Below are 72,089 nucleotides of genomic sequence, written 5' to 3'. Positions count from 1 at the left end.
ATACACGAATTCTCAGATGCATCCCTAAAGGCATATGGAAAAAAAAACGATGGACACCAGCGGAAACATACAAGTACGACTGCTCACGTCAAAATCAAAACTTTCACCAAAAAGAATTACGAAGAAAATCCCAACTCTGTGGAGCTCTGCTTTTGGCCAAATTCATCAACCGCTCCGTTACGGCTCTGGAGCACAACAATACAAAAGTGTACGCATGGTCCGTCTAGAAAGTTGTCATATCATGGATAAATGCTAACGCAGGGAAATGGAATACACTAACAAAACTGGTGAACAGGTGTATCACGGTCGGAGTTGCCTAAAAATCTCGATGGTGATACCGGTTCACAAGAAGGGTGATGATAATTATCGTCCTATTTCCTCGAAGATCATCGAGAAAATAATTTCCAACCAGATTGTTGAATAGTTCGTGGAAAAAATCATCTATTCTTTTGATCGCAGTTTGGTTTTCGAGCGGGACGAAGGACCACAGATGCAATTTGATTAACTATGCAATAATTGACTGCTTCGAATATGAAAAGAATTGCTGCTTGTCATCATTCGTGGACGGTTGCATGGATTCGATGCTATCGATCTATAAAATTGATCGGTTCCATCTTAGAAAATAGGTTACAGGTGACCCTTGTGGATGTAAAGTACTCGAAGGTGAGGCCGATGGAGATTGGTGTGGGACAGGAATCTATTCTTGGACCGGTTGTTTTCCTAGTAACTATCAGCGATCTTCCGAAGTATGTTCCATTCTTCTGACAAGTAGGGATTTCCGTATTCGGAAGCGTGCTGTGAGAATTCTGGCTGGACTCATAATAGCGTAGCGAAGTGTTCGAGTCTTATTACTTTTTCTTAAATTTTCATACTGGAAAGTGTTATTTACGTTTCTCGGTGACGGTGGTTGACAAAAATTTTATATTGAATTGATACTGATTTCGGATGAATTTCACGTTGAATCAACACGTTATTGGCAGGAAGGGTCGCATTCAAAACTAGAAAATGATTCAACACGTTATTCACCCGAACGCATTTAATATTGACTATCGTGGTCACGTTCCAGTCCTACAGCACCCGGTTCAGTACGTTATTTCGTACAGCTCCGAAACTTATAGTCGATAACCGGATCGCGCTATCGTGATATCATCTTGCGCTATCATTCGCCCTTTATTTATTCAATTTAATGAAGATATGGGAGACAAACATCTCCATCAGTTTTAACAATTCTTTTTGTCAGGCATTATCGGTCACATAGACGGTTTTTCATTTATTATTTTGAAGTGTACTATTGCTATTCTCGTACATGTTTATGTGAAGTGTTCAGAAAACTATAACGTTTTGAATCGTTTTTTCTGTAAACTACGGATACTGACACGAAATGTGTGTATCGTCTTCGAGCTGGAGAAGAGGCTTTCATCTTCGTTACGGGGTCTCGTCTAATCGACAAGACGAATCCCCAAGCTAAGGGCAGAGTATCAACAGATCCGTAGCATGGAAACCGATGTACCCAGTGTCACCCTTGCCAGGATGTAAGTTGCCTACAGGCAATTATTTAAAGCTTCAACATCGAAATTGAACCATGATTAACCGTCAAGGATTGACCCTCAAGGGCCCAGGTCGAACGTGGCGATCCCGCCGCTGACCATTAGCTCCAAACGGCAACCTTGGCTCGTGCGACACCAGACGAACACGTCTGATGCCTTGGTAAAGTCACATTGTTTGAGTCTTACGGCTCATAGAAGCTAAATATAAGTCATCAGTAGGGGTAAAACTAACCTATGTGAACTGACTATGTTCACACGATAGGTCCACGAGACGTCAGCATCTTCGCCTATGTACATCAACAATCTTCGGGTAAATCGACTAACGAAATTCAATCGAAATCGCAGTCGAACACCCTCCTCGAAAATCAGACAACACGGCAGAAGGATAACAGACGAGCTACGCGCGGACCCTTGTAATATGGCACTAACCGCGTCGGAAGACTAAGGTTTAGCACCTTGCGAGCCCAGAGATACGATTAGCTCCGAACACAGGAGTTCTAAGCCTTGAACGTTTCTACTAGACCGCAAAGAAACTGAGACCGTTATGTCCCTCGCCGAGGCGTTTGCCACAAGTGGTAAACCCCCGGCTCCATACACATTCTCAACCCTTCGCTATATAAGAAAACATAACGACTCGGTGAATGAGAGATGTAATTCATTCTCGTTCGGAAGGAAGTCCGAGGAGTGAGTGGTCGCAAAGTGTAGTGACATAACCGAAAGGTAAAACCGAAAGGTTAGACACGTTTTTTATAGTCGATCGCATAATGGCCATTCGAATACAAAGATACGAAGCGGACCGCGATCTCGCTGCGAGGGGTCGCTCAAGGCAAGAGATGAAACATAGAAGCGATACATCGAGATCGAGAATACTCCGGAAGAACAAAGACTAGCTGAGATCAACCACTTCAAAGTTCGCACATCGGAGCTTAATTCTGATAATGCACCGACTTATTCTACAAAATCACGTCAAGCCCATCACTGCGGGGATCCGATTCGAGCCTACCAACCAGAACAGCAACTTCATCCTAGAAAAAGAAATCCGCCACGACTGGCCAGCATGACCCATTCTCCATCCCTTTACATATATGTCTGGAGGACATGGGATAACCCTCCAGAATCACAATTACGTACATATTCATTAGATCCGGGGCGATTTGCCTCGGATCGCATCGAATATCTCTAATCGTATCAGTCTCACACTCGTAATATGTCTGAAGGTCTCTCATACATAAGTTTCGAATGCACCTTTCGGGATAATAACACTTTATTAAACGAAGACATAAACGAAAATATGCATCGGAGCAACCACCTATGGTCTCCCATCCGAACGACTCTTTTCAACGTTAAACATCGTTATGTGTCCGAGACCGAGCCCTCTCTACCTACATATGCTAGGAGAGCATGGGGTAACCCTCCAGAAGACCGCGACAATTTTCAGGGTCCGAACAAGTTTCTTATATGAAGCATGACCTATGGTTTTTATCGTTGATTTGGGTTGGTATAGGTACGATACTACCTCCTGAGCTGCTTTTAGAACATTCCTCCAATAGTTTCTGAAAAATAAGGAAATCATATCGCCCGAACCTCACATTTTACTATATGTGGAATTTTCAGAGTCCGAACAGGTTTCTTATATAAAGCATGACCTATGGTTTTTATCATTGATTTGAGTTGGTATAGGTACGATACTACCTCCTGAGATGTTTTTCGAACATTCCTTCAGTAGTTTTTGAAAAATGAGGAAATCATGTCGCTCGAACCTCACATTCCACCATATGTGGAATTTTCCGAGTCCGAACGACTTTCTTATATGAAGCGTGACCTATGGTTTTTATCGTCGATTTGGGTTGAATTAGGTGAGATACCACTTCCTAGGAAGTTTTCCGTTCATAACTCTGCTAATTTTTGAAAAATACGAAAATCATGTCCTCGAACCTCACATTTTACCATATGTGGAATTATCAGAGTCCGAACGACTTTCTTATATGAAGCGTGACCTATGGTTTTTATCATTGATTTGAGTTGGTATAGGTACGATACTACGTCCTGAGATGTTTTTCGAACATTCCTTCAGTAGTTTTTGAAAAATGAGGAAATCATGTCGCTCGAACCTCACATTTCACCATATGTGGAATTTTCCGAGTCCGAACGACTTTCTTATATGAAGCGTGACCTATGGTTTTTATCATTGATTTGAGTTGGTATAGGTACGATACTACGTCCTGAGATGTTTTTCGAACATTCCTTCAGTAGTTTTTGAAAAATGAGGAAATCATGTCGCTCGAACCTCACATTTCACCATATGTGGAATTTTCCGAGTCCGAACGACTTTCTTATATGAAGCGTGACCTATGGTTTTTATCGTCGATTTGGGTTGAATTAGGTGAGATACCACTTCCTAGGAAGTTTTCCGTTCATAACTCTGCTAATTTTTGAAAAATACGAAAATCATGTCCTCGAACCTCACATTTTACCATATGTGGAATTTTCAGAGTCCGAACGACTTTCTTATATGAAGCGTGACCCATGGTTTTTATCGTCGATTTGGGTTGAATTAGGTAAGATACTACTTCCTACGAAGTTTCCCGTTCATACCTTCCCTAATTTTTGAAAAATAAGAAAATCATGTCCTCGAACCTCACATTTTACTATATGTGGAATTTTCAGAGTCCGAACGACTTTTTTATATGAAGCGTGACCTATGGTTTTTATCGTCGATTTGGGTTGAATTAGGTAAGATACTACTTCCTACGAAGTTTCCCGTTCATACCTTCCCTAATTTTTGAAAAATAAGAAAATTATGTCTCCGAACCTCACATTTTACTATATGTGGAATTTTCAGAGTCCGAACGACTTTCTTATATGAAGCGTGACCTATGGTTTTTATCATTGATTTGAGTTGGTATAGGTACGATACTACGCCCTGAGATGTTTTTCGAACATTCCTTCAGTAGTTTTTGAAAAATGAGGAAATCATGTCGCTCGAACCTCACATTTCACCATATGTGGAATTTTCCGAGTCCGAACGACTTTCTTATATGAAGCGTGACCTATGGTTTTTATCGTCGATTTGGGTTGAATTAGGTGAGATACCACTTCCTAGGAAGTTTTCCGTTCATAACTCTGCTAATTTTTGAAAAATACGAAAATCATGTCCTCGAACCTCACATTTTACTATATGTGGAATTTTCAGAGTCCGAACGACTTTTTTATATGAAGCGTGACCCATGGTTTTTATCGTCGATTTGGGTTGAATTAGGTAAGATACTACTTCCTCGAACCTCACATTTTACTATATGTGGAATTTTCAGAGTCCGAACGAATTTCTTATATGAAGCGTGACCTATGGTTTTTATCATTGATTTGAGTTGGTATAGGTACGATACTACGTCCTGAGATGTTTTTCGAACATTCCTTCAGTAGTTTTTGAAAAATGAGGAAATCATGTCGCTCGAACCTCACATTTCACCATATGTGGAATTTTCCGAGTCCGAACGACTTTCTTATATGAAGCGTGACCTATGGTTTTTATCGTCGATTTGGGTTGAATTAGGTGAGATACCACTTCCTAGGAAGTTTTCCGTTCATAACTCTGCTAATTTTTGAAAAATACGAAAATCATGTCCTCGAACCTCACATTTTACCATATGTGGAATTTTCAGAGTCCGAACGACTTTCTTATATGAAGCGTGACCTATGGTTTTTATCGTCGATTTGGGTTGAATTAGGTGAGATACCACTTCCTAGGAAGTTTTCCGTTCATAACTCTGCTAATTTTTGAAAAATACGAAAATCATGTCCTCGAACCTCACATTTTACCATATGTGGAATTTTCAGAATCCGAACGACTTTCTTATATGAAGCGTGACCCATGGTTTTTATCGTCGATTTGGGTTGAATTAGGTAAGATACTACTTCCTACGAAGTTTCCCGTTCATACCTTCCCTAATTTTTGAAAAATAAGAAAATTATGTCTCCGAACCTCACATTTTACTATATGTGGAATTTTCAGAGTCCGAACGACTTTCTTATATGAAGCGTGACCCATGGTTTTTATCGTCGATTTGGATTGAATTAGGTAAGATACTACTTCCTACGAAGTTTCCCGTTCATACCTTCCCTAATTTTTGAAAAATAAGAAAATCATGTCCTCGAACCTCACATTTTACTATATGTGGAATTTTCAGAGTCCGAACGACTTTCTTATATGAAGCGTGACCTATGGTTTTTATCGTCGATTTGGGTGTAATTAGGTGAAATACTACTTCCTACGAAGTTTCCCGTTCATACCTTCCCTAATTTTTGAAAAAAAGAAAATTATGTCTCCGAACCTCACATTTTACTATATGTGGAATTTTCAGAGTCCGAACGACTTTCTTATATGAAGCGTGACCTATGGTTTTTATCGTCGATTTGGGTGTAATTAGGTGAAATACTACTTCCTACGAAGTTTCCCGTTCATACCTTCCCTAATTTTTGAAAAAAAGAAAATTATGTCTCCGAACCTCGCATTTTACTATATGTGGAATTTTCAGAGTCCGAACGACTTTCTTATATGAAGCGTGACCTATGGTTTTTATCGTCGATTTGGGTGTGATTAGGTGAAATACTACTTCCTACGAAGTTTCCCGTTCATACCTTCCCTAATTTTTGAAAAAAAGAAAATTATGTCTCCGAACCTCACATTTTACTATATGTGGAATTTTCAGAGTCCGAACGACTTTCTTATATGAAGCGTGACCTATGGTTTTTATCGTCGATTTGGGTTGAGTTAGGTGAGATACTACTTCCTACGAAGTTTCCCGTTCATACCTTCCCTAGTTTTTGAAAAATAAGAAAATCATGTTTTACTATATGTGGAATTTTCAGAGTCCGAACGACTTTCTTATATGAAGCGTGACCTATGGTTTTTATCGTCGATTTGGGTGTAATTAGGTGAAATACTACTTCCTACGAAGTTTCCCGTTCATACCTTCCCTAATTTTTGAAAAAAAGAAAATTATGTCTCCGAACCTCACATTTTACTATATGTGGAATTTTCAGAGTCCGAACGACATTCTTATATGAAGCGTGACCTATGGTTTTTATCGTCGATTTGGGTGTAATTAGGTGAAATACTACTTCCTACGAAGTTTCCCGTTCATACCATCCCTAATTTTTGAAAAAAAGAAAATTATGTCTCCGAACCTCACATTTTACTATATGTGGAATTTTCAGAGTCCGAACGACTTTCTTATATGAAGCGTGACCTATGGTTTTTATCGTCGATTTGGGTGTAATTAGGTGAAATACTACTTCCTACGAAGTTTCCCGTTCATACCTTCCCTAATTTTTGAAAAAAAGAAAATTATGTCTCCGAACCTCACATTTTACTATATGTGGAATTTTCAGAGTCCGAACGACTTTCTTATATGAAACGTGACCTATGGTTTTTATCGTCGATTTGGGTTGAATTAGGTGAGATACTACTTCCTACGAAGTTTCCCGTTCATACCTTCCCTAGTTTTTGAAAAAAAGAAAATTATGTCTCCGAACCTCACATTTTACTATATGTGGAATTTTCAGAGTCCGAACGACTTTCTTATATGAAGCGTGACCTATGGTTTTTATCGTCGATTTGGGTGTAATTAGGTGAAATACTACTTCCTACGAAGTTTCCCGTTCATACCTTCCCTAATTTTTGAAAAAAAGAAAATTATGTCTCCGAACCTCACATTTTACTATATGTGGAATTTTCAGAGTCCGAACGACTTTCTTATATGAAGCGTGACCTATGGTTTTTATCGTCGATTTGGGTGTAATTAGGTGAAATACTACTTCCTACGAAGTTTCCCGTTCATACCTTCCCTAATTTTTGAAAAAAAGAAAATTATGTCTCCGAACCTCACATTTTACTATATGTGGAATTTTCAGAGTCCGAACGACTTTCTTATATGAAGCGTGACCTATGGTTTTTATCATTGATTTGAGTTGGTATAGGTACGATACTACGTCCTGAGATGTTTTTCGAACCTTCCTTCAGTAGTTTTTGAAAAATGAGGAAATCATGTCGCTCGAACCTCACATTTCACCATATGTGGAATTTTCCGAGTCCGAACGACTTTCTTATATGAAGCGTGACCTATGGTTTTTATCGTCGATTTGGGTTGAATTAGGTGAGATACCACTTCCTAGGAAGTTTTCCGTTCATAACTCTGCTAATTTTTGAAAAATACGAAAATCATGTCCTCGAACCTCACATTTTACTATATGTGGAATTTTCAGAGTCCGAACGACTTTTTTATATGAAGCGTGACCCATGGTTTTTATCGTCGATTTGGGTTGAATTAGGTAAGATACTACTTCCTACGAAGTTTCCCGTTCATACCTTCCCTAATTTTTGAAAAAAAGAAAATTATGTCTCCGAACCTCGCATTTTACTATATGTGGAATTTTCAGAGTCCGAACGACTTTCTTATATGAAGCGTGACCTATGGTTTTTATCGTCGATTTGGGTGTGATTAGGTGAAATACTACTTCCTACGAAGTTTCCCGTTCATACCTTCCCTAATTTTTGAAAAAAAGAAAATTATGTCTCCGAACCTCACATTTTACTATATGTGGAATTTTCAGAGTCCGAACGACTTTCTTATATGAAGCGTGACCTATGGTTTTCATCGTCGATTTGGGTTGAGTTAGGTGAGATACTACTTCCTACGAAGTTTCCCGTTCATACCTTCCCTAGTTTTTGAAAAATAAGAAAATCATGTTTTACTATATGTGGAATTTTCAGAGTCCGAACGACTTTCTTATATGAAGCGTGACCTATGGTTTTTATCGTCGATTTGGGTGTAATTAGGTGAAATACTACTTCCTACGAAGTTTCCCGTTCATACCTTCCCTAATTTTTGAAAAAAAGAAAATTATGTCTTCGAACCTCACATTTTACTATATGTGGAATTTTCAGAGTCCGAACGACATTCTTATATGAAGCGTGACCTATGGTTTTTATCGTCGATTTGGGTGTAATTAGGTGAAATACTACTTCCTACGAAGTTTCCCGTTCATACCATCCCTAATTTTTGAAAAAAAGAAAATTATGTCTCCGAACCTCACATTTTACTATATGTGGAATTTTCAGAGTCCGAACGACTTTCTTATATGAAGCGTGACCTATGGTTTTTATCGTCGATTTGGGTGTAATTAGGTGAAATACTACTTCCTACGAAGTTTCCCGTTCATACCTTCCCTAATTTTTGAAAAAAAGAAAATTATGTCTCCGAACCTCACATTTTACTATATGTGGAATTTTCAGAGTCCGAACGACTTTCTTATATGAAACGTGACCTATGGTTTTTATCGTCGATTTGGGTGTAATTAGGTGAAATACTACTTCCTACGAAGTTTCCCGTTCATACCTTCCCTAATTTTTGAAAAAAAGAAAATTATGTCTCCGAACCTCACATTTTACTATATGTGGAATTTTCAGAGTCCGAACGACTTTCTTATATGAAGCGTGACCTATGGTTTTTATCGTCGATTTGGGTGTAATTAGGTGAAATACTACTTCCTACGAAGTTTCCCGTTCATACCTTCCCTAATTTTTGAAAATAAGAAAATTATGTCTCCGAACCTCACATTTTACTATATGTGGAATTTTCAGAGTCCGAACGACTTTCTTATATGAAGCGTGACCTATGGTTTTTATCATTGATTTGAGTTGGTATAGGTACGATACTACGTCCTGAGATGTTTTTCGAACATTCCTTCAGTAGTTTTTGAAAAATGAGGAAATCATGTCGCTCGAACCTCACATTTCACCATATGTGGAATTTTCCGAGTCCGAACGACTTTCTTATATGAAGCGTGACCCATGGTTTTTATCGTCGATTTGGATTGAATTAGGTAAGATACTACTTCCTACGAAGTTTCCCGTTCATACCTTCCCTAATTTTTGAAAAATAAGAAAATCATGTCCTCGAACCTCACATTTTACTATATGTGGAATTTTCAGAGTCCGAACGACTTTTTTATATGAAGCGTGACCTATGGTTTTTATCGTCGATTTGGGTTGAATTAGGTAAGATACTACTTCCTACGAAGTTTCCCGTTCATACCTTCCCTAATTTTTGAAAAATAAGAAAATTATGTCTCCGAACCTCACATTTTACTATATGTGGAATTTTCAGAGTCCGAACGACTTTTTTATATGAAGCGTGACCTATGGTTTTTATCGTCGATTTGGGTTGAATTAGGTAAGATACTACTTCCTATGAAGTTTTCCGTTCATACCTCTGGACTGGAGGGAGAGATCTAGCTCTACGAGCTGGTCTGTGTGCTACAATAGACCGAAAAAAAATCAGGTTTAATTTACAAGATAAACTGTGGCGAATGTGATAAAGTCTACGTTGGACAGACGACACAATATTCAAAAAGCAGGGTGGATCAACATAGAAGGGATTGTATGCGATTAAAAGAGTCGACAGCATTATCAGCGCACGCTGTTTACTATATATTTATATATATATATATATATATATATATATATATATGAGTCGTTTTAGAACGTCCTCCGACTTTGTCCGACACCTAATCGCCACTTCTCTCTGTCTCTACAATCTTAGTTGTTCAAGTATCTTTCACTCATGGATTTATTCACCGTCTTCTGCCATTCTTGTTTGGGTCGTCCCCTTTTCCTTCTTGTAGCGGGTTGCCATTCTAGAATTTGTCTAGGCAATCTTGTTTCAGGCATTCGTTGTATATGTCCATACCATATATTTATACTTGAATAAATATTATTATATGCCCTACGTATCTCTGATGATAAATTCATGTTAATCTGATAGTTTGCGTGCTGGGACTGGCCGTAAGGAATAGTTTAAAATGGTAAAAAAAAATTTTTCCATCGTGTCAGATTTTTTGAGGATATGTTTATTGGACCCAGAGGAAGCTACTTTTCAAGGGACTGACAATTTGGACGTGACGGAATGTCACAGCAGTCCTCTGAAAATGTGAAAAAAAATCGTTACTTGTACATACTCGAGCGTATCAGATTTTCATACAGATGGTTAATCTCGGTATTGTAGACGTGTTGACCCATTAATCTGACACTTTGATGATAAAAATGCTTTTTTTTTCGAATATTCCCCTGCATGCCTGTAACTCTGATCGTTTTTGTATTCATTATAATAAAATAATAAAATTTTACACAACTTTTGTCAGAAACAATTTCACATACTCTCAACCGTTGTCGAGTTAGAGGGCGGTAAGGGCGAGGAGCTTAGCCACACATGCGAAAGGGTAAGGTCAATGTAGAATCACAGTCTAATTTACATTCATCCAATTGTCAAAATAACATGGTATTTCTATGATGATAATTTCGAAATTAGTCACGAAAATTTCAATGTTGTCTCTGACTGAACCTTAGAATGTACTATTTTCCATTGAGCGAATTTTCGCTTCAGCATGTAGCGCTTAACTCCTCGCATTATTCTCAAAAACGTTTGAACGTAGAAAAAATTTCTTAGGACAACATTTGTAGAAAATGTTATGCTCTACAACTTTTGCAGAACGCCTTTTGGAGATTTAAATTGTTTTATGTCTTGTTTAAATAAAATCCTTGACTGTAGTCTACTACAGTCACACCCGTATGAAATTATTATTTGTGGGGACTTTAATGTCCACTTTCACACTTCGAATCGTGATTACACAAATTTGCTAGATTTATTAAATTCTTTTAGCTACCATATAGCAATTACTGAGGCTACAAGGAAAGGTGAGTGTTAAGATAATATTATAACCAGAATGACAAGGAAGTATTGCACTGAAGTATATGAACCGGGGTTCTCGGATCATAAAGCTGTAAGAATCTCTGTGGGAATTGATAAGGTGGATAGAACCCTGGCTGACCCAATTTATACCAGACCCATAACCCAAATTGGGCTCTTGAAATTCCACAAAGCCATTGACGAAATAAATTGGAAATTTTTGAGGGGCAGTCAGGTAAGCCCTGCTCACTCATTTGACACCTTTGTACCTTTTTTATCTGAAGAGGCCGCGGCGTGTTTCCCATTAAGAAATATAAAAACTGAAGTAAAAAAACATTGGTTCAATGAAAGCTTAAAAAAAATGCATGACCATTTGAGCCTTCTACATGAACTTTGCCATAATGTTGATTCAAGATCAATTTTGACGCTAAAAAAGGAATACAAACGCAAATACCAAAAGGCAATAAGGAAGGCAAAAATGGAGCACAATAAAAAGGCCATTGAAAATAGTTCAAATCCAAGTAAAACCTGCTGGAACCTAATAAACACCAAGAGGCCAACAAAAAAAGATGAATTACCATTAAATGTAAATCTAGACGAAATAAATACTTTTTTTGTCAATGTCGGTAAGGAGATTAAAAAACAACTAGAACTTAAGAGCTTTTTTTGTGGGAAAACTTGTAGTGATGGGGGGTTTTTGTTACCCTATATTTAGTTTTGCGCCTGTTAGCTACAATGATGTGCGTGACATAATAAAAAATCTGAAAAATAAGCCCAGTCTTGACTATTGTAATCTGAATTCTAAACTAATATTAAATCTGTCAGAGAAGAAATTTTATACCCCTTGACTGATCTCATATATAATTGCATAAAGAATGGAGTGTTTCCTGACAGCTTGAAGGTAGCTGAAGTTTTGCCAATTCGAAAAAAAAAATTCAAGGGACTTAAACAATTTAAGACCTATCTTTATAATAACAGTGATAACAAAAGTATGTGAAACTGTGCTAAAAAATCAAATCGTGAAAATTTGTGAGTCATATAATTTATTTAATTTTGGGCAATTTGGTTTCAGGGCAAAAAAATCTACTACTGATGCTCTTATATATTTAATAAATAAGATTTTATGAGGCACTGAGAACGAAGAGATTGTGGGAGCGGTCTTTTGTGACCTTACTAAAGCATTTGACTGCGTTTCCCACAGTCTTCTTATTTCTAAATTAAAAAATAGTGATTTTGATGAAACCAGTATTAAACTCGTGATCTCATATTTAGCCGACAGGACACAGTATGTATCTATAAATAATAAAACGTCAGACACACAAAAAATTACCTGTGGAGTGCCACAGGGGTCAGTATTGGGGCCCATACTCTTTTTGCTTCATATTAGCAATCTTAGTTTGGGCTCCAGCTTGGACTCCATACTTTTTGCTGATGACACAACAATTCTTGTTTAAAACACCGAGAAAAAAACCGTATATGAACAAATTAACACGGCTAAAGGGTCAGCATTAACATGGTTTGGTAAAAATGGTCTAAGCCTAAATGAAAACTAGAACAATAATGTTCACTCATAAAAAAAAGGCGAACAGGAAAGTTCAATGTTTCTGGGTTTTTGCTTGGATCCAATCTTGTCGTGGGAGAGTCATGCAAAAACTTTCAAGAAGCATTTTCGTAATGAGGTCCTTACGAAACGAATTACCGAGGCAGTAATTATTAACAGCATATTACTCAATATTTCTGTCCCATTGTAGATATGGAATTCTTGCATGGGGTCACTCCCCACGTTCCAGCAGGATATTTGGGTTGCAAAGGAAGGTTCAGCGTGTCATTTTTGGAATGGATTATAGGGAAGATGTCGCGACTGTATTTGTCAACAATAATCTGTTTACAATTCCATCCTTCTATATATATATATATATATATATATATATATATACATGCTTAAAATATGTAAGGGAGAACCTTGGTTCATATACAAGAAATAATGATATACATGATCATAATACCAGGCAAACCTTACATATAAACATACAAAAATTAAGACTGAGTCATAGTCGATAGGGAGTAAACTATTACGGACCCTTATTTTATAATGTCTCGCCTGGCAATGTGCAGCTTCTAGACAGCAAAACATTTCTTAAAACAGTTGAATGCTACCTACTTAAAAATGCATTTTATAGCATAAACTCATACCTAAAAGATGCGTTTCGTGTGGTTGTGACTGAGGGTCAAGATTATAAATATTATTAATGTATTGTCAAATTTATCTTCCTTTTCTTTTTCTGAGGTCAACTGTATTTTCTGTGTGAGGTTTGTCAAGCGTAGGTTGAGAATACATCCGTAGCCTCTTTCATTATCGTCACTTTTGATACTCCATCTGCAGACTTTTTGATCTGAAGGTGCTGCTGAAATACTGATAGTAGATAATTTTGTTTTGAGGTAATCATCATGCTCGATGCCACGCATATGTGTTTCAACAAATCTCACTGAATACGTACAATTCTAAATAAAGAGATGAATCAAATTGATACTGAAATGTTACAGATATATTGTTGTTACCATCTGTTCAAATTTTGACAGTTATTCCTGAAGAACAAACTACCTCTCTCTTATGTTTCTCACGAACATACTACAGAACTTTTTTTATTCTTAGCAAGACAAAGACAACACAATATATGTATGTTGGTTTTAGTTCTTTTGGATGTCGTCATTATCGATTTTCCGAAGATGTCCCTTCTTTACATCTTAGCGCAGGTGGCCGAAAACTGATTCGCTGCATATTTCATTTTACATTATGGGGTTATTCGTAATGGCGTAAGCCCATTGTTGGCATTTGCGACACTGGATTATGGTGCCTTTCCCACGTTGCATCTGTATTTTAGTATTCGCACGTATTTTTGTGGTTCCTTCAGGGTGGTGTAGTTGTCTGTTATGACTAGGAAAAAAAAATTCGTTTCTTTTGACATTGTAGTTATTCCTTAATTCCTCTTGGATTTCACTTATTTCAGTTCGAAATTGTTTCCACAGACCATAAATGACAAATGCGTGTGTTTTTCATTTTTAATAGTAAATGTAAGGAATTCTTGTCCACAACTAATGAAGTAGCTTTTCCATAAATTGCTTGAATATATTTGTGCTATCTGGTCCATATTATTTTGTGTGGAAACTTTCAATTATGTTTTTAATTTTTGTCACTGTAATTTGGTGTTGCTCAATCAGTCCGTTGTGTTTCTGTTTCATAGGGGTAAAAGTTCAATAAACAATCCGAAACCCAGCTTACCTCTTATTGAATGACAAGAGCAGCTCAACGAAAAAACTCGGTATTTCATGGACAACCGGAGAAGATAGCATACACTACCAAATTAGACAGAACTGCGAGTGTCGACTAACAAAGAGAAAAATCCTATCAGAAATTTCCACAATTTTCGACCCTCTAGGATTATTATCACGAACCATAATTCAGGCAGAGAAATATGGAAAAACAACACCTCTAGGGATGAACTACTACCAGATCAAATAAGAAATGCTTGGAATAACTACAAAAGCGAACTTCCAGAACTAGAAGAAATTCAAATAAAAAGTTAGATTCACCTAAACCGCTATCAGACATTAAAAATACACGAATTCTCAGATGCATCCCTAAAGGCATATGGAAAAAAAAACGATGGACACCAGCGGAAACATACAAGTACGACTGCTCACGTCAAAATCAAAACTTTCACCAAAAAGAATTACGAAGAAAATCCCAACTCTGTGGAGCTCTGCTTTTGGCCAAATTCATCAACCGCTCCGTTACGGCTCTGGAGCACAACAATACAAAAGTGTACGCATGGTCCGTCTAGAAAGTTGTCATATCATGGATAAATGCTAACGCAGGGAAATGGAATACACTAACAAAACTGGTGAACAGGTGTATCACGGTCGGAGTTGCCTAAAAATCTCGATGGTGATACCGGTTCACAAGAAGGGTGATGATAATTATCGTCCTATTTCCTCGAAGATCATCGAGAAAATAATTTCCAACCAGATTGTTGAATAGTTCGTGGAAAAAATCATCTATTCTTTTGATCGCAGTTTGGTTTTCGAGCGGGACGAAGGACCACAGATGCAATTTGATTAACTATGCAATAATTGACTGCTTCGAATATGAAAAGAATTGCTGCTTGTCATCATTCGTGGACGGTTGCATGGATTCGATGCTATCGATCTATAAAATTGATCGGTTCCATCTTAGAAAATAGGTTACAGGTGACCCTTGTGGATGTAAAGTACTCGAAGGTGAGGCCGATGGAGATTGGTGTGGGACAGGAATCTATTCTTGGACCGGTTGTTTTCCTAGTAACTATCAGCGATCTTCCGAAGTATGTTCCATTCTTCTGACAAGTAGGGATTTCCGTATTCGGAAGCGTGCTGTGAGAATTCTGGCTGGACTCATAATAGCGTAGCGAAGTGTTCGAGTCTTATTACTTTTTCTTAAATTTTCATACTGGAAAGTGTTATTTACGTTTCTCGGTGACGGTGGTTGACAAAAATTTTATATTGAATTGATACTGATTTCGGATGAATTTCACGTTGAATCAACACGTTATTGGCAGGAAGGGTCGCATTCAAAACTAGAAAATGATTCAACACGTTATTCACCCGAACGCATTTAATATTGACTATCGTGGTCACGTTCCAGTCCTACAGCACCCGGTTCAGTACGTTATTTCGTACAGCTCCGAAACTTATAGTCGATAACCGGATCGCGCTATCGTGATATCATCTTGCGCTATCATTCGCCCTTTATTTATTCAATTTAATGAAGATATGGGAGACAAACATCTCCATCAGTTTTAACAATTCTTTTTGTCAGGCATTATCGGTCACATAGACGGTTTTTCATTTATTATTTTGAAGTGTACTATTGCTATTCTCGTACATGTTTATGTGAAGTGTTCAGAAAACTATAACGTTTTGAATCGTTTTTTCTGTAAACTACGGATACTGACACGAAATGTGTGTATCGTCTTCGAGCTGGAGAAGAGGCTTTCATCTTCGTTACGGGGTCTCGTCTAATCGACAAGACGAATCCCCAAGCTAAGGGCAGAGTATCAACAGATCCGTAGCATGGAAACCGATGTACCCAGTGTCACCCTTGCCAGGATGTAAGTTGCCTACAGGCAATTATTTAAAGCTTCAACATCGAAATTGAACCATGATTAACCGTCAAGGATTGACCCTCAAGGGCCCAGGTCGAACGTGGCGATCCCGCCGCTGACCATTAGCTCCAAACGGCAACCTTGGCTCGTGCGACACCAGACGAACACGTCTGATGCCTTGGTAAAGTCACATTGTTTGAGTCTTACGGCTCATAGAAGCTAAATATAAGTCATCAGTAGGGGTAAAACTAACCTATGTGAACTGACTATGTTCACACGATAGGTCCACGAGACGTCAGCATCTTCGCCTATGTACATCAACAATCTTCGGGTAAATCGACTAACGAAATTCAATCGAAATCGCAGTCGAACACCCTCCTCGAAAATCAGACAACACGGCAGAAGGATAACAGACGAGCTACGCGCGGACCCTTGTAATATGGCACTAACCGCGTCGGAAGACTAAGGTTTAGCACCTTGCGAGCCCAGAGATACGATTAGCTCCGAACACAGGAGTTCTAAGCCTTGAACGTTTCTACTAGACCGCAAAGAAACTGAGACCGTTATGTCCCTCGCCGAGGCGTTTGCCACAAGTGGTAAACCCCCGGCTCCATACACATTCTCAACCCTTCGCTATATAAGAAAACATAACGACTCGGTGAATGAGAGATGTAATTCATTCTCGTTCGGAAGGAAGTCCGAGGAGTGAGTGGTCGCAAAGTGTAGTGACATAACCGAAAGGTAAAACCGAAAGGTTAGACACGTTTTTTATAGTCGATCGCATAATGGCCATTCGAATACGAAGATACGAAGCGGACCGCGATCTCGCTGCGAGGGGTCGCTCAAGGCAAGAGATGAAACATAGAAGCGATACATCGAGATCGAGAATACTCCGGAAGAACAAAGACTAGCTGAGATCAACCACTTCAAAGTTCGCACATCGGAGCTTAATTCTGATAATGCACCGACTTATTCTACAAAATCACGTCAAGCCCATCACTGCGGGGATCCGATTCGAGCCTACCAACCAGAACAGCAACTTCATCCTAGAAAAAGAAATCCGCCACGACTGGCCAGCATGACCCATTCTCCATCCCTTTACATATATGTCTGGAGGACATGGGATAACCCTCCAGAATCACAATTACGTACATATTCATTAGATCCGGGGCGATTTGCCTCGGATCGCATCGAATATCTCTAATCGTATCAGTCTCACACTCGTAATATGTCCGAAGGTCTCTCATACATAAGTTTCGAATGCACCTTTCGGGATAATAACACTTTATTAAACGAAGACATAAACGAAAATATGCATCGGAGCAACCACCTATGGTCTCCCATCCGAACGACTCTTTTCAACGTTAAACATCGTTATGTGTCCGAGACCGAGCCCTCTCTACCCACAATGCTAGGAGAGCATGGGGTAACCCTCCAGAAGACCGCGACAATTTTCAGGGTCCGAACAAGTTTCTTATATGAAGCATGACCTATGGTTTTTATCGTTGATTTGGGTTGGTATAGGTACGATACTACCTCCTGAGCTGCTTTTAGAACATTCCTCCAATAGTTTCTGAAAAATAAGGAAATCATATCGCCCGAACCTCACATTTTACTATATGTGGAATTTTCAGAGTCCGAACAAGTTTCTTATATAAAGCATGACCTATGGTTTTTATCATTGATTTGAGTTGGTATAGGTACGATACTACCTCCTGAGATGTTTTTCGAACATTCCTTCAGTAGTTTTTGAAAAATGAGGAAATCATGTCGCTCGAACCTCACATTCCACCATATGTGGAATTTTCCGAGTCCGAACGACTTTCTTATATGAAGCGTGACCTATGGTTTTTATCGTCGATTTGGGTTGAATTAGGTGAGATACCACTTCCTAGGAAGTTTTCCGTTCATAACTCTGCTAATTTTTGAAAAATACGAAAATCATGTCCTCGAACCTCACATTTTACCATATGTAGAATTTTCAGAGTCCGAACGACTTTCTTATATGAAGCGTGACCTATGGTTTTTATCATTGATTTGAGTTGGTATAGGTACGATACTACGTCCTGAGATGTTTTTCGAACATTCCTTCAGTAGTTTTTGAAAAATGAGGAAATCATGTCGCTCGAACCTCACATTTCACCATATGTGGAATTTTCCGAGTCCGAACGACTTTCTTATATGAAGCGTGACCTATGGTTTTTATCATTGATTTGAGTTGGTATAGGTACGATACTACGTCCTGAGATGTTTTTCGAACATTCCTTCAGTAGTTTTTGAAAAATGAGGAAATCATGTCGCTCGAACCTCACATTTCACCATATGTGGAATTTTCCGAGTCCGAACGACTTTCTTATATGAAGCGTGACCTATGATTTTTATCATTGATTTGAGTTGGTATAGGTACGATACAACGTCCTGAGATGTTTTTCGAACATTCCTTCAGTAGTTTTTGAAAAATGAGGAAATCATGTCGCTCGAACCTCACATTTCACCATATGTGGAATTTTCCGAGTCCGAACGACTTTCTTATATGAAGCGTGACCTATGGTTTTTATCGTCGATTTGGGTTGAATTAGTTGAGATACCACTTCCTAGGAAGTTTTCCGTTCATAACTCTGCTAATTTTTGAAAAATACGAAAATCATGTCCTCGAACCTCACATTTTACCATATGTGGAATTTTCAGAGTCCGAACGACTTTCTTATATGAAGCGTGACCCATGGTTTTTATCGTCGATTTGGGTTGAATTAGGTAAGATACTACTTCCTACGAAGTTTCCCGTTCATACCTTCCCTGGTTTTTGAAAAATAAGAAAATTATGTCTCCGAACCTCACATTTTACTATATGTGGAATTTTCAGAGTCCGAACGACTTTTTTATATGAAGCGTGACCTATGGTTTTTATCGTCGATTTGGGTTGAATTAGGTAAGATACTACTTCCTATGAAGTTTTCCGTTCATACCTTCCCTAGTTTTTGAAAAATAAGAAAATTATGTCTCCGAACCTCACATTTTACTATATGTGGAATTTTCAGAGTCCGAACGACTTTCTTATATGAAGCGTGACCCATGGTTTTTATCGTCGATTTGGGTTGAATTAGGTAAGATACTACTTCCTACGAAGTTTCCCGTTCATACCTTCCCTAATTTTTGAAAAATAAGAAAATTATGTCTCCGAACCTCACATTTTACTATATGTGGAATTTTCAGAGTCCGAACGACTTTCTTATATGAAGCGTGACCCATGGTTTTTATCGTCGATTTGGGTTGAATTAGGTAAGATACTACTTCCTACGAAGTTTCCCGTTCATACCTTCCCTGGTTTTTGAAAAATAAGAAAATTATGTCTCCGAACCTCACATTTTACTATATGTGGAATTTTCAGAGTCCGAACGACTTTTTTATATGAAGCGTGACCTATGGTTTTTATCGTCGATTTGGGTTGAATTAGGTAAGATACTACTTCCTATGAGGTTTTCCGTTCATACCTTCCCTAATTTTTGAAAAATAAGAAAATTATGTTTCCGAACCTCACATTTTACTATATGTGGAATTTTCAGAGTCCGAACGACTTTCTTATATGAAGCGTGACCCATGGTTTTTATCGTCGATTTGGGTTGAATTAGGTAAGATACTACTTCCTACGAAGTTTCCCGTTCATACCTTCCCTGGTTTTTGAAAAATAAGAAAATTATGTCTCCGAACCTCACATTTTACTATATGTGGAATTTTCAGAGTCCGAACGACTTTCTTATATGAAGCGTGACCTATGGTTTTTATCGTCGATTTGGGTTGAATTAGGTAAGATACTACTTCCTACGAAGTTTCCCGTTCATACCTTCCCTAATTTTTGAAAAATAAGAAAATTATGTTTCCGAACCTCACATTTTACTATATGTGGAATTTTCAGAGTCCGAACGACTTTCTTATATGAAGCGTGACCTATGGTTTTTATCGTCGATTTGGCTTGAATTAGGTAAGATACTACTTCCTATGAAGTTTTCCGTTCATACCTTCCCTAGTTTTTGAAAAATAAGAAAATTATGTCTCCGAACCTCACATTTTACTATATGTGGAATTTTCAGAGTCCGAACGACTTTCTTATATGAAGCGTGACCCATGGTTTTTATCGTCGATTTGGGTTGAATTAGGTAAGATACTACTTCCTACGAAGTTTCCCGTTCATACCTTCCCTGGTTTTTGAAAAATAAGAAAATTATGTCTCCGAACCTCACATTTTACTATATGTGGAATTTTCAGAGTCCGAACGACTTTTTTGTATGAAGCGTGACCTATGGTTTTTATCGTCGATTTGGGTTGAATTAGGTAAGATACTACTTCCTATGAAGTTTTCCGTTCATACCTTCCCTAGTTTTTGAAAAATAAGAAAATTTTGTCTCCGAACCTCAAATTTTACTATATGTGGAATTTTCAGAGTCCGAACGACTTTCTTATATGAAGCGTGACCTATGGTTTTTATCGTCGATTTGGGTTGAATTAGGTAAGATACTACTTCCTACGAAGTTTCCCGTTCATACCTTCCCTAATTTTTGAAAAATAAGAAAATTATGTTTCCGAACCTCACATTTTACTATATGTGGAATTTTCAGAGTCCGAACGACTTTTTTATATGAAGCGTGACCTATGGTTTTTATCGTCGATTTGGGTTGAATTAGGTAAGATACTACTTCCTACGAAGTTTCCCGTTCATACCTTCCCTAGTTTTCGAAAAATAAGAAAATTATGTCTCCGAACCTCACATTTTACTATATGTGGAATTTTCAGAGTCCGAACGACTTTCTTATATGAAGCGTGACCTATGGTTTTTATCGTCGATTTGGGTTGAATTAGGTAAGATTCTACTTCCTACGAAGTTTCCCGTTCATACCTTCCCTAATTTTTGAAAAATAAGAAAATTATGTTTCCGAACCTCACATTTTACTATATGTGGAATTTTCAGAGTCCGAACGACTTTTTTATATGAAGCGTGACCTATGGTTTTTATCGTCGATTTGGGTTGAATTAGGTAAGATACTACTTCCTATGAAGTTTTCCGTTCATACCTCTGGACTGGAGGGAGAGATCTAGCTCTACGAGCTGGTCTGTGTGCTACAATAGACCGAAAAAAAATCAGGTTTAATTTACAAGATAAACTGTGGCGAATGTGATAAAGTCTAGGGATGAACTACTACCAGATCAAATAAGAAATGCTTGGAATAACTACAAAAGCGAACTTCCAGAACTAGAAGAAATTCAAATAAAAAGTTAGATTCACCTAAACCGCTATCAGACATTAAAAATACACGAATTCTCAGATGCATCCCTAAAGGCATATGGAAAAAAAAACGATGGACACCAGCGGAAACATACAAGTACGACTGCTCACGTCAAAATCAAAACTTTCACCAAAAAGAATTACGAAGAAAATCCCAACTCTGTGGAGCTCTGCTTTTGGCCAAATTCATCAACCGCTCCGTTACGGCTCTGGAGCACAACAATACAAAAGTGTACGCATGGTCCGTCTAGAAAGTTGTCATATCATGGATAAATGCTAACGCAGGGAAATGGAATACACTAACAAAACTGGTGAACAGGTGTATCACGGTCGGAGTTGCCTAAAAATCTCGATGGTGATACCGGTTCACAAGAAGGGTGATGATAATTATCGTCCTATTTCCTCGAAGATCATCGAGAAAATAATTTCCAACCAGATTGTTGAATAGTTCGTGGAAAAAATCATCTATTCTTTTGATCGCAGTTTGGTTTTCGAGCGGGACGAAGGACCACAGATGCAATTTGATTAACTATGCAATAATTGACTGCTTCGAATATGAAAAGAATTGCTGCTTGTCATCATTCGTGGACGGTTGCATGGATTCGATGCTATCGATCTATAAAATTGATCGGTTCCATCTTAGAAAATAGGTTACAGGTGACCCTTGTGGATGTAAAGTACTCGAAGGTGAGGCCGATGGAGATTGGTGTGGGACAGGAATCTATTCTTGGACCGGTTGTTTTCCTAGTAACTATCAGCGATCTTCCGAAGTATGTTCCATTCTTCTGACAAGTAGGGATTTCCGTATTCGGAAGCGTGCTGTGAGAATTCTGGCTGGACTCATAATAGCGTAGCGAAGTGTTCGAGTCTTATTACTTTTTCTTAAATTTTCATACTGGAAAGTGTTATTTACGTTTCTCGGTGACGGTGGTTGACAAAAATTTTATATTGAATTGATACTGATTTCGGATGAATTTCACGTTGAATCAACACGTTATTGGCAGGAAGGGTCGCATTCAAAACTAGAAAATGATTCAACACGTTATTCACCCGAACGCATTTAATATTGACTATCGTGGTCACGTTCCAGTCCTACAGCACCCGGTTCAGTACGTTATTTCGTACAGCTCCGAAACTTATAGTCGATAACCGGATCGCGCTATCGTGATATCATCTTGCGCTATCATTCGCCCTTTATTTATTCAATTTAATGAAGATATGGGAGACAAACATCTCCATCAGTTTTAACAATTCTTTTTGTCAGGCATTATCGGTCACATAGACGGTTTTTCATTTATTATTTTGAAGTGTACTATTGCTATTCTCGTACATGTTTATGTGAAGTGTTCAGAAAACTATAACGTTTTGAATCGTTTTTTCTGTAAACTACGGATACTGACACGAAATGTGTGTATCGTCTTCGAGCTGGAGAAGAGGCTTTCATCTTCGTTACGGGGTCTCGTCTAATCGACAAGACGAATCCCCAAGCTAAGGGCAGAGTATCAACAGATCCGTAGCATGGAAACCGATGTACCCAGTGTCACCCTTGCCAGGATGTAAGTTGCCTACAGGCAATTATTTAAAGCTTCAACATCGAAATTGAACCATGATTAACCGTCAAGGATTGACCCTCAAGGGCCCAGGTCGAACGTGGCGATCCCGCCGCTGACCATTAGCTCCAAACGGCAACCTTGGCTCGTGCGACACCAGACGAACACGTCTGATGCCTTGATAAAGTCACATTGTTTGAGTCTTACGGCTCATAGAAGCTAAATATAAGTCATCAGTAGGGTAAAACTAACCTATGTGAACTGACTATGTTCACACGATAGGTCCACGAGACGTCAGCATCTTCGCCTATGTACATCAACAATCTTCGGGTAAATCGACTAACGAAATTCAATCGAAATCGCAGTCGAACACCCTCCTCGAAAATCAGACAACACGGCAGAAGGATAACAGACGAGCTACGCGCGGACCCTTGTAATATGGCACTAACCGCGTCGGAAGACTAAGGTTTAGCACCTTGCGAGCCCAGAGATACGATTAGCTCCGAACACAGGAGTTCTAAGCAGGAGTTCTAAGCCTTGAACGTTTCTACTAGACCGCAAAGAAACTGAGACCGTTATGTCCCTCGCCGAGGCGTTTGCCACAAGTGGTAAACCCCCGGCTCCATACACATTCTCAACCCTTCGCTATATATGAAAACATAACGACTCGGTGAATGAGAGATGTAATTCATTCTCGTTCGGAAGGAAGTCCGAGGAGTGAGTGGTCGCAAAGAGTAGTGACATAACCGAAAGGTAAAACCGAAAGGTTAGACACGTTTTTTATAGTCGATCGCATAATGGCCATTCGAATACAAAGATACGAAGCGGACCGCGATCTCGCTGCGAGGGGTCGCTCAAGGCAAGAGATGAAACATAGAAGCGATACATCGAGATCGAGAATACTCCGGAAGAACAAAGACTAGCTGAGATCAACCACTTCAAAGTTCGCACATCGGAGCTTAATTCTGATAATGCACAGACTTATTCTACAAAATCACGTCAAGCCCATCACTGCGGGGATCCGATTCGAGCCTACCAACCAGAACAGCAACTTCATCCTAGAAAAAGAAATCCGCCACGACTGGCCAGCATGAGCCATTCTCCATCCCTTTACATATATGTCTGGAGGACATGGGATAACCCTCCAGAATCACAATTACGTACATATTCATTAGATCCGGGGCGATTTGCCTCGGATCGCATCGAATATCTCTAATCGTATCAGTCTCACACTCGTAATATGTCCGAAGGTCTCTCATACATATGTTTCGAATGCACCTTTCGGGATAATAACACTTTATTAAACGAAGACATAAACGAAAATATGCATCGGAGCAACCACCTATGGTCTCCCATCCGAACGACTCTTTTCAACGTTAAACATCGTTATGTGTCCGAGACCGAGCCCTCTCTACCTACATATGCTAGGAGAGCATGGGGTAACCCTCCAGAAGACCGCGACAATTTTCAGGGTCCGAACAAGTTTCTTATATGAAGCATGACCTATGGTTTTTATCGTTGATTTGGGATGGTATAGGTACGATACTACCTCCTGAGCTGCTTTTAGAACATTCCTCCAATAGTTTCTGAAAAATAAGGAAATCATATCGCCCGAACCTCACATTTTACTATATGTGGAATTTTCAGAGTCCGAACAAGTTTCTTATATAAAGCATGACCTATGGTTTTTATCATTGATTTGAGTTGGTATAGGTACGATACTACCTCCTGAGATGTTTTTCGAACATTCCTTCAGTAGTTTTTGAAAAATGAGGAAATCATGTCGCTCGAACCTCACATTCCACCATATGTGGAATTTTCCGAGTCCGAACGACTTTCTTATATGAAGCGTGACCTATGGTTTTTATCGTCGATTTGGGTTGAATTAGGTGAGATACCACTTCCTAGGAAGTTTTCCGTTCATAACTCTGCTAATTTTTGAAAAATACGAAAATCATGTCCTCGAACCTCACATTTTACCATATGTGGAATTTTCAGAGTCCGAACGACTTTCTTATATGAAGCGTGACCTATGGTTTTTATCATTGATTTGAGTTGGTATAGGTACGATACTACGTCCTGAGATGTTTTTCGAACATTCCTTCAGTAGTTTTTGAAAAATGAGGAAATCATGTCGCTCGAACCTCACATTTCACCATATGTGGAATTTTCCGAGTCCGAACGACTTTCTTATATGAAGCGTGACCTATGGTTTTTATCATTGATTTGAGTTGGTATAGGTACGATACTACGTCCTGAGATGTTTTTCGAACATTCCTTCAGTAGTTTTTGAAAAATGAGGAAATCATGTCGCTCGAACCTCACATTTCACCATATGTGGAATTTTCCGAGTCCGAACGACTTTCTTATATGAAGCGTGACCTATGATTTTTATCATTGATTTGAGTTGGTATAGGTACGATACAACGTCCTGAGATGTTTTTCGAACATTCCTTCAGTAGTTTTTGAAAAATGAGGAAATCATGTCGCTCGAACCTCACATTTCACCATATGTGGAATTTTCCGAGTCCGAACGACTTTCTTATATGAAGCGTGACCTATGGTTTTTATCGTCGATTTGGGTTGAATTAGTTGAGATACCACTTCCTAGGAAGTTTTCCGTTCATAACTCTGCTAATTTTTGAAAAATACGAAAATCATGTCCTCGAACCTCACATTTTACCATATGTGGAATTTTCAGAGTCCGAACGACTTTTTTATATGAAGCGTGACCCATGGTTTTTATCGTCGATTTGGGTTGAATTAGGTAAGATACTACTTCCTACGAAGTTTCCCGTTCATACCTTCCCTGGTTTTTGAAAAATAAGAAAATTATGTCTCCGAACCTCACATTTTACTATATGTGGAATTTTCAGAGTCCGAACGACTTTCTTATATGAAGCGTGACCTATGGTTTTTATCGTCGATTTGGCTTGAATTAGGTAAGATACTACTTCCTATGAAGTTTTCCGTTCATACCTTCCCTAGTTTTTGAAAAATAAGAAAATTATGTCTCCGAACCTCACATTTTACTATATGTGGAATTTTCAGAGTCCGAACGACTTTCTTATATGAAGCGTGACCCATGGTTTTTATCGTCGATTTGGGTTGAATTAGGTAAGATACTACTTCCTACGAAGTTTCCCGTTCATACCTTCCCTAATTTTTGAAAAATAAGAAAATTATGTCTCCGAACCTCACATTTTACTATATGTGGAATTTTCAGAGTCCGAACGACTTTCTTATATGAAGCGTGACCCATGGTTTTTATCGTCGATTTGGGTTGAATTAGGTAAGATACTACTTCCTACGAAGTTTCCCGTTCATACCTTCCCTGGTTTTTGAAAAATAAGAAAATTATGTCTCCGAACCTCACATTTTACTATATGTGGAATTTTCAGAGTCCGAACGACTTTCTTATATGAAGCGTGACCTATGGTTTTTATCGTCGATTTGGGTTGAATTAGGTAAGATACTACTTCCTACGAAGTTTCCCGTTCATACCTTCCCTAATTTTTGAAAAATAAGAAAATTATGTCTCCGAACCTCACATTTTACTATATGTGGAATTTTCAGAGTCCGAACGACTTTCTTATATGAAGCGTGACCCATGGTTTTTATCGTCGATTTGGGTTGAATTAGGTAAGATACTACTTCCTATGAAGTTTTCCGTTCATACCTTCCCTAGTTTTTGAAAAATAAGAAAATTATGTCTCCGAACCTCACATTTTACTATATGTGGAATTTTCAGAGTCCGAACGACTTTCTTATATGAAGCGTGACCCATGGTTTTTATCGTCGATTTGGGTTGAATTAGGTAAGATACTACTTCCTACGAAGTTTCCCGTTCATACCTTCCCTGGTTTTTGAAAAATAAGAAAATTATGTCTCCGAACCTCACATTTTACTATATGTGGAATTTTCAGAGTCCGAACGACTTTTTTGTATGAAGCGTGACCTATGGTTTTTATCGTCGATTTGGGTTGAATTAGGTAAGATACTACTTCCTATGAAGTTTTCCGTTCATACCTTCCCTAGTTTTTGAAAAATAAGAAAATTATGTCTCCGAACCTCACATTTTACTATATGTGGAATTTTCAGAGTCCGAACGACTTTCTTATATGAAGCGTGACCTATGGTTTTTATCGTCGATTTGGGTTGAATTAGGTAAGATACTACTTCCTACGAAGTTTCCCGTTCATACCTTCCCTAATTTTTGAAAAATAAGAAAATTATGTTTCCGAACCTCACATTTTACTATATGTGGAATTTTCAGAGTCCGAACGACTTTCTTATATGAAGCGTGACCCATGGTTTTTATCGTCGATTTGGGTTGAATTAGGTAAGATACTACTTCCTACGAAGTTTCCCGTTCATACCTTCCCTAGTTTTTGAAAAATAAGAAAATTATGTCTCCGAACCTCACATTTTACTATATGTGGAATTTTCAGAGTCCGAACGACTTTCTTATATGAAGCGTGACCTATGGTTTTTATCGTCGATTTGGGTTGAATTAGGTAAGATTCTACTTCCTACGAAGTTTCCCGTTCATACCTTCCCTAATTTTTGAAAAATAAGAAAATTATGTTTCCGAACCTCACATTTTACTATATGTGGAATTTTCAGAGTCCGAACGACTTTTTTATATGAAGCGTGACCTATGGTTTTTATCGTCGATTTGGGTTGAATTAGGTAAGATACTACTTCCTATGAAGTTTTCCGTTCATACCTCTGGACTGGAGGGAGAGATCTAGCTCTACGAGCTGGTCTGTGTGCTACAATAGACCGAAAAAAAATCAGGTTTAATTTACAAGATAAACTGTGGCGAATGTGATAAAGTCTAGGGATGAACTACTACCAGATCAAATAAGAAATGCTTGGAATAACTACAAAAGCGAACTTCCAGAACTAGAAGAAATTCAAATAAAAAGTTAGATTCACCTAAACCGCTATCAGACATTAAAAATACACGAATTCTCAGATGCATCCCTAAAGGCATATGGAAAAAAAAACGATGGACACCAGCGGAAACATACAAGTACGACTGCTCACGTCAAAATCAAAACTTTCACCAAAAAGAATTACGAAGAAAATCCCAACTCTGTGGAGCTCTGCTTTTGGCCAAATTCATCAACCGCTCCGTTACGGCTCTGGAGCACAACAATACAAAAGTGTACGCATGGTCCGTCTAGAAAGTTGTCATATCATGGATAAATGCTAACGCAGGGAAATGGAATACACTAACAAAACTGGTGAACAGGTGTATCACGGTCGGAGTTGCCTAAAAATCTCGATGGTGATACCGGTTCACAAGAAGGGTGATGATAATTATCGTCCTATTTCCTCGAAGATCATCGAGAAAATAATTTCCAACCAGATTGTTGAATAGTTCGTGGAAAAAATCATCTATTCTTTTGATCGCAGTTTGGTTTTCGAGCGGGACGAAGGACCACAGATGCAATTTGATTAACTATGCAATAATTGACTGCTTCGAATATGAAAAGAATTGCTGCTTGTCATCATTCGTGGACGGTTGCATGGATTCGATGCTATCGATCTATAAAATTGATCGGTTCCATCTTAGAAAATAGGTTACAGGTGACCCTTGTGGATGTAAAGTACTCGAAGGTGAGGCCGATGGAGATTGGTGTGGGACAGGAATCTATTCTTGGACCGGTTGTTTTCCTAGTAACTATCAGCGATCTTCCGAAGTATGTTCCATTCTTCTGACAAGTAGGGATTTCCGTATTCGGAAGCGTGCTGTGAGAATTCTGGCTGGACTCATAATAGCGTAGCGAAGTGTTCGAGTCTTATTACTTTTTCTTAAATTTTCATACTGGAAAGTGTTATTTACGTTTCTCGGTGACGGTGGTTGACAAAAATTTTATATTGAATTGATACTGATTTCGGATGAATTTCACGTTGAATCAACACGTTATTGGCAGGAAGGGTCGCATTCAAAACTAGAAAATGATTCAACACGTTATTCACCCGAACGCATTTAATATTGACTATCGTGGTCACGTTCCAGTCCTACAGCACCCGGTTCAGTACGTTATTTCGTACAGCTCCGAAACTTATAGTCGATAACCGGATCGCGCTATCGTGATATCATCTTGCGCTATCATTCGCCCTTTATTTATTCAATTTAATGAAGATATGGGAGACAAACATCTCCATCAGTTTTAACAATTCTTTTTGTCAGGCATTATCGGTCACATAGACGGTTTTTCATTTATTATTTTGAAGTGTACTATTGCTATTCTCGTACATGTTTATGTGAAGTGTTCAGAAAACTATAACGTTTTGAATCGTTTTTTCTGTAAACTACGGATACTGACACGAAATGTGTGTATCGTCTTCGAGCTGGAGAAGAGGCTTTCATCTTCGTTACGGGGTCTCGTCTAATCGACAAGACGAATCCCCAAGCTAAGGGCAGAGTATCAACAGATCCGTAGCATGGAAACCGATGTACCCCTTGTGTCACCCTTGCCAGGATGTAAGTTGCCTACAGGCAATTATTTAAAGCTTCAACATCGAAATTGAACCATGATTAACCGTCAAGGATTGACCCTCAAGGGCCCAGGTCGAACGTGGCGATCCCGCCGCTGACCATTAGCTCCAAACGGCAACCTTGGCTCGTGCGACACCAGACGAACACGTCTGATGCCTTGATAAAGTCACATTGTTTGAGTCTTACGGCTCATAGAAGCTAAATATAAGTCATCAGTAGGGTAAAACTAACCTATGTGAACTGACTATGTTCACACGATAGGTCCACGAGACGTCAGCATCTTCGCCTATGTACATCAACAATCTTCGGGTAAATCGACTAACGAAATTCAATCGAAATCGCAGTCGAACACCCTCCTCGAAAATCAGACAACACGGCAGAAGGATAACAGACGAGCTACGCGCGGACCCTTGTAATATGGCACTAACCGCGTCGGAAGACTAAGGTTTAGCACCTTGCGAGCCCAGAGATACGATTAGCTCCGAACACAGGAGTTCTAAGCCTTGAACGTTTCTACTAGACCGCAAAGAAACTGAGACCGTTATGTCCCTCGCCGAGGCGTTTGCCACAAGTGGTAAACCCCCGGCTCCATACACATTCTCAACCCTTCGCTATATATGAAAACATAACGACTCGGTGAATGAGAGATGTAATTCATTCTCGTTCGGAAGGAAGTCCGAGGAGTGAGTGGTCGCAAAGAGTAGTGACATAACCGAAAGGTAAAACCGAAAGGTTAGACACGTTTTTTATAGTCGATCGCATAATGGCCATTCGAATACAAAGATACGAAGCGGACCGCGATCTCGCTGCGAGGGGTCGCTCAAGGCAAGAGATGAAACATAGAAGCGATACATCGAGATCGAGAATACTCCGGAAGAACAAAGACTAGCTGAGATCAACCACTTCAAAGTTCGCACATCGGAGCTTAATTCTGATAATGCACAGACTTATTCTACAAAATCACGTCAAGCCCATCACTGCGGGGATCCGATTCGAGCCTACCAACCAGAACAGCAACTTCATCCTAGAAAAAGAAATCCGCCACGACTGGCCAGCATGAGCCATTCTCCATCCCTTTACATATATGTCTGGAGGACATGGGATAACCCTCCAGAATCACAATTACGTACATATTCATTAGATCCGGGGCGATTTGCCTCGGATCGCATCGAATATCTCTAATCGTATCAGTCTCACACTCGTAATATGTCCGAAGGTCTCTCATACATATGTTTCGAATGCACCTTTCGGGATAATAACACTTTATTAAACGAAGACATAAACGAAAATATGCATCGGAGCAACCACCTATGGTCTCCCATCCGAACGACTCTTTTCAACGTTAAACATCGTTATGTGTCCGAGACCGAGCCCTCTCTACCTACATATGCTAGGAGAGCATGGGGTAACCCTCCAGAAGACCGCGACAATTTTCAGGGTCCGAACAAGTTTCTTATATGAAGCATGACCTATGGTTTTTATCGTTGATTTGGGTTGGTATAGGTACGATACTACCTCCTGAGCTGCTTTTAGAACATTCCTCCAATAGTTTCTGAAAAATAAGGAAATCATATCGCCCGAACCTCACATTTTACTATATGTGGAATTTTCAGAGTCCGAACAAGTTTCTTATATAAAGCATGACCTATGGTTTTTATCATTGATTTGAGTTGGTATAGGTACGATACTACCTCCTGAGATGTTTTTCGAACATTCCTTCAGTAGTTTTTGAAAAATGAGGAAATCATGTCGCTCGAACCTCACATTCCACCATATGTGGAATTTTCCGAGTCCGAACGACTTTCTTATATGAAGCGTGACCTATGGTTTTTATCGTCGATTTGGGTTGAATTAGGTGAGATACCACTTCCTAGGAAGTTTTCCGTTCATAACTCTGCTAATTTTTGAAAAATACGAAAATCATGTCCTCGAACCTCACATTTTACCATATGTGGAATTTTCAGAGTCCGAACGACTTTCTTATATGAAGCGTGACCTATGGTTTTTATCATTGATTTGAGTTGGTATAGGTACGATACTACGTCCTGAGATGTTTTTCGAACATTCCTTCAGTAGTTTTTGAAAAATGAGGAAATCATGTCGCTCGAACCTCACATTTCACCATATGTGGAATTTTCCGAGTCCGAACGACTTTCTTATATGAAGCGTGACCTATGGTTTTTATCATTGATTTGAGTTGGTATAGGTACGATACTACGTCCTGAGATGTTTTTCGAACATTCCTTCAGTAGTTTTTGAAAAATGAGGAAATCATGTCGCTCGAACCTCACATTTCACCATATGTGGAATTTTCCGAGTCCGAACGACTTTCTTATATGAAGCGTGACCTATGATTTTTATCATTGATTTGAGTTGGTATAGGTACGATACAACGTCCTGAGATGTTTTTCGAACATTCCTTCAGTAGTTTTTGAAAAATGAGGAAATCATGTCGCTCGAACCTCACATTTCACCATATGTGGAATTTTCCGAGTCCGAACGACTTTCTTATATGAAGCGTGACCTATGGTTTTTATCGTCGATTTGGGTTGAATTAGTTGAGATACCACTTCCTAGGAAGTTTTCCGTTCATAACTCTGCTAATTTTTGAAAAATACGAAAATCATGTCCTCGAACCTCACATTTTACCATATGTGGAATTTTCAGAGTCCGAACGACTTTTTTATATGAAGCGTGACCCATGGTTTTTATCGTCGATTTGGGTTGAATTAGGTAAGATACTACTTCCTACGAAGTTTCCCGTTCATACCTTCCCTAGTTTTCGAAAAATAAGAAAATTATGTCTCCAAACCTCACATTTTACTGTATGTGGAATTTTCAGAGTCCGAACGACTTTTTTATATGAAGCGTGACCTATGGTTTTTATCGTCGATTTGGGTTGAATTAGGTAAGATACTACTTCCTATGAAGTTTTCCGTTCATACCTTCCCTAGTTTTTGAAAAATAAGAAAATTATGTCTCCGAACCTCACATTTTACTATATGTGGAATTTTCAGAGTCCGAACGACTTTCTTATATGAAGCGTGACCCATGGTTTTTATCGTCGATTTGGGTTGAATTAGGTAAGATACTACTTCCTACGAAGTTTCCCGTTCATACCTTCCCTAATTTTTGAAAAATAAGAAAATTATGTCTCCGAACCTCACATTTTACTATATGTGGAATTTTCAGAGTCCGAACGACTTTCTTATATGAAGCGTGACCCATGGTTTTTATCGTCGATTTGGGTTGAATTAGGTAAGATACTACTTCCTACGAAGTTTCCCGTTCATACCTTCCCTGGTTTTTGAAAAATAAGAAAATTATGTCTCCGAACCTCACATTTTACTATATGTGGAATTTTCAGAGTCCGAACGACTTTCTTATATGAAGCGTGACCTATGGTTTTTATCGTCGATTTGGGTTGAATTAGGTAAGATACTACTTCCTACGAAGTTTCCCGTTCATACCTTCCCTAATTTTTGAAAAATAAGAAAATTATGTTTCCGAACCTCACATTTTACTATATGTGGAATTTTCAGAGTCCGAACGACTTTCTTATATGAAGCGTGACCCATGGTTTTTATCGTCGATTTGGGTTGAATTAGGTAAGATACTACTTCCTATGAAGTTTTCCGTTCATACCTTCCCTAGTTTTTGAAAAATAAGAAAATTATGTCTCCGAACCTCACATTTTACTATATGTGGAATTTTCAGAGTCCGAACGACTTTCTTATATGAAGCGTGACCCATGGTTTTTATCGTCGATTTGGGTTGAATTAGGTAAGATACTACTTCCTACGAAGTTTCCCGTTCATACCTTCCCTGGTTTTTGAAAAATAAGAAAATTATGTCTCCGAACCTCACATTTTACTATATGTGGAATTTTCAGAGTCCGAACGACTTTTTTGTATGAAGCGTGACCTATGGTTTTTATCGTCGATTTGGGTTGAATTAGGTAAGATACTACTTCCTATGAAGTTTTCCGTTCATACCTTCCCTAGTTTTTGAAAAATAAGAAAATTATGTCTCCGAACCTCACATTTTACTATATGTGGAATTTTCAGAGTCCGAACGACTTTCTTATATGAAGCGTGACCTATGGTTTTTATCGTCGATTTGGGTTGAATTAGGTAAGATACTACTTCCTACGAAGTTTCCCGTTCATACCTTCCCTAATTTTTGAAAAATAAGAAAATTATGTCTCCGAACCTCACATTTTACTATATGTGGAATTTTCAGAGTCCGAACGACTTTTTTATATGAAGCGTGACCTATGGTTTTTATCGTCGATTTGGGTTGAATTAGGTAAGATACTACTTCCTATGAGGTTTTCCGTTCATACCTTCCCTAATTTTTGAAAAATAAGAAAATTATGTTTCCGAACCTCACATTTTACTATATGTGGAATTTTCAGAGTCCGAACGACTTTCTTATATGAAGCGTGACCCATGGTTTTTATCGTCGATTTGGGTTGAATTAGGTAAGATACTACTTCCTACGAAGTTTCCCGTTCATACCTTCCCTGGTTTTTGAAAAATAAGAAAATTATGTCTCCGAACCTCACATTTTACTATATGTGGAATTTTCAGAGTCCGAACGACTTTCTTATATGAAGCGTGACCCATGGTTTTTATCGTCGATTTGGGTTGAATTAGGTAAGATACTACTTCCTACGAAGTTTCCCGTTCATACCTTCCCTAATTTTTGAAAAATAAGAAAATTATGTTTCCGAACCTCACATTTTACTATATGTGGAATTTTCAGAGTCCGAACGACTTTCTTATATGAAGCGTGACCCATGGTTTTTATCGTCGATTTGGGTTGAATTAGGTAAGATACTACTTCCTATGAAGTTTTCCGTTCATACCTTCCCTAGTTTTTGAAAAATAAGAAAATTATGTCTCCGAACCTCACATTTTACTATATGTGGAATTTTCAGAGTCCGAACGACTTTCTTATATGAAGCGTGACCCATGGTTTTTATCGTCGATTTGGGTTGAATTAGGTAAGATACTACTTCCTACGAAGTTTCCCGTTCATACCTTCCCTGGTTTTTGAAAAATAAGAAAATTATGTCTCCGAACCTCACATTTTACTATATGTGGAATTTTCAGAGTCCGAACGACTTTTTTATATGAAGCGTGACCTATGGTTTTTATCGTCGATTTGGGTTGAATTAGGTAAGATACTACTTCCTATGAAGTTTTCCGTTCATACCTTCCCTAGTTTTTGAAAAATAAGAAAATTATGTCTCCGAACCTCACATTTTACTATATGTGGAATTTTCAGAGTCCGAACGACTTTCTTATATGAAGCGTGACCTATGGTTTTTATCGTCGATTTGGGTTGAATTAGGTAAGATACTACTTCCTACGAAGTTTCCCGTTCATACCTTCCCTAATTTTTGAAAAATAAGAAAATTATGTTTCCGAACCTCACATTTTACTATATGTGGAATTTTCAGAGTCCGAACGACTTTCTTATATGAAGCGTGACCCATGGTTTTTATCGTCGATTTGGGTTGAATTAGGTAAGATACTACTTCCTACGAAGTTTCCCGTTCATACCTTCCCTAGTTTTCGAAAAATAAGAAAATTATGTCTCCGAACCTCACATTTTACTATATGTGGAATTTTCAGAGTCCGAACGACTTTTTTATATGAAGCGTGACCTATGGTTTTTATCGTCGATTTGGGTTGAATTAGGTAAGATTCTACTTCCTACGAAGTTTCCCGTTCATACCTTCCCTAATTTTTGAAAAATAAGAAAATTATGTTTCCGAACCTCACATTTTACTATATGTGGAATTTTCAGAGTCCGAACGACTTTTTTATATGAAGCGTGACCTATGGTTTTTATCGTCGATTTGGGTTGAATTAGGTAAGATACTACTTCCTATGAAGTTTTCCGTTCATACCTCTGGACTGGAGGGAGAGATCTAGCTCTACGAGCTGGTCTGTGTGCTACAATAGACCGAAAAAAAATCAGGTTTAATTTACAAGATAAACTGTGGCGAATGTGATAAAGTCTAGGGATGAACTACTACCAGATCAAATAAGAAATGCTTGGAATAACTACAAAAGCGAACTTCCAGAACTAGAAGAAATTCAAATAAAAAGTTAGATTCACCTAAACCGCTATCAGACATTAAAAATACACGAATTCTCAGATGCATCCCTAAAGGCATATGGAAAAAAAAACGATGGACACCAGCGGAAACATACAAGTACGACTGCTCACGTCAAAATCAAAACTTTCACCAAAAAGAATTACGAAGAAAATCCCAACTCTGTGGAGCTCTGCTTTTGGCCAAATTCATCAACCGCTCCGTTACGGCTCTGGAGCACAACAATACAAAAGTGTACGCATGGTCCGTCTAGAAAGTTGTCATATCATGGATAAATGCTAACGCAGGGAAATGGAATACACTAACAAAACTGGTGAACAGGTGTATCACGGTCGGAGTTGCCTAAAAATCTCGATGGTGATACCGGTTCACAAGAAGGGTGATGATAATTATCGTCCTATTTCCTCGAAGATCATCGAGAAAATAATTTCCAACCAGATTGTTGAATAGTTCGTGGAAAAAATCATCTATTCTTTTGATCGCAGTTTGGTTTTCGAGCGGGACGAAGGACCACAGATGCAATTTGATTAACTATGCAATAATTGACTGCTTCGAATATGAAAAGAATTGCTGCTTGTCATCATTCGTGGACGGTTGCATGGATTCGATGCTATCGATCTATAAAATTGATCGGTTCCATCTTAGAAAATAGGTTACAGGTGACCCTTGTGGATGTAAAGTACTCGAAGGTGAGGCCGATGGAGATTGGTGTGGGACAGGAATCTATTCTTGGACCGGTTGTTTTCCTAGTAACTATCAGCGATCTTCCGAAGTATGTTCCATTCTTCTGACAAGTAGGGATTTCCGTATTCGGAAGCGTGCTGTGAGAATTCTGGCTGGACTCATAATAGCGTAGCGAAGTGTTCGAGTCTTATTACTTTTTCTTAAATTTTCATACTGGAAAGTGTTATTTACGTTTCTCGGTGACGGTGGTTGACAAAAATTTTATATTGAATTGATACTGATTTCGGATGAATTTCACGTTGAATCAACACGTTATTGGCAGGAAGGGTCGCATTCAAAACTAGAAAATGATTCAACACGTTATTCACCCGAACGCATTTAATATTGACTATCGTGGTCACGTTCCAGTCCTACAGCACCCGGTTCAGTACGTTATTTCGTACAGCTCCGAAACTTATAGTCGATAACCGGATCGCGCTATCGTGATATCATCTTGCGCTATCATTCGCCCTTTATTTATTCAATTTAATGAAGATATGGGAGACAAACATCTCCATCAGTTTTAACAATTCTTTTTGTCAGGCATTATCGGTCACATAGACGGTTTTTCATTTATTATTTTGAAGTGTACTATTGCTATTCTCGTACATGTTTATGTGAAGTGTTCAGAAAACTATAACGTTTTGAATCGTTTTTTCTGTAAACTACGGATACTGACACGAAATGTGTGTATCGTCTTCGAGCTGGAGAAGAGGCTTTCATCTTCGTTACGGGGTCTCGTCTAATCGACAAGACGAATCCCCAAGCTAAGGGCAGAGTATCAACAGATCCGTAGCATGGAAACCGATGTACCCAGTGTCACCCTTGCCAGGATGTAAGTTGCCTACAGGCAATTATTTAAAGCTTCAACATCGAAATTGAACCATGATTAACCGTCAAGGATTGACCCTCAAGGGCCCAGGTCGAACGTGGCGATCCCGCCGCTGACCATTAGCTCCAAACGGCAACCTTGGCTCGTGCGACACCAGACGAACACGTCTGATGCCTTGGTAAAGTCACATTGTTTGAGTCTTACGGCTCATAGAAGCTAAATATAAGTCATCAGTAGGGTAAAACTAACCTATGTGAACTGACTATGTTCACACGATAGGTCCACGAGACGTCAGCATCTTCGCCTATGTACATCAACAATCTTCGGGTAAATCGACTAACGAAATTCAATCGAAATCGCAGTCGAACACCCTCCTCGAAAATCAGACAACACGGCAGAAGGATAACAGACGAGCTACGCGCGGACCCTTGTAATATGGCACTAACCGCGTCGGAAGACTAAGGTTTAGCACCTTGCGAGCCCAGAGATACGATTAGCTCCGAACACAGGAGTTCTAAGCCTTGAACGTTTCTACTAGACCGCAAAGAAACTGAGACCGTTATGTCCCTCGCCGAGGCGTTTGCCACAAGTGGTAAACCCCCGGCTCCATACACATTCTCAACCCTTCGCTATATATGAAAACATAACGACTCGGTGAATGAGAGATGTAATTCATTCTCGTTCGGAAGGAAGTCCGAGGAGTGAGTGGTCGCAAAGAGTAGTGACATAACCGAAAGGTAAAACCGAAAGGTTAGACACGTTTTTTATAGTCGATCGCATAATGGCCATTCGAATACAAAGATACGAAGCGGACCGCGATCTCGCTGCGAGGGGTCGCTCAAGGCAAGAGATGAAACATAGAAGCGATACATCGAGATCGAGAATACTCCGGAAGAACAAAGACTAGCTGAGATCAACCACTTCAAAGTTCGCACATCGGAGCTTAATTCTGATAATGCACAGACTTATTCTACAAAATCACGTCAAGCCCATCACTGCGGGGATCCGATTCGAGCCTACCAACCAGAACAGCAACTTCATCCTAGAAAAAGAAATCCGCCACGACTGGCCAGCATGAGCCATTCTCCATCCCTTTACATATATGTCTGGAGGACATGGGATAACCCTCCAGAATCACAATTACGTACATATTCATTAGATCCGGGGCGATTTGCCTCGGATCGCATCGAATATCTCTAATCGTATCAGTCTCACACTCGTAATATGTCCGAAGGTCTCTCATACATATGTTTCGAATGCACCTTTCGGGATAATAACACTTTATTAAACGAAGACATAAACGAAAATATGCATCGGAGCAACCACCTATGGTCTCCCATCCGAACGACTCTTTTCAACGTTAAACATCGTTATGTGTCCGAGACCGAGCCCTCTCTACCTACATATGCTAGGAGAGCATGGGGTAACCCTCCAGAAGACCGCGACAATTTTCAGGGTCCGAACAAGTTTCTTATATGAAGCATGACCTATGGTTTTTATCGTTGATTTGGGTTGGTATAGGTACGATACTACCTCCTGAGCTGCTTTTAGAACATTCCTCCAATAGTTTCTGAAAAATAAGGAAATCATATCGCCCGAACCTCACATTTTACTATATGTGGAATTTTCAGAGTCCGAACAAGTTTCTTATATAAAGCATGACCTATGGTTTTTATCATTGATTTGAGTTGGTATAGGTACGATACTACCTCCTGAGATGTTTTTCGAACATTCCTTCAGTAGTTTTTGAAAAATGAGGAAATCATGTCGCTCGAACCTCACATTCCACCATATGTGGAATTTTCCGAGTCCGAACGACTTTCTTATATGAAGCGTGACCTATGGTTTTTATCGTCGATTTGGGTTGAATTAGGTGAGATACCACTTCCTAGGAAGTTTTCCGTTCATAACTCTGCTAATTTTTGAAAAATACGAAAATCATGTCCTCGAACCTCACATTTTACCATATGTGGAATTTTCAGAGTCCGAACGACTTTCTTATATGAAGCGTGACCTATGGTTTTTATCATTGATTTGAGTTGGTATAGGTACGATACTACGTCCTGAGATGTTTTTCGAACATTCCTTCAGTAGTTTTTGAAAAATGAGGAAATCATGTCGCTCGAACCTCACATTTCACCATATGTGGAATTTTCCGAGTCCGAACGACTTTCTTATATGAAGCGTGACCTATGGTTTTTATCATTGATTTGAGTTGGTATAGGTACGATACTACGTCCTGAGATGTTTTTCGAACATTCCTTCAGTAGTTTTTGAAAAATGAGGAAATCATGTCGCTCGAACCTCACATTTCACCATATGTGGAATTTTCCGAGTCCGAACGACTTTCTTATATGAAGCGTGACCTATGGTTTTTATCATTGATTTGAGTTGGTATAGGTACGATACAACGTCCTGAGATGTTTTTCGAACATTCCTTCAGTAGTTTTTGAAAAATGAGGAAATCATGTCGCTCGAACCTCACATTTCACCATATGTGGAATTTTCCGAGTCCGAACGACTTTCTTATATGAAGCGTGACCTATGGTTTTTATCGTCGATTTGGGTTGAATTAGTTGAGATACCACTTCCTAGGAAGTTTTCCGTTCATAACTCTGCTAATTTTTGAAAAATACGAAAATCATGTCCTCGAACCTCACATTTTACCATATGTGGAATTTTCAGAGTCCGAACGACTTTTTTATATGAAGCGTGACCCATGGTTTTTATCGTCGATTTGGGTTGAATTAGGTAAGATACTACTTCCTACGAAGTTTCCCGTTCATACCTTCCCTAGTTTTCGAAAAATAAGAAAATTATGTCTCCGAACCTCACATTTTACTATATGTGGAATTTTCAGAGTCCGAACGACTTTTTTATATGAAGCGTGACCTATGGTTTTTATCGTCGATTTGGGTTGAATTAGGTAAGATACTACTTCCTATGAAGTTTTCCGTTCATACCTTCCCTAGTTTTTGAAAAATAAGAAAATTATGTCTCCGAACCTCACATTTTACTATATGTGGAATTTTCAGAGTCCGAACGACTTTCTTATATGAAGCGTGACCCATGGTTTTTATCGTCGATTTGGGTTGAATTAGGTAAGATACTACTTCCTACGAAGTTTCCCGTTCATACCTTCCCTAATTTTTGAAAAATAAGAAAATTATGTCTCCGAACCTCACATTTTACTATATGTGGAATTTTCAGAGTCCGAACGACTTTCTTATATGAAGCGTGACCCATGGTTTTTATCGTCGATTTGGGTTGAATTAGGTAAGATACTACTTCCTACGAAGTTTCCCGTTCATACCTTCCCTGGTTTTTGAAAAATAAGAAAATTATGTCTCCGAACCTCACATTTTACTATATGTGGAATTTTCAGAGTCCGAACGACTTTCTTATATGAAGCGTGACCTATGGTTTTTATCGTCGATTTGGGTTGAATTAGGTAAGATACTACTTCCTACGAAGTTTCCCGTTCATACCTTCCCTAATTTTTGAAAAATAAGAAAATTATGTTTCCGAACCTCACATTTTACTATATGTGGAATTTTCAGAGTCCGAACGACTTTCTTATATGAAGCGTGACCTATGGTTTTTATCGTCGATTTGGGTTGAATTAGGTAAGATACTACTTCCTATGAAGTTTTCCGTTCATACCTTCCCTAGTTTTTGAAAAATAAGAAAATTATGTCTCCGAACCTCACATTTTACTATATGTGGAATTTTCAGAGTCCGAACGACTTTCTTATATGAAGCGTGACCCATGGTTTTTATCGTCGATTTGGGTTGAATTAGGTAAGATACTACTTCCTACGAAGTTTCCCGTTCATACCTTCCCTGGTTTTTGAAAAATAAGAAAATTATGTCTCCGAACCTCACATTTTACTATATGTGGAATTTTCAGAGTCCGAACGACTTTTTTGTATGAAGCGTGACCTATGGTTTTTATCGTCGATTTGGGTTGAATTAGGTAAGATACTACTTCCTATGAAGTTTTCCGTTCATACCTTCCCTAATTTTTGAAAAATAAGAAAATTATGTCTCCGAACCTCACATTTTACTATATGTGGAATTTTCAGAGTCCGAACGACTTTCTTATATGAAGCGTGACCTATGGTTTTTATCGTCGATTTGGGTTGAATTAGGTAAGATACTACTTCCTACGAAGTTTCCCGTTCATACCTTCCCTAATTTTTGAAAAATAAGAAAATTATGTCTCCGAACCTCACATTTTACTATATGTGGAATTTTCAGAGTCCGAACGACTTTTTTATATGAAGCGTGACCTATGGTTTTTATCGTCGATTTGGGTTGAATTAGGTAAGATACTACTTCCTATGAGGTTTTCCGTTCATACCTTCCCTAATTTTTGAAAAATAAGAAAATTATGTTTCCGAACCTCACATTTTACTATATGTGGAATTTTCAGAGTCCGAACGACTTTCTTATATGAAGCGTGACCCATGGTTTTTATCGTCGATTTGGGTTGAATTAGGTAAGATACTACTTCCTACGAAGTTTCCCGTTCATACCTTCCCTGGTTTTTGAAAAATAAGAAAATTATGTCTCCGAACCTCACATTTTACTATATGTGGAATTTTCAGAGTCCGAACGACTTTTTTATATGAAGCGTGACCTATGGTTTTTATCGTCGATTTGGGTTGAATTAGGTAAGATACTACTTCCTACGAAGTTTCCCGTTCATACCTTCCCTAATTTTTGAAAAATAAGAAAATTATGTTTCCGAACCTCACATTTTACTATATGTGGAATTTTCAGAGTCCGAACGACTTTCTTATATGAAGCGTGACCCATGGTTTTTATCGTCGATTTGGGTTGGATTAGGTAAGATACTACTTCCTATGAAGTTTTCCGTTCATACCTTCCCTAGTTTTTGAAAAATAAGAAAATTATGTCTCCGAACCTCACATTTTACTATATGTGGAATTTTCAGAGTCCGAACGACTTTCTTATATGAAGCGTGACCCATGGTTTTTATCGTCGATTTGGGTTGAATTAGGTAAGATACTACTTCCTACGAAGTTTCCCGTTCATACCTTCCCTGGTTTTTGAAAAATAAGAAAATTATGTCTCCGAACCTCACATTTTACTATATGTGGAATTTTCAGAGTCCGAACGACTTTTTTGTATGAAGCGTGACCTATGGTTTTTATCGTCGATTTGGGTTGAATTAGGTAAGATACTACTTCCTATGAAGTTTTCCGTTCATACCTTCCCTAGTTTTTGAAAAATAAGAAAATTATGTCTCCGAACCTCACATTTTACTATATGTGGAATTTTCAGAGTCCGAACGACTTTCTTATATGAAGCGTGACCTATGGTTTTTATCGTCGATTTGGGTTGAATTAGGTAAGATACTACTTCCTACGAAGTTTCCCGTTCATACCTTCCCTAATTTTTGAAAAATAAGAAAATTATGTTTCCGAACCTCACATTTTACTATATGTGGAATTTTCAGAGTCCGAACGACTTTCTTATATGAAGCGTGACCCATGGTTTTTATCGTCGATTTGGGTTGAATTAGGTAAGATACTACTTCCTACGAAGTTTCCCGTTCATACCTTCCCTAGTTTTTGAAAAATAAGAAAATTATGTCTCCGAACCTCACATTTTACTATATGTGGAATTTTCAGAGTCCGAACGACTTTTTTGTATGAAGCGTGACCTATGGTTTTTATCGTCGATTTGGGTTGAATTAGGTAAGATACTACTTCCTATGAAGTTTTCCGTTCATACCTTCCCTAGTTTTTGAAAAATAAGAAAATTATGTCTCCGAACCTCACATTTTACTATATGTGGAATTTTCAGAGTCCGAACGACTTTCTTATATGAAGCGTGACCTATGGTTTTTATCGTCGATTTGGGTTGAATTAGGTAAGATACTACTTCCTACGAAGTTTCCCGTTCATACCTTCCCTAATTTTTGAAAAATAAGAAAATTATATCTCTGAACCTCACATTTTACTATATGTGGAATTTTCAGAGTCCGAACGACTTTCTTATATGAAGCGTGACCCATGGTTTTTATCGTCGATTTGGGTTGAATTAGGTAAGATACTACTTCCTACGAAGTTTCCCGTTCATACCTTCCCTAGTTTTTGAAAAATAAGAAAATTATGTCTCCGAACCTCACATTTTACTATATGTGGAATTTTCAGAGTCCGAACGACTTTCTTATATGAAGCGTGACCTATGGTTTTTATCGTCGATTTGGGTTGAATTAGGTAAGATTCTACTTCCTACGAAGTTTCCCGTTCATACCTTCCCTAATTTTTGAAAAATAAGAAAATTATGTTTCCGAACCTCACATTTTACTATATGTGGAATTTTCAGAGTCCGAACGACTTTTTTATATGAAGCGTGACCTATGGTTTTTATCGTCGATTTGGGTTGAATTAGGTAAGATACTACTTCCTATGAAGTTTTCCGTTCATACCTCTGGACTGGAGGGAGAGATCTAGCTCTACGAGCTGGTCTGTGTGCTACAATAGACCGAAAAAAAATCAGGTTTAATTTACAAGATAAACTGTGGCGAATGTGATAAAGTCTAGGGATGAACTACTACCAGATCAAATAAGAAATGCTTGGAATAACTACAAAAGCGAACTTCCAGAACTAGAAGAAATTCAAATAAAAAGTTAGATTCACCTAAACCGCTATCAGACATTAAAAATACACGAATTCTCAGATGCATCCCTAAAGGCATATGGAAAAAAAAACGATGGACACCAGCGGAAACATACAAGTACGACTGCTCACGTCAAAATCAAAACTTTCACCAAAAAGAATTACGAAGAAAATCCCAACTCTGTGGAGCTCTGCTTTTGGCCAAATTCATCAACCGCTCCGTTACGGCTCTGGAGCACAACAATACAAAAGTGTACGCATGGTCCGTCTAGAAAGTTGTCATATCATGGATAAATGCTAACGCAGGGAAATGGAATACACTAACAAAACTGGTGAACAGGTGTATCACGGTCGGAGTTGCCTAAAAATCTCGATGGTGATACCGGTTCACAAGAAGGGTGATGATAATTATCGTCCTATTTCCTCGAAGATCATCGAGAAAATAATTTCCAACCAGATTGTTGAATAGTTCGTGGAAAAAATCATCTATTCTTTTGATCGCAGTTTGGTTTTCGAGCGGGACGAAGGACCACAGATGCAATTTGATTAACTATGCAATAATTGACTGCTTCGAATATGAAAAGAATTGCTGCTTGTCATCATTCGTGGACGGTTGCATGGATTCGATGCTATCGATCTATAAAATTGATCGGTTCCATCTTAGAAAATAGGTTACAGGTGACCCTTGTGGATGTAAAGTACTCGAAGGTGAGGCCGATGGAGATTGGTGTGGGACAGGAATCTATTCTTGGACCGGTTGTTTTCCTAGTAACTATCAGCGATCTTCCGAAGTATGTTCCATTCTTCTGACAAGTAGGGATTTCCGTATTCGGAAGCGTGCTGTGAGAATTCTGGCTGGACTCATAATAGCGTAGCGAAGTGTTCGAGTCTTATTACTTTTTCTTAAATTTTCATACTGGAAAGTGTTATTTACGTTTCTCGGTGACGGTGGTTGACAAAAATTTTATATTGAATTGATACTGATTTCGGATGAATTTCACGTTGAATCAACACGTTATTGGCAGGAAGGGTCGCATTCAAAACTAGAAAATGATTCAACACGTTATTCACCCGAACGCATTTAATATTGACTATCGTGGTCACGTTCCAGTCCTACAGCACCCGGTTCAGTACGTTATTTCGTACAGCTCCGAAACTTATAGTCGATAACCGGATCGCGCTATCGTGATATCATCTTGCGCTATCATTCGCCCTTTATTTATTCAATTTAATGAAGATATGGGAGACAAACATCTCCATCAGTTTTAACAATTCTTTTTGTCAGGCATTATCGGTCACATAGACGGTTTTTCATTTATTATTTTGAAGTGTACTATTGCTATACTCGTACATGTTTATGTGAAGTGTTCAGAAAACTATAACGTTTTGAATCGTTTTTTCTGTAAACTACGGATACTGACACGAAATGTGTGTATCGTCTTCGAGCTGGAGAAGAGGCTTTCATCTTCGTTACGGGGTCTCGTCTAATCGACAAGACGAATCCCCAAGCTAAGGGCAGAGTATCAACAGATCCGTAGCATGGAAACCGATGTACCCAGTGTCACCCTTGCCAGGATGTAAGTTGCCTACAGGCAATTATTTAAAGCTTCAACATCGAAATTGAACCATGATTAACCGTCAAGGATTGACCCTCAAGGGCCCAGATCGAACGTGGCGATCCCGCCGCTGACCATTAGCTCCAAACGGCAACCTTGGCTCGTGCGACACCAGACGAACACGTCTGATGCCTTGGTAAAGTCACATTGTTTGAGTCTTACGGCTCATAGAAGCTAAATATAAGTCATCAGTAGGGTAAAACTAACCTATGTGAACTGACTATGTTCACACGATAGGTCCACGAGACGTCAGCATCTTCGCCTATGTACATCAACAATCTTCGGGTAAATCGACTAACGAAATTCAATCGAAATCGCAGTCGAACACCCTCCTCGAAAATCAGACAACACGGCAGAAGGATAACAGACGAGCTACGCGCGGACCCTTGTAATATGGCACTAACCGCGTCGGAAGACTAAGGTTTAGCACCTTGCGAGCCCAGAGATACGATTAGCTCCGAACACAGTAGTTCTAAGCCTTGAACGTTTCTACTAGACCGCAAAGAAACTGAGACCGTTATGTCCCTCGCCGAGGCGTTTGCCACAAGTGGTAAACCCCCGGCTCCATACACATTCTCAACCCTTCGCTATATATGAAAACATAACGACTCGGTGAATGAGAGATGTAATTCATTCTCGTTCGGAAGGAAGTCCGAGGAGTGAGTGGTCGCAAAGTGTAGTGACATAACCGAAAGGTAAAACCGAAAGGTTAGACACGTTTTTTATAGTCGATCGCATAATGGCCATTCGAATACAAAGATACGAAGCGGACCGCGATCTCGCTGCGAGGGGTCGCTCAAGGCAAGAGATGAAACATAGAAGCGATACATCGAGATCGAGAATACTCCGGAAGAACAAAGACTAGCTGAGATCAACCACTTCGAAGTTCGCACATCGGAGCTTAATTCTGATAATGCACCGACTTATTCTACAAAATCACGTCAAGCCCATCACTGCGGGGATCCGATTCGAGCCTACCAACCAGAACAGCAACTTCATCCTAGAAAAAGAAATCCGCCACGACTGGCCAGCATGACCCATTCTCCATCCCTTTACATATATGTCTGGAGGACATGGGATAACCCTCCAGAATCACAATTACGTACATATTCATTAGATCCGGGGCGATTTGCCTCGGATCGCATCGAATATCTCTAATCGTATCAGTCTCACACTCGTAATATGTCCGAAGGTCTCTCATACATAAGTTTCGAATGCACCTTTCGGGATAATAACACTTTATTAAACGAAGACATAAACGAAAATATGCATCGGAGCAACCACCTATGGTCTCCCATCCGAACGACTCTTTTCAACGTTAAACATCGTTATGTGTCCGAGACCGAGCCCTCTCTACCTACATATGCTAGGAGAGCATGGGGTAACCCTCCAGAAGACCGCGACAATTTTCAGGGTCCGAACAAGTTTCTTATATGAAGCATGACCTATGGTTTTTATCGTTGATTTGGGTTGGTATAGGTACGATACTACCTCCTGAGCTGCTTTTAGAACATTCCTCCAATAGTTTCTGAAAAATAAGGAAATCATATCGCCCGAACCTCACATTTTACTATATGTGGAATTTTCAGAGTCCGAACAAGTTTCTTATATAAAGCATGACCTATGGTTTTTATCATTGATTTGAGTTGGTATAAGTACGATACTACCTCCTGAGATGTTTTTCGAACATTCCTTCAGTAGTTTTTGAAAAATGAGGAAATCATGTCGCTCGAACCTCACATTCCACCATATGTGGAATTTTCCGAGTCCGAACGACTTTCTTATATGAAGCGTGACCTATGGTTTTTATCGTCGATTTGGGTTGAATTAGGTGAGATACCACTTCCTAGGAAGTTTTCCGTTCATAACTCTGCTAATTTTTGAAAAAAAAGAAAATCATGTCCTCGAACCTCACATTTTACCATATGTGGAATTTTCAGAGTCCGAACGACTTTCTTATATGAAGCGTGACCTATGGTTTTTATCATTGATTTGAGTTGGTATAGGTACGATACTACGTCCTGAGATGTTTTTCGAACATTCCTTCAGTAGTTTTTGAAAAATGAGGAAATCATGTCGCTCGAACCTCACATTTCACCATATGTGGAATTTTCCGAGTCCGAACGACTTTCTTATATGAAGCGTGACCTATGGTTTTTATCATTGATTTGAGTTGGTATAGGTACGATACTACGTCCTGAGATGTTTTTCGAACATTCCTTCAGTAGTTTTTGAAAAATGAGGAAATCATGTCGCTCGAACCTCACATTTCACCATATGTGGAATTTTCCGAGTCCGAACGACTTTCTTATATGAAGCGTGACCTATGGTTTTTATCGTCGATTTGGGTTGAATTAGGTGAGATACCACTTCCTAGGAAGTTTTCCGTTCATAACTCTGCTAATTTTTGAAAAATACGAAAATCATGTCCTCGAACCTCACATTTTACTATATGTGGAATTTTCAGAGTCCGAACGACTTTCTTATATGAAGCGTGACCCATGGTTTTTATCGTCGATTTGGATTGAATTAGGTAAGATACTACTTCCTACGAAGTTTCCCGTTCATACCTTCCCTAATTTTTGAAAAATAAGAAAATCATGTCCTCGAACCTCACATTTTACTATATGTGGAATTTTCAGAGTCCGAACGACTTTTTTATATGAAGCGTGACCTATGGTTTTTATCGTCGATTTGGGTTGAATTAGGTAAGATACTACTTCCTACGAAGTTTCCCGTTCATACCTTCCCTAATTTTTGAAAAATAAGAAAATCATGTCCTCGAACCTCACATTTTACTATATGTGGAATTTTCAGAGTCCGAACGACTTTTTTATATGAAGCGTGACCTATGGTTTTTATCGTCGATTTGGGTTGAATTAGGTAAGATACTACTTCCTACGAAGTTTCCCGTTCATACCTTCCCTAATTTTTGAAAAATACGAAAATCATGTCCTCGAACCTCACATTTTACTATATGTGGAATTTTCAGAGTCCGAACGACTTTCTTATATGAAGCGTGACCTATGGTTTTTATCGTCGATTTGGGTTGAATTAGGTGAGATACCACTTCCTAGGAAGTTTTCCGTTCATAACTCTGCTAATTTTTGAAAAATACGAAAATCATGTCCTCGAACCTCACATTTTACTATATGTGGAATTTTCAGAGTCCGAACGACTTTTTTATATGAAGCGTGACCCATGGTTTTTATCGTCGATTTGGGTTGAATTAGGTAAGATACTACTTCCTCGAACCTCACATTTTACTATATGTGGAATTTTCAGAGTCCGAACGAATTTCTTATATGAAGCGTGACCTATGGTTTTTATCATTGATTTGAGTTGGTATAGGTACGATACTACGTCCTGAGATGTTTTTCGATCATTCCTTCAGTAGTTTTTGAAGAATGAGGTAATCATGTCGCTCGAACCTCACATTCCACCATATGTGGAATTTTCCGAGTCCGAACGACTTTCTTATATGAAGCGTGACCTATGGTTTTTATCGTCGATTTGGGTTGAATTAGGTGAGATACCACTTCCTAGGAAGTTTTCCGTTCATAACTCTGCTAATTTTTGAAAAATACGAAAATCATGTCCTCGAACCTCACATTTTACCATATGTGGAATTTTCAGAGTCCGAACGACTTTCTTATATGAAGCGTGACCCATGGTTTTTATCGTCGATTTGGGTTGAATTAGGTAAGATACTACTTCCTACGAAGTTTCCCGTTCATACCTTCCCTAATTTTTGAAAAATAAGAAAATCATGTCCTCGAACCTCACATTTTACTATATGTGGAATTTTCAGAGTCCGAACGACTTTCTTATATGAAGCGTGACCCATGGTTTTTATCGTCGATTTGGGTTGAATTAGGTAAGATACTACTTCCTACGAAGTTTCCCGTTCATACCTTCCCTAATTTTTGAAAAATAAGAAAATCATGTCCTCGAACCTCACATTTTACTATATGTGGAATTTTCAGAGTCCGAACGACTTTTTTATATGAAGCGTGACCTATGGTTTTTATCGTCGATTTGGGTTGAATTAGGTAAGATACTACTTCCTACGAAGTTTCCCGTTCATACCTTCCCTAATTTTTGAAAAATAAGAAAATCATGTCCTCGAACCTCACATTTTACTATATGTGGAATTTTCAGAGTCCGAACGACTTTCTTATATGAAGCGTGACCTATGGTTTTTATCATTGATTTGAGTTGGTATAGGTACGATACTACGTCCTGAGATGTTTTTCGAACATTCCTTCAGTAGTTTTTGAAAAATGAGGAAATCATGTCGCTCGAACCTCACATTTCACCATATGTGGAATTTTCCGAGTCCGAACGACTTTCTTATATGAAGCGTGACCTATGGTTTTTATCGTCGATTTGGGTTGAATTAGGTGAGATACCACTTCCTAGGAAGTTTTCCGTTCATAACTCTGCTAATTTTTGAAAAATACGAAAATCATGTCCTCGAACCTCACATTTTACCATATGTGGAATTTTCAGAGTCCGAACGACTTTCTTATATGAAGCGTGACCCATGGTTTTTATCGTCGATTTGGGTTGAATTAGGTAAGATACTACTTCCTACGAAGTTTCCCGTTCATACCTTCCCTAATTTTTGAAAAATAAGAAAATTATGTCTCCGAACCTCACATTTTACTATATGTGGAATTTTCAGAGTCCGAACGACTTTCTTATATGAAGCGTGACCTATGGTTTTTATCATTGATTTGAGTTGGTATAGGTACGATACTACGTCCTGAGATGTTTTTCGAACATTCCTTCAGTAGTTTTTGAAAAATGAGGAAATCATGTCGCTCGAACCTCACATTTCACCATATGTGGAATTTTCCGAGTCCGAACGACTTTCTTATATGAAGCGTGACCTATGGTTTTTATCGTCGATTTGGGTTGAATTAGGTGAGATACCACTTCCTAGGAAGTTTTCCGTTCATAACTCTGCTAATTTTTGAAAAATACGAAAATCATGTCCTCGAACCTCACATTTTACCATATGTGGAATTTTCCGAGTCCGAACGACTTTCTTATATGAAGCGTGACCTATGGTTTTTATCGTCGATTTGGGTTGAATTAGGTGAGATACCACTTCCTAGGAAGTTTTCCGTTCATAACTCTGCTAATTTTTGAAAAATACGAAAAATCATGTCCTCGAACCTCACATTTTACCATATGTGGAATTTTCAGAATCCGAACGACTTTCTTATATGAAGCGTGACCCATGGTTTTTATCGTCGATTTGGGTTGAATTAGGTAAGATACTACTTCCTACGAAGTTTCCCGTTCATACCTTCCCTAATTTTTGAAAAATAAGAAAATTATGTCCTCGAACCTCACATTTTACTATATGTGGAATTTTCAGAGTCCGAACGACTTTCTTATATGAAGCGTGACCTATGGTTTTTATCATTGATTTGAGTTAGTATAGGTACGATACTACGCCCTGAGATGTTTTTCGAACATTCCTTCAGTAGTTTTTGAAAAATGAGGAAATCATGTCGCTCGAACCTCACATTTCACCATATGTGGAATTTTCCGAGTCCGAACGACTTTCTTATATGAAGCGTGACCTATGGTTTTTATCGTCGATTTGGGTTGAATTAGGTGAGATACCACTTCCTAGGAAGTTTTCCGTTCATAACTCTGCTAATTTTTGAAAAATACGAAAATCATGTCCTCGAACCTCACATTTTACCATATGTGGAATTTTCAGAGTCCGAACGACTTTCTTATATGAAGCGTGACCCATGGTTTTTATCGTCGATTTGGGTTGAATTAGGTAAGATACTACTTCCTACGAAGTTTCCCGTTCATACCTTCCCTAATTTTTGAAAAATAAGAAAATTATGTCTCCGAACCTCACATTTTACTATATGTGGAATTTTCAGAGTCCGAACGACTTTCTTATATGAAGCGTGACCTATGGTTTTTATCATTGATTTGAGTTGGTATAGGTACGATACTACGTCCTGAGATGTTTTTCGAACATTCCTTCAGTAGTTTTTGAAAAATGAGGAAATCATGTCGCTCGAACCTCACATTTCACCATATGTGGAATTTTCCGAGTCCGAACGACTTTCTTATATGAAGCGTGACCTATGGTTTTTATCGTCGATTTGGGTTGAATTAGGTGAGATACCACTTCCTAGGAAGTTTTCCGTTCATAACTCTGCTAATTTTTGAAAAATACGAAAATCATGTCCTCGAACCTCACATTTTACCATATGTGGAATTTTCCGAGTCCGAACGACTTTCTTATATGAAGCGTGACCTATGGTTTTTATCGTCGATTTGGGTTGAATTAGGTGAGATACCACTTCCTAGGAAGTTTTCCGTTCATAACTCTGCTAATTTTTGAAAAATACGAAAATCATGTCCTCGAACCTCACATTTTACCATATGTGGAATTTTCAGAATCCGAACGACTTTCTTATATGAAGCGTGACCCATGGTTTTTATCGTCGATTTGGGTTGAATTAGGTAAGATACTACTTCCTACGAAGTTTCCCGTTCATACCTTCCCTAATTTTTGAAAAATAAGAAAATTATGTCCTCGAACCTCACATTTTACTATATGTGGAATTTTCAGAGTCCGAACGAATTTCTTATATGAAGCGTGACCTATGGTTTTTATCATTGATTTGAGTTGGTATAGGTACGATACTACGTCCTGAGATGTTTTTCGAACATTCCTTCAGTAGTTTTTGAAAAATGAGGAAATCATGTCGCTCGAACCTCACATTCCACCATATGTGGAATTTTCCGAGTCCGAACGACTTTCTTATATGAAGCGTGACCTATGGTTTTTATCGTCGATTTGGGTTGAATTAGGTGAGATACCACTTCCTAGGAAGTTTTTCGTTCATAACTCTGCTAATTTTTGAAAAATACGAAAATCATGTCCTCGAACCTCACATTTTACCATATGTGGAATTTTCAGAGTCCGAACGACTTTCTTATATGAAGCGTGACCCATGGATTTTATCGTCGATTTGGGTTGAATTAGGTAAGATACTACTTCCTACGAAGTTTCCTGTTCATACCTTCCCTAATTTTTGAAAAAAAGAAAATTATGTCTCCGAACCTCACATTTTACTATATGTGGAATTTTCAGAGTCCGAACGACTTTTTTATATGAAGCGTGACCTATGGTTTTTATCGACGATTTGGGTTGAATTAGGTAAGATACTACTTCCTACGAAGTTTCCCGTTCATACCTTCCCTAATTTTTGAAAAATAAGAAAATTATGTCTCCGAACCTCACATTTTACTATATGTGGAATTTTCAGAGTCCGAACGACTTTCTTATATGAAGCGTGACCTATGGTTTTTATCATTGATTTGAGTTAGTATAGGTACGATACTACGCCCTGAGATGTTTTTCGAACATTCCTTCAGTAGTTTTTGAAAAATGAGGAAATCATGTCGCTCGAACCTCACATTTCACCATATGTGGAATTTTCCGAGACCGAACGACTTTCTTATATGAAGCGTGACCTATGGTTTTTATCGTCGATTTGGGTTGAAAAGATATTATATCGCCAACTTTATGATTATGTCACAGTCAATGGAATTCTCACTGCCGCGCAGTCGGGTTTCAGAAGGGGATATAGTACTACCACACTGCTGTTGAATATAGCAGATGATATTTTGAGATCATTGGATAGGGGTCATGCTACAATTTTAACTTTACTAGATTTCGCCAAGGCTTTTGATACCTTGGACCATGATCTGCTTTGTGCCAAATTATATTATTTCGGTTTTGATAACGCCGCTTTAAGGTTTTTCAAGTCTTATCTTTCTGGTAGATATCAGAGGGTTCGACTGCATGGAATTTTTTCTGAATATTGCCAGATAACTTCGGGTGTTCCTCAGGGTTCTATTCTCGGCCCTCTCCTGTTTTTGATATATATAGCGGATATGTATCGAATAGTCAGATTTGTATGTATTTATTTTTATTGCGATGACGCTCAGGCTCGCCTTTCCTTTCACCCCTCTCTTATTGACCAAGCTGTTGAGCAAATAAATCATGATTTGTCGGAGATTGTGAAATATTGTAAGAAAAATAATTTGAAAATTAATGTCGGCAAATGTTCCTATCTGCCATTCTTTCCCAGAAATGCAATCATGATGGCCGATGTCCGGATGGGAGGTGAATCGGTTCCCTCCTCCAGTTCCTGCAAAAATCTTGGAATTGTATTTGATTGCCAGCTGAGATTCAGGGAACATATATCACTGATACTGAAGAGATCATTCCTTGCTTTGAGATATTTGTATAGACAAAGACATTTCCTTGACATATCCTCGCGTAAATACCTTTGTGAAGCCCTGGTGTTGTCTATATTGAAATATGGTCTGATTCTTTTTTATCCTTGTCTTGATGCCGTGGCAAGATCTAGATTGCAACGGGTTCAAAATTCATGCTGCAGATTCATTTTCGGTTTGAGGAAGTATGACAGGGGGGTGAGTCAGGCGATGAATAGACTTAAGTGGCTCAGGGTCGAGAATATCTTCAGGTTGCAGATGGCTATCGCGGTACATCGCATATTACAGACATCCATTCCACCATATTTGCGAGAGAAACTTGTTTTCAGAGGGGATGTTCATGAGGTCGCGATCAGGCATGGACGGAGGCTTATGTTGCCTAGTTTTCGTTCAGCCACGTTTCAGCGCTCTTTTACGTTCAACGCTGTGAAGCTCTACAATGAGCATGCTCATATGTATGAGTTGACCTCCGTGAGTTCGCTGAGGTCGGCATTAAGGGGACGGTTGTTGACCGAACAATGCTGTTAAAAATGTTTTATTTCATGTACTTTATTAGAAAAAATAATTGTTTTTTTTTTTTTGTATGTATTTGGAAGGGTTAAGTTGAGTAGCTTATGCTAGACTTCGCCCTTGTTCTGTGAAAGGATGTATTTTTTTTAACATTCAAATAAAGGCACTATTATTATTATTATTATTATTATTAATTAGGTGAGATACCACTTCCTAGGAAGTTTTCCGTTCATAACTCTGCTAATTTTTGAAAAATACGAAAATCATGTCCTCGAACCTCACATTTTACCATATGTGGAATTTTCAGAGTCCGAACGACTTTCTTATATGAAGCGTGACCCATGGTTTTTATCGTCGATTTGGGTTGAATCAGGTAAGAAACTACTTCCTACGAAGTTTCCCGTTCATACCTTCCCTAATTTTTGAAAAATAAGAAAATCATGTCCTCGAACCTCACATTTTACTATATGTGGAATTTTCAGAGTCCGAACGACTTTCTTATATGAAGCGTGACCCATGGTTTTTATCGTCGATTTGGGTTGAATTAGGTAAGATACTACTTCCTACGAAGTTTCCCGTTCATACCTTCCCTAATTTTTGAAAAATAAGAAAATCATGTCCTCGAACCTCACATTTTACTATATGTGGAATTTTCAGAGTCCGAACGACTTTCTTATATGAAGCGTGACCTATGGTTTTTATCATTGATTTGAGTTAGTATAGGTACGATACTACGCCCTGAGATGTTTTTCGAACATTCCTTCAGTAGTTTTTGAAAAATGAGGAAATCATGTCGCTCGAACCTCACATTTCACCATATGTGGAATTTTCCGAGTCCGAACGACTTTCTTATATGAAGCGTGACCTATGGTTTTTATCGTCGATTTGGGTTGAATTAGGTGAGATACCACTTCCTAGGAAGTTTTCCGTTCATAACTCTGCTAATTTTTGAAAAATACGAAAATCATGTCCTCGAACCTCACATTTTACCATATGTGGAATTTTCAGAGTCCGAACGACTTTCTTATATGAAGCGTGACCCATGGTTTTTATCATCGATTTGGGTTGAATTAGGTAAGATACTACTTCCTACGAAGTTTCCCGTTCATACCTTCCCTAATTTTTGAAAAATAAGAAAATTATGTCTCCGAACCTCACATTTTACCATATGTGGAATTTTCAGAGTCCGAACGACTTTCTTATATGAATCGTGACCTATGGTTTTTATCATTGATTTGAGTTGGTATAGGTACGATACTACGTCCTGAGATGTTTTTCGAACATTCCTTCAGTAGTTTTTGAAAAATGAGGAAATCATGTCGCTCGAACCTCACATTTCACCATATGTGGAATTTTCCGAGTCCGAACGACTTTCTTATATGAAGCGTGACCTATGGTTTTTATCGTCGATTTGGGTTGAATTAGGTGAGATACCACTTCCTAGGAAGTTTTCCGTTCATAACTCTGCTAATTTTTGAAAAATACGAAAATCATGTCCTCGAACCTCACATTTTACCATATGTGGAATTTTCAGAGTCCGAACGACTTTCTTATATGAAGCGTGACCTATGGTTTTTATCGTCGATTTGGGTTGAATTAGGTGAGATACCACTTCCTAGGAAGTTTTCCGTTCATAACTCTGCTAATTTTTGAAAAATACGAAAATCATGTCCTCGAACCTCACATTTTACCATATGTGGAATTTTCAGAATCCGAACGACTTTCTTATATGAAGCGTGACCCATGGTTTTTATCGTCGATTTGGGTTGAATTAGGTAAGAGACTACTTCCTACGAAGTTTCCCTTTCATACCTTCCCTAATTTTTGAAAAATAAGAAAATTATGTCTCCGAACCTCACATTTTACTATATGTGGAATTTTCAGAGTCCGAACGACTTTCTTATATGAAGCGTGACCTATGGTTTTTATCATTGATTTGAGTTAGTATAGGTACGATACTACGCCCTGAGATGTTTTTCGAACATTCCTTCAGTAGTTTTTGAAAAATGAGGAAATCATGTCGCTCGAACCTCACATTTCACCATATGTGGAATTTTCCGAGTCCGAACGACTTTCTTATATGAAGCGTGACCTATGGTTTTTATCGTCGATTTGGGTTGAATTAGGTGAGATACCACTTCCTAGGAAGTTTTCCGTTCATAACTCTGCTAATTTTTGAAAAATACGAAAATCATGTCCTCGAACCTCACATTTTACCATATGTGGAATTTTCAGAGTCCGAACGACTTTCTTATATGAAGCGTGACCCATGGTTTTTATCGTCGATTTGGGTTGAATTAGGTAAGAAACTACTTCCTACGAAGTTTCCCGTTCATACCTTCCCTAATTTTTGAAAAATAAGAGAATCATGTCCTCGAACCTCACATTTTACTATATGTGGAATTTTCAGAGTCCGAACGACTTTTTTATATGAAGCGTGACCTATGGTTTTTATCGTCGATTTGGGTTGAATTAGGTAAGATACTACTTCCTACGAAGTTTCCCGTTCATACCTTCCCTAATTTTTGAAAAATAAGAAAATCATGTCCTCGAACCTCACATTTTACTATATGTGGAATTTTCAGAGTCCGAACGACTTTCTTATATGAAGCGTGACCTATGGTTTTTATCATTGATTTGAGTTAGTATAGGTACGATACTACGCCCTGAGATGTTTTTCGAACATTCCTTCAGTAGTTTTTGAAAAATGAGGAAATCATGTCGCTCGAACCTCACATTTCACCATATGTGGAATTTTCCGAGTCCGAACGACTTTCTTATATGAAGCGTGACCTATGGTTTTTATCGTCGATTTGGGTTGAATTAGGTGAGATACCACTTCCTAGGAAGTTTTCCGTTCATAACTCTGCTAATTTTTGAAAAATACGAAAATCATATCCTCGAACCTCACATTTTACCATATGTGGAATTTTCAGAGTCCGAACGACTTTCTTATATGAAGCGTGACCCATGGTTTTTATCGTCGATTTGGGTTGAATTAGGTAAGATACTACTTCCTACGAAGTTTCCCGTTCATACCTTCCCTAATTTTTGAAAAATAAGAAAATTATGTCTCCGAACCTCACATTTTACTATATGTGGAATTTTCAGAGTCCGAACGACTTTCTTATATGAATCGTGACCTATGGTTTTTATCATTGATTTGAGTTGGTATAGGTACGATACTACGTCCTGAGATGTTTTTCGAACATTCCTTCAGTAGTTTTTGAAAAATGAGGAAATCATGTCGCTCGAACCTCACATTTCACCATATGTGGAATTTTCCGAGTCCGAACGACTTTCTTATATGAAGCGTGACCTATGGTTTTTATCGTCGATTTGGGTTGAATTAGGTGAGATACCACTTCCTAGGAAGTTTTCCGTTCATAACTCTGCTAATTTTTGAAAAATACGAAAATCATGTCCTCGAACCTCACATTTTACCATATGTGGAATTTTCCGAGTCCGAACGACTTTCTTATATGAAGCGTGACCTATGGTTTTTATCGTCGATTTGGGTTGAATTAGGTGAGATACCACTTCCTAGGAAGTTTTCCGTTCATAACTCTGCTAATTTTTGAAAAATACGAAAATCATGTCCTCGAACCTCACATTTTACCATATGTGGAATTTTCAGAATCCGAACGACTTTCTTATATGAAGCGTGACCCATGGTTTTTATCGTCGATTTGGGTTGAATTAGGTAAGATACTACTTCCTACGAAGTTTCCCGTTCATACCTTCCCTAATTTTTGAAAAATAAGAAAATTATGTCCTCGAACCTCACATTTTACTATATGTGGAATTTTCAGAGTCCGAACGAATTTCTTATATGAAGCGTGACCTATGGTTTTTATCATTGATTTGAGTTGGTATAGGTACGATACTACGTCCTGAGATGTTTTTCGAACATTCCTTCAGTAGTTTTTGAAAAATGAGGAAATCATGTCGCTCGAACCTCACATTCCACCATATGTGGAATTTTCCGAGTCCGAACGACTTTCTTATATGAAGCGTGACCTATGGTTTTTATCGTCGATTTGGGTTGAATTAGGTGAGATACCACTTCCTAGGAAGTTTTCCGTTCATAACTCTGCTAATTTTTGAAAAATACGAAAATCATGTCCTCGAACCTCACATTTTACCATATGTGGAATTTTCAGAGTCCGAACGACTTTCTTATATGAAGCGTGACCCATGGATTTTATCGTCGATTTGGGTTGAATTAGGTAAGATACTACTTCCTACGAAGTTTCCTGTTCATACCTTCCCTAATTTTTGAAAAAAAGAAAATTATGTCTCCGAACCTCACATTTTACTATATGTGGAATTTTCAGAGTCCGAACGACTTTTTTATATGAAGCGTGACCTATGGTTTTTATCGACGATTTGGGTTGAATTAGGTAAGATACTACTTCCTACGAAGTTTCCCGTTCATACCTTCCCTAATTTTTGAAAAATAAGAAAATTATGTCTCCGAACCTCACATTTTACTATATGTGGAATTTTCAGAGTCCGAACGACTTTCTTATATGAAGCGTGACCTATGGTTTTTATCATTGATTTGAGTTAGTATAGGTACGATACTACGCCCTGAGATGTTTTTCGAACATTCCTTCAGTAGTTTTTGAAAAATGAGGAAATCATGTCGCTCGAACCTCACATTTCACCATATGTGGAATTTTCCGAGTCCGAACGACTTTCTTATATGAAGCGTGACCTATGGTTTTTATCGTCGATTTGGGTTGAATTAGGTGAGATACCACTTCCTAGGAAGTTTTCCGTTCATAACTCTGCTAATTTTTGAAAAATACGAAAATCATGTCCTCGAACCTCACATTTTACCATATGTGGAATTTTCAGAGTCCGAACGACTTTCTTATATGAAGCGTGACCCATGGTTTTTATCGTCGATTTGGGTTGAATTAGGTAAGAAACTACTTCCTACGAAGTTTCCCGTTCATACCTTCCCTAATTTTTGAAAAATAAGAAAATCATGTCCTCGAACCTCACATTTTACTATATGTGGAATTTTCAGTCCGAACGACTTTTTTATATGAAGCGTGACCTATGGTTTTTATCGACGATTTGGGTTGAATTAGGTAAGATACTACTTCCTACGAAGTTTCCCGTTCATACCTTCCCTAATTTTTGAAAAATAAGAAAATTATGTCTCCGAACCTCACATTTTACTATATGTGGAATTTTCAGAGTCCGAACGACTTTCTTATATGAAGCGTGACCTATGGTTTTTATCATTGATTTGAGTTGGTATAGGTACGATACTACGTCCTGAGATGTTTTTCGAACATTCCTTCAGTAGTTTTTGAAAAATGAGGAAATCATGTCGCTCGAACCTCACATTCCACCATATGTGGAATTTTCCGAGTCCGAACGACTTTCTTATATGAAGCGTGACCTATGGTTTTTATCGTCGATTTGGGTTGAATTAGGTGAGATACTACTTCCTAGGAAGTTTTCCGTTCATAACTCTGCTAATTTTTGAAAAATACGAAAATCATGTCCTCGAACCTCACATTTTACCATATGTGGAATTTTCAGAGTCCGAACGACTTTCTTATATGAAGCGTGACCCATGGTTTTTATCGTCGATTTGGGTTGAATTAGGTAAGATACTACTTCCTACGAAGTTTCCCGTTCATACCTTCCCTAATTTTTGAAAAATAAGAAAATCATGTCCTCGAACCTCACATTTTACTATATGTGGAATTTTCAGAGTCCGAACGACATTCTTATATGAAGCGTGACCCATGGTTTTTATCGTCGATTTGGGTGTAATTAGGTGAAATACTACTTCCTACGAAGTTTCCCGTTCATACCTTCCCTAATTTTTGAAAAAAAGAAAATTATGTTCCGAACCTCACATTTTACTATATGTGGAATTTTCAGAGTCCGAACGACTTTCTTATATGAAGCGTGACCTATGGTTTTTATCGTCGATTTGGGTGTAATTAGGTGAAATACTACTTCCTACGAAGTTTCCCGTTCATACCTTCCCTAATTTTTGAAAAAAAGAAAATTATGTCTCCGAACCTCACATTTTACTATATGTGGAATTTTCAGAGTCCGAACGACATTCTTATATGAAGCGTGACCTATGGTTTTTATCGTCGATTTGGGTGTAATTAGGTGAAATACTACTTCCTACGAAGTTTCCCGTTCATACCTTCCCTACTTTTTGAAAAAAAGAAAATTATGTCTCCGAACCTCACATTTTACTATATGTGGAATTTTCAGAGTCCGAACTACTTTCTTATATGAAGCGTGACCTATGGTTTTTATCGTCGATTTGGTTGTAATTAGGTGAAATACTACTTCCTACGAAGTTTCCCGTTCATACCTTCCCTAGTTTTTGAAAAAAAGAAAATTATGTCTCCGAACCTCACATTTTACTATATGTGGAATTTTCAGAGTCCGAACGACTTTCTTATATGAAACGTGACCTATAGTTTTTATCGTCGATTTGGGTTGAATTAGGTGAGATACTACTTCCTACGAAGTTTCCCGTTCATACCTTCCCTAGTTTTTGAAAAAAAGAAAATTATGTCTCCGAACCTCACATTTTACTATATGTGGAATTTTCAGAGTCCGAACGACTTTCTTATATGAAGCGTGACGTATGGTTTTTATCGTCGATTTGGGTGTAATTAGGTGAAATACTACTTCCTACGAAATTCCCCGTTCATACCTTCCCTAATTTTTGAAAAAAAGAAAATTATGTCTCCGAACCTCACATTTTACTATATGTGGAATTTTCAGAGTCCGAACGACTTTCTTATATGAGGCGTGACCTATGGTTTTTATCGTCGATTTGGGTGTAATTAGGTGAAATACTACTTCCTACGAAGTTTCCCGTTCATACCTTCCCTAATTTTTGAAAAAAAGAAAATTATGTCTCCGAACCTCACATTTTACTATATGTGGAATTTTCAGAGTCCGAACGACTTTCTTATATGAAGCGTGACCTATGGTTTTTATCGTCGATTTGGGTGTAATTAGGTGAAATACTACTTCCTACGAAGTTTCCCGTTCATACCTTCCCTAATTTTTGAAAAAAAGAAAATTATGTCTCCGAACCTCACATTTTACTATATGTGGAATTTTCAGAGTCCGAACGACTTTCTTATATGAAGCGTGACCTATGGTTTTTATCGTCGATTTGGGTGTGATTAGGTGAAATACTACTTCCTACGATGTTTCCCGTTCATACCTTCCCTAATTTTTGAAAAATAAGAAAATCATGTTTTACTATATGTGGAATTTTCAGAGTCCGAACGACTTTCTTATATGACGCGTGACCTATGGTTTTTATCGTCGATTTGGGTGTAATTAGGTGAAATACTACTTCCTACGAAGTTTCCCGTTCATACCTTCCCTAATTTTTGAAAAAAAGAAAATTATGTCTCCGAACCTCACATTTTACTATATGTGGAATTTTCAGAGTCCGAACGACTTTCTTATATGAAGCGTGACCTATGGTTTTTATCGTCGATTTGGGTGTAATTAGGTGAAATACTACTTCCTACGAAGTTTCCCGTTCATACCTTCCCTAATTTTTGAAAAAAAGAAAATTATGTCTCCGAACCTCGCATTTTACTATATGTGGAATTTTCAGAGTCCGAACGACTTTCTTATATGAAGCGTGACCTATGGTTTTTATCGTCGATTTGGGTGTGATTAGGTGAAATACTACTTCCTACGAAGTTTCCCGTTCATACCTTCCCTAATTTTTGAAAAAAAGAAAATTATGTCTCCGAACCTCACATTTTACTATATGTGGAATTTTCAGAGTCCGAACGACTTTCTTATATGAAGCGTGACCTATGGTTTTTATCGTCGATTTGGGTTGAGTTAGGTGAGATACTACTTCCTACGAAGTTTCCCGTTCATACCTTCCCTAGTTTTTGAAAAATAAGAAAATCATGTTTTACTATATGTGGAATTTTCAGAGTCCGAACGACTTTCTTATATGAAGCGTGACCTATGGTTTTTATCGTCGATTTGGGTGTAATTAGGTGAAATACTACTTCCTACGAAGTTTCCCGTTCATACCTTCCCTAATTTTTGAAAAAAAGAAAATTATGTCTCCGAACCTCACATTTTACTATATGTGGAATTTTCAGAGTCCGAACGACATTCTTATATGAAGCGTGACCTATGGTTTTTATCGTCGATTTGGGTGTAATTAGGTGAAATACTACTTCCTACGAAGTTTCCCGTTCATACCTTCCCTAATTTTTGAAAAAAAGAAAATTATGTCTCCGAACCTCACATTTTACTATATGTGGAATTTTCAGAGTCCGAACGACTTTCTTATATGAAGCGTGACCTATGGTTTTTATCGTCGATTTGGGTGTAATTAGGTGAAATACTACTTCCTACGAAGTTTCCCGTTCATACCTTCCCTAATTTTTGAAAAAAAGAAAATTATGTCTCCGAACCTCACATTTTACTATATGTGGAATTTTCAGAGTCCGAACGACTTTCTTATATGAAGCGTGACCTATGGTTTTTATCGTCGATTTGGGTGTAATTAGGTGAAATACTACTTCCTACGAAGTTTCCCGTTCATACCTTCCCTAATTTTTGAAAATAAGAAAATTATGTCTCCGAACCTCACATTTTACTATATGTGGAATTTTCAGAGTCCGAACGACTTTCTTATATGAAGCGTGACCTATGGTTTTTATCATTGATTTGAGTTGGTATAGGTACGATACTACGTCCTGAGATGTTTTTCGAACATTCCTTCAGTAGTTTTTGAAAAATGAGGAAATCATGTCGCTCGAACCTCACATTTCACCATATGTGGAATTTTCCGAGTCCGAACGACTTTCTTATATGAAGCGTGACCTATGGTTTTTATCGTCGATTTGGGTTGAATTAGGTGAGATACCACTTCCTAGGAAGTTTTCCGTTCATAACTCTGCTAATTTTTGAAAAATACGAAAATCATGTCCTCGAACCTCACATTTTACTATATGTGGAATTTTCAGAGTCCGAACGACTTTCTTATATGAAGCGTGACCTATGGTTTTTATCGACGATTTGGGTTGAATTAGGTAAGATACTACTTCCTACGAAGTTTCCCGTTCATACCTTCCCTAATTTTTGAAAAATAAGAAAATTATGTCTCCGAACCTCACATTTTACTATATGTGGAATTTTCAGAGTCCGAACGACTTTCTTATATGAAGCGTGACCTATGGTTTTTATCATTGATTTGAGTTGGTATAGGTACGATACTACGTCCTGAGATGTTTTTCGAACATTCCTTCAGTAGTTTTTGAAAAATGAGGAAATCATGTCGCTCGAACCTCACATTTCACCATATGTGGAATTTTCCGAGTCCGAACGACTTTTTTATATGAAGCGTGACCTATGGTTTTTATCGTCGGGTTGAATTAGGTAAGATACTACTTCCTACGAAGTTTCCCGTTCATAACTTCCCTAATTTTTGAAAAAAAGAAAATTATGTCTCCGAACCTCACATTTTACTATATGTGGAATTTTCAGAGTCCGAACGACTTTCTTATATGAAGCGTGACCTATGGTTTTTATCGTCGATTTGGGTGTAATTAGGTGAAATACTACTTCCTAGGAAGTTTTCCGTTCATAACTCTGCTAATTTTTGAAAAATACGAAAATCATGACCTCGAACCTCACATTTTACCATATGTGGAATTTTCAGAATCCGAACGACTTTCTTATATGAAGCGTGACCCATGGTTTTTATCGTCGATTTGGGTTGAATTAGGTAAGATACTACTTCCTACGAAGTTTCCCGTTCATACCTTCCCTAATTTTTGAAAAATAAGAAAATTATGTCCTCGAACCTCACATTTTACTATATGTGGAATTTTCAGAGTCCGAACGAATTTCTTATATGAAGCGTGACCTATGGTTTTTATCATTGATTTGAGTTGGTATAGGTACGATACTACGTCCTGAGATGTTTTTCGAACATTCCTTCAGTAGTTTTTGAAAAATGAGGAAATCATGTCGCTCGAACCTCACATTCCACCATATGTGGAATTTTCCGAGTCCGAACGACTTTCTTATATGAAGCGTGACCTATGGTTTTTATCGTCGATTTGGGTTGAATTAGGTGAGATACCACTTCCTAGGAAGTTTTCCGTTCATAACTCTGCTAATTTTTGAAAAATACGAAAATCATGTCCTCGAACCTCACATTTTACCATATGTGGAATTTTCAGAGTCCGAACGACTTTCTTATATGAAGCGTGACCCATGGATTTTATCGTCGATTTGGGTTGAATTAGGTAAGATACTACTTCCTACGAAGTTTCCTGTTCATACCTTCCCTAATTTTTGAAAAAAAGAAAATTATGTCTCCGAACCTCACATTTTACTATATGTGGAATTTTCAGAGTCCGAACGACTTTTTTATATGAAGCGTGACCTATGGTTTTTATCGACGATTTGGGTTGAATTAGGTAAGATACTACTTCCTACGAAGTTTCCCGTTCATACCTTCCCTAATTTTTGAAAAATAAGAAAATTATGTCTCCGAACCTCACATTTTACTATATGTGGAATTTTCAGAGTCCGAACGACTTTCTTATATGAAGCGTGACCTATGGTTTTTATCATTGATTTGAGTTAGTATAGGTACGATACTACGCCCTGAGATGTTTTTCGAACATTCCTTCAGTAGTTTTTGAAAAATGAGGAAATCATGTCGCTCGAACCTCACATTTCACCATATGTGGAATTTTCCGAGTCCGAACGACTTTCTTATATGAAGCGTGACCTATGGTTTTTATCGTCGATTTGGGTTGAATTAGGTGAGATACCACTTCCTAGGAAGTTTTCCGTTCATAACTCTGCTAATTTTTGAAAAATACGAAAATCATGTCCTCGAACCTCACATTTTACCATATGTGGAATTTTCAGAGTCCGAACGACTTTCTTATATGAAGCGTGACCCATGGTTTTTATCGTCGATTTGGGTTGAATTAGGTAAGAAACTACTTCCTACGAAGTTTCCCGTTCATACCTTCCCTAATTTTTGAAAAATAAGAAAATCATGTCCTCGAACCTCACATTTTACTATATGTGGAATTTTCAGTCCGAACGACTTTTTTATATGAAGCGTGACCTATGGTTTTTATCGACGATTTGGGTTGAATTAGGTAAGATACTACTTCCTACGAAGTTTCCCGTTCATACCTTCCCTAATTTTTGAAAAATAAGAAAATTATGTCTCCGAACCTCACATTTTACTATATGTGGAATTTTCAGAGTCCGAACGACTTTCTTATATGAAGCGTGACCTATGGTTTTTATCATTGATTTGAGTTGGTATAGGTACGATACTACGTCCTGAGATGTTTTTCGAACATTCCTTCAGTAGTTTTTGAAAAATGAGGAAATCATGTCGCTCGAACCTCACATTCCACCATATGTGGAATTTTCCGAGTCCGAACGACTTTCTTATATGAAGCGTGACCTATGGTTTTTATCGTCGATTTGGGTTGAATTAGGTGAGATACCACTTCCTAGGAAGTTTTCCGTTCATAACTCTGCTAATTTTTGAAAAATACGAAAATCATGTCCTCGAACCTCACATTTTACCATATGTGGAATTTTCAGAGTCCGAACGACTTTCTTATATGAAGCGTGACCCATGGTTTTTATCGTTGATTTGGGTTGAATTAGGTAAGATACTACTTCCTACGAAGTTTCCCGTTCATACCTTCCCTAATTTTTGAAAAATAAGAAAATCATGTCCTCGAACCTCACATTTTACTATATGTGGAATTTTCAGAGTCCGAACGACATTCTTATATGAAGCGTGACCCATGGTTTTTATCGTCGATTTGGGTGTAATTAGGTGAAATACTACTTCCTACGAAGTTTCCCGTTCATACCTTCCCTAATTTTTGAAAAAAAGAAAATTATGTTCCGAACCTCACATTTTACTATATGTGGAATTTTCAGAGTCCGAACGACTTTCTTATATGAAGCGTGACCTATGGTTTTTATCGTCGATTTGGGTGTAATTAGGTGAAATACTACTTCCTACGAAGTTTCCCGTTCATACCTTCCCTAATTTTTGAAAAAAAGAAAATTATGTCTCCGAACCTCACATTTTACTATATGTGGAATTTTCAGAGTCCGAACGACATTCTTATATGAAGCGTGACCTATGGTTTTTATCGTCGATTTGGGTGTAATTAGGTGAGATACTACTTCCTACGAAGTTTCCCGTTCATACCTTCCCTAATTTTTGAAAAAAAGAAAATTATGTCTCCGAACCTCACATTTTACTATATGTGGAATTTTCAGAGTCCGAACTACTTTCTTATATGAAACGTGACCTATGGTTTTTATCGTCGATTTGGTTGTAATTAGGTGAAATACTACTTCCTACGAAGTTTCCCGTTCATACCTTCCCTAATTTTTGAAAAAAAGAAAATTATGTCTCCGAACCTCACATTTTACTATATGTGGAATTTTCAGAGTCCGAACGACTTTCTTATATGAAACGTGACCTATAGTTTTTATCGTCGATTTGGGTTGAATTAGGTGAGATACTACTTCCTACGAAGTTTCCCGTTCATACCTTCCCTAGTTTTTGAAAAAAAGAAAATTATGTCTCCGAACCTCACATTTTACTATATGTGGAATTTTCAGAGTCCGAACGACTTTCTTATATGAAGCGTGACGTATGGTTTTTATCGTCGATTTGGGTGTAATTAGGTGAAATACTACTTCCTACGAAATTCCCCGTTCATACCTTCCCTAATTTTTGAAAAAAAGAAAATTATGTCTCCGAACCTCACATTTTACTATATGTGGAATTTTCAGAGTCCGAACGACTTTCTTATATGAGGCGTGACCTATGGTTTTTATCGTCGATTTGGGTGTAATTAGGTGAAATACTACTTCCTACGAAGTTTCCCGTTCATACCTTCCCTAATTTTTGAAAAAAAGAAAATTATGTCTCCGAACCTCACATTTTACTATATGTGGAATTTTCAGAGTCCGAACGACTTTCTTATATGAAGCGTGACCTATGGTTTTTATCGTCGATTTGGGTGTAATTAGGTGAAATACTACTTCCTACGAAGTTTCCCGTTCATACCTTCCCTAATTTTTGAAAAAAAGAAAATTATGTCTCCGAACCTCACATTTTACTATATGTGGAATTTTCAGAGTCCGAACGACTTTCTTATATGAAGCGTGACCTATGGTTTTTATCGTCGATTTGGGTGTGATTAGGTGAAATACTACTTCCTACGATGTTTCCCGTTCATACCTTCCCTAATTTTTGAAAAATAAGAAAATCATGTTTTACTATATGTGGAATTTTCAGAGTCCGAACGACTTTCTTATATGACGCGTGACCTATGGTTTTTATCGTCGATTTGGGTGTAATTAGGTGAAATACTACTTCCTACGAAGTTTCCCGTTCATACCTTCCCTAATTTTTGAAAAAAAGAAAATTATGTCTCCGAACCTCACATTTTACTATATGTGGAATTTTCAGAGTCCGAACGACTTTCTTATATGAAGCGTGACCTATGGTTTTTATCGTCGATTTGGGTGTAATTAGGTGAGATACTACTTCCTACGAAGTTTCCCGTTCATACCTTCCCTAATTTTTGAAAAAAAGAAAATTATGTCTCCGAACCTCGCATTTTACTATATGTGGAATTTTCAGAGTCCGAACGACTTTCTTATATGAAGCGTGACCTATGGTTTTTATCGTCGATTTGGGTGTGATTAGGTGAAATACTACTTCCTACGAAGTTTCCCGTTCATACCTTCCCTAATTTTTGAAAAAAAGAAAATTATGTCTCCGAACCTCACATTTTACTATATGTGGAATTTTCAGAGTCCGAACGACTTTCTTATATGAAGCGTGACCTATGGTTTTTATCGTCGATTTGGGTTGAGTTAGGTGAGATACTACTTCCTACGAAGTTTCCCGTTCATACCTTCCCTAGTTTTTGAAAAATAAGAAAATCATGTTTTACTATATGTGGAATTTTCAGAGTCCGAACGACTTTCTTATATGAAGCGTGACCTATGGTTTTTATCGTCGATTTGGGTGTAATTAGGTGAAATACTACTTCCTACGAAGTTTCCCGTTCATACCTTCCCTAATATTTGAAAAAAAGAAAATTATGTCTCCGAACCTCACATTTTACTATATGTGGAATTTTCAGAGTCCGAACGACATTCTTATATGAAGCGTGACCTATGGTTTTTATCGTCGATTTGGGTGTAATTAGGTGAAATACTACTTCCTACGAAGTTTCCCGTTCATACCTTCCCTAATTTTTGAAAAAAAGAAAATTATGTCTCCGAACCTCACATTTTACTATATGTGGAATTTTCAGAGTCCGAACGACTTTCTTATATGAAGCGTGACCTATGGTTTTTATCGTCGATTTGGGTGTAATTAGGTGAAATACTACTTCCTACGAAGTTTCCCGTTCATACCTTCCCTAATTTTTGAAAAAAAGAAAATTATGTCTCCGAACCTCACATTTTACTATATGTGGAATTTTCAGAGTCCGAACGACTTTCTTATATGAAGCGTGACCTATGGTTTTTATCGTCGATTTGGGTGTAGTTAGGTGAAATACTACTTCCTACGAGGTTTCCCGTTCATATCTTCCCTAATTTTTGAAAATAAGAAAATTATGTCTCCGAACCTCACATTTTACTATATGTGGAATTTTCAGAGTCCGAACGACTTTCTTATATGAAGCGTGACCTATGGTTTTTATCATTGATTTGAGTTGGTATAGGTACGATACTACGTCCTGAGATGTTTTTCGAACATTCCTTCAGTAGTTTTTGAAAAATGAGGAAATCATGTCGCTCGAACCTCACATTTCACCATATGTGGAATTTTCCGAGTCCGAACGACTTTCTTATATGAAGCGTGACCTATGGTTTTTATCGTCGATTTGGGTTGAATTAGGTGAGATACCACTTCCTAGGAAGTTTTCCGTTCATAACTCTGCTAATTTTTGAAAAATACGAAAATCATGTCCTCGAACCTCACATTTTACTATATGTGGAATTTTCAGAGTCCGAACGACTTTCTTATATGAAGCGTGACCTATGGTTTTTATCGACGATTTGGGTTGAATTAGGTAAGATACTACTTCCTACGAAGTTTCCCGTTCATACCTTCCCTAATTTTTGAAAAATAAGAAAATTATGTCTCCGAACCTCACATTTTACTATATGTGGAATTTTCAGAGTCCGAACGACTTTCTTATATGAAGCGTGACCTATGGTTTTTATCATTGATTTGAGTTGGTATAGGTACGATACTACGTCCTGAGATGTTTTTCGAACATTCCTTCAGTAGTTTTTGAAAAATGAGGAAATCATGTCGCTCGAACCTCACATTTCACCATATGTGGAATTTTCCGAGTCCGAACGACTTTTTTATATGAAGCGTGACCTATGGTTTTTATCGTCGATTTGGGTTGAATTAGGTAAGATACTACTTCCTACGAAGTTTCCCGTTCATAACTTCCCTAATTTTTGAAAAAAAGAAAATTATGTCTCCGAACCTCACATTTTACTATATGTGGAATTTTCAGAGTCCGAACGACTTTCTTATATGAAGCGTGACCTATGGTTTTTATCGTCGATTTGGGTGTAATTAGGTGAAATACTACTTCCTACGAAGTTTTCCGTTCATACCTTCCCTAATTTTTGAAAAAAAGAAAATTATGTCTCCGAACCTCGCATTTTACTATATGTGGAATTTTCAGAGTCCGAACGACTTTCTTATATGAAGCGTGACCTATGGTTTTTATCGACGATTTGGGTTGAATTAGGTAAGATACTACTTCCTACGAAGTTTCCCGTTCATACCTTCCCTAATTTTTGAAAAATAAGAAAATTATGTCTCCGAACCTCACATTTTACTATATGTGGAATTTTCAGAGTCCGAACGACTTTCTTATATGAAGCGTGACCTATGGTTTTTATCATTGATTTGAGTTAGTATAGGTACGATACTACGCCCTGAGATGTTTTTCGAACATTCCTTCAGTAGTTTTTGAAAAATGAGGAAATCATGTCGCTCGAACCTCACATTTCACCATATGTGGAATTTTCCGAGTCCGAACGACTTTCTTATATGAAGCGTGACCTATGGTTTTTATCGTCGATTTGGGTTGAATTAGGTGAGATACCACTTCCTAGGAAGTTTTCCGTTCATAACTCTGCTAATTTTTGAAAAATACGAAAATCATGTCCTCGAACCTCACATTTTACCATATGTGGAATTTTCAGAGTCCGAACGACTTTCTTATATGAAGCGTGACCCATGGTTTTTATCGTCGATTTGGGTTGAATTAGGTAAGAAACTACTTCCTACGAAGTTTCCCGTTCATACCTTCCCTAATTTTTGAAAAATAAGAAAATCATGTCCTCGAACCTCACATTTTACTATATGTGGAATTTTCAGTCCGAACGACTTTTTTATATGAAGCGTGACCTATGGTTTTTATCGACGATTTGGGTTGAATTAGGTAAGATACTACTTCCTACGAAGTTTCCCGTTCATACCTTCCCTAATTTTTGAAAAATAAGAAAATTATGTCTCCGAACCTCACATTTTACTATATGTGGAATTTTCAGAGTCCGAACGACTTTCTTATATGAAGCGTGACCTATGGTTTTTATCATTGATTTGAGTTGGTATAGGTACGATACTACGTCCTGAGATGTTTTTCGAACATTCCTTCAGTAGTTTTTGAAAAATGAGGAAATCATGTCGCTCGAACCTCACATTCCACCATATGTGGAATTTTCCGAGTCCGAACGACTTTCTTATATGAAGCGTGACCTATGGTTTTTATCGTCGATTTGGGTTGAATTAGGTGAGATACCACTTCCTAGGAAGTTTTCCGTTCATAACTCTGCTAATTTTTGAAAAATACGAAAATCATGTCCTCGAACCTCACATTTTACCATATGTGGAATTTTCAGAGTCCGAACGACTTTCTTATATGAAGCGTGACCCATGGTTTTTATCGTCGATTTGGGTTGAATTAGGTAAGATACTACTTCCTACGAAGTTTCCCGTTCATACCTTCCCTAATTTTTGAAAAATAAGAAAATCATGTCCTCGAACCTCACATTTTACTATATGTGGAATTTTCAGAGTCCGAACGACATTCTTATATGAAGCGTGACCCATGGTTTTTATCGTCGATTTGGGTGTAATTAGGTGAAATACTACTTCCTACGAAGTTTCCCGTTCATACCTTCCCTAATTTTTGAAAAAAAGAAAATTATGTTCCGAACCTCACATTTTACTATATGTGGAATTTTCAGAGTCCGAACGACTTTCTTATATGAAGCGTGACCTATGGTTTTTATCGTCGATTTGGGTGTAATTAGGTGAAATACTACTTCCTACGAAGTTTCCCGTTCATACCTTCCCTAATTTTTGAAAAAAAGAAAATTATGTCTCCGAACCTCACATTTTACTATATGTGGAATTTTCAGAGTCCGAACGACATTCTT

This window comes from Coccinella septempunctata, chromosome 6 (assembly GCF_907165205.1).
Source record: "Coccinella septempunctata chromosome 6, icCocSept1.1, whole genome shotgun sequence".
NCBI classification, from domain to species: Eukaryota; Metazoa; Arthropoda; class Insecta; order Coleoptera; family Coccinellidae; genus Coccinella; species Coccinella septempunctata.
Note: the sequence above shows the minus strand (reverse complement) of the source record.